The sequence below is a fragment of the Enoplosus armatus genome, chromosome 3, assembly GCF_043641665.1.
Source record: "Enoplosus armatus isolate fEnoArm2 chromosome 3, fEnoArm2.hap1, whole genome shotgun sequence".
In the NCBI taxonomy this organism is placed as follows: Eukaryota; Metazoa; Chordata; class Actinopteri; order Centrarchiformes; family Enoplosidae; genus Enoplosus; species Enoplosus armatus.
This window is the reverse complement of record NC_092182.1, coordinates 20,757,568-20,828,284: the sequence shown is the minus strand read 5'-3', so window position 1 is coordinate 20,828,284 and position 70,717 is coordinate 20,757,568. Positions and strand designations below refer to the sequence as shown.

Sequence of the window (70,717 nt, the reverse complement as noted above, 5' to 3'; positions counted from 1 at the left end):
GAAGTGAAAGTGACACTGGCCTCTCTCTGGCTGCTGTACAGTTGAAAATATCTTGCTCAGTCCTACAGTGGTTCACAAAGACCCTGTAGGGGTCCCTGTCGGGGCTCTGGGTGTCCTCAGTACACTGAACAGTTTAAATTCATTATATTTATTCAAAAGTAGCTCAAAAAATAAGGACTGCAAACAGATGGCAGCAGTTTCACATCTCCCACCCACACAGATTGTTATATAATTTGGTCATTTCCATATCTACAGATACATTCCCTTCACAAATGAGGTTTGTTGGATGAAATGTGATTAAACGGAGCTCCTGTTTGGGCGATTTAATGTTTGACATATGACATTTGCCAAACATTTGCCCTCATTATCACCGTGCGAACCCCCCAAGCAGTGACATCACGTACCGAGATTAACCTATTCCTTACATTGTTGGGGCACCTCCTGCAGTCTCCCTCCCAGGGGTCCCAGATCGTCCCTGGAGCCCACCTCGGGTACCTCAGCACACACACACACACACACACACACACACACACACACACTGTATACTCGCGGATGGGCGGCGCGAGGCGGCGTGCACCGGCCAGCCTGCATCTTGTGCGCATGTTTGGATGTAGCTGTGTGCAGGTCATCATCATCTTCATCATCATCAGTGCATGGTTGATGTCCAACTGCAAGAAGCGACGATTTGCGAAATAATAGCGGTTCAGAGGACCTCGCGCTTCAGATCGCAGAGTCGGACAGATCCGGTGACATCATGAGCAAAGTGCAGGGCGGGATGAAATGTGTGAAATACCTGCTGTTCTTTTTCAACTTCATCTTTTGGGTAAGTCCGCTCCCACTGACGGTGTGCACGGAAACAGCGTGGTCATCTTTATTTGCTGTTAAAGATGGAGCCGATACATGTTGGAGCTGTTTATTTTGAATGGTCGTCCAGCTTTGTTTGCATGTGGAAAAGTGTTTGTCTGTCGAGACTGTTAGATGTGCTTTTTAATGAACCTGGTTTCGTTCTGCACCGGAGGACTGAGGAGCTCAGCGTGCAGATTGTCCACCTGCTCGGTGCAAACTACTCGGACTCTCTTCTGTTGAACCAGTCCCGCACTATGTTACCAGTCCTCCCACATTCATCTAAATCCACGATGAAGCACTAATGCCTCATTACAGCTCTCAAAGTATCCTCTCTCTATGAAACGTGTTTAATAATGAATGAGTAAATCAAATGAGAGCCTGTAAGCCACTAACAATGTCCACACTCGTGTGATTTATGTAGTGTGTAATGTCCTGCGGTCGGCCTGCAGCTCAGTGTGTTGCTACTGTTCCAACACACCCTGCTCTCATGATGTGACATCGTGCTGTGGCTTTCCTGCTGCAGGTCTGAGAGTGTTTCTACAGACAGGGTTCATCTGTTTTGGGCTGTGATGCTACATTAGATCAGCTCAGACAGCCTTACCTGTGGACTCACTTTCGATTTTCTGTGCAGTGATTTATCATCCCTGAGGTCTTCCTGTTGTCTGTATAGATGATGGGGATACATGGCTTAGTGGTTCCCTAAACTTCTGGCTTGTAGCCCCCTGAAACAAAGCTACTTTGTGTCTACTTGTGATCCCTCATGGATATTTGCAGCCCAAAGAAGTTCAATAATCCAAGAAAATAGTCTGAAAAAGTGTGTTTGTGTTGCAGAAATATATGTATTTCTTTCAGTTAATCATCTCACGACCCAGCAGACTTGTTCTTCCTGAGGTTGCAAACCACTAAAGAACAACATCTTTTTATGCTCTGCATACATATATTTTGTTTATTTACTCCCTCGTGTGAATTATATATGACAAGTAAAAGAAAGGGCTGCAACTAACAATTGATTAATGTGCCAGTTATTTTCTTGATAAACGTTTGATCAATAAAATGTCAAACGTGACGTCTTCAAATCGTTAATTCTGTCTGAAAAAAGAGTCCAAAACCCAAAGACGACCAAAACGACAAGCTGGAACCAGGTCCTGTTTGAAAAATGACTTAAACAATTCAGATTACCACGGTGGCAGATTCACTTTATCGATTAATCGACGAACCGTTTCAGATCTAGATGTTATTACAGACTCTTGCAGTTGTCGTCGTTGAGTGCTCATGTTTTAGTGCTAAATGATTCAGTATATATGGATTTAAACGGCTGCATTGGCTGACTGATCTGAGCTCTGTAAGACGATCACTTGTGTCGCCCGAACAGACAGCGGCCTCTTTGTTTAAGTTTGGGGACTGAAAGCAGAGCTGTTGTGGTCGGAGCCAAAAGAGGCGTACAGTACGCTGTCATTTTGGGGTGCGGAGCCAAACAAGCAGCCGATGCCAGTTTGAGTTACATCACCAAGGCACTGTGAGGCTGGCACAGCCTGTGGCTGAAATGCACCATGGGAGACGGACCATTGATGCAGCGATGCTGCCTTTTAGATATGATATTTTTAATGGTCCATATGGCAACATGAGCTGTCGTTACAAAGTGTTCGGCACTTCCTTTTCCAACCATTTTTACTCTTGTATTAGTTCCCTGGCAGCAGCAGATCCTCTGAGCTCATTGCTGATTTGTCCATTATCAGATATAAAGATTAACAGAAATATGGGCCGTAATTTAGTTTTCAGCCTGTTCACATTTGAATTTGTTGTGTAAAATGACTGTTTTGTTATAAATAACAATAACAAGACTAATTATCTTTGAGCAATATACACTAATGTGAGTGTATTGAGTATTAAAACCTTTCATCTGTCTTTTAATTAAATATAACATTAGCAGTTTAAACCGAATAATGCCAGTTAGGTGCATGTAGAAGGTCAGAAGGATTAACTTTCTCAGAGTGACACCTGGTTTCAATCGATTGGTTTATTTCCGGTCAAGCTCGCTCAGAGAACAATGATGTCCTCTTAATGTTGTGACGAACCCATCAGGCACATCACACCTGATATTCTGTTTTTCAGCGTTAGCTTTACTTCAACATATGACCACTAAAAACAAGATTATTGCGTGAAATCTTGACTTAAACAGAGAACAAAGTTCTTTTGTCTGAGACTGTTGGATTTCTTTTTTAAAAACCTGGCGATGCGTTAACTTCTCTGGCAGCAGTTTGTTTTGAATAAACAGAAGAAAGAAAACGGGCTGTGAGCATCAAGAGCCACTTTGCTGACGAGACAAAGACAAGAGCGCCACCTGCAGAATCTTAATCAAGAGAAGACCCACAGAAAAAACACACACGATGGGCCTCAGTGTTTAACTGTGAAGTGATTTCTGGACAAACAACACTGAGAGTTTATCACTTCAATCCTAAAAAACAGGACAGTTCAGACAGTGTGCATATTATTATTATTATTATTATTATTATGAAAAAAAAGGTGTGCAATCATGACATGAATATTGATTATATAAGTTATCATTCCTCAGCTGTCAGGCCTGTTGGTGCTGGCTGTGGGACTTTGGCTCAGGTTTGACCCAGAAACAGTGGAGCTGCTGACAGGTGACGGCGCCCCTGACACCTTCTTCATAGGTACGTGCAGCCTCCAATCACACCTCACCTCACATCTACAGATCATAAAATATGCAGCAAGATACCAAAATGTGTTTATTTTATTGTGATGAACTGTTGGATTGTCTTGGTTCAGTGAAGCTGTTTTAATAACTCAGTCATGCAGCAATGCAAATGCAGACTGAGCTATTTTGAAGCAATGACATGAGGAAGGAATCGTCACATGTGGACTTTATAACTCACAGAGCATCTGAAATGTATTCTCTATTTAAGAACCAGAAAGTAGAGAACAAGTTTGACCGCTTGATGTGAGACTGTGAAAGATGCTCAAAGACTCCATTTTTCTGGAGATTAGCACACGTTTTTTGGCTATAAAATAAATCTAATTTAGGTTTACAAAAAGCCTGATGACATCAGGTTTTATGGTGCATTGCGAAGATAATTTAACAAACCTCGTTAACTTCCCGGGGGATTCCCCTCTCGGGGGCCGCAGGTGTTACTGAGCAGTAATGAACGCTTAATGGGGCACATTTTACCCTCAATGCATTGTGATGTTTCATCACTTCCTCCGCACAACGCCCGGTAGAAACTCACTTTCTTTTCCTCGTGGTTTCAATCATCACTTACTGAATCCTCGGATGTGCCACCCCGACACTCATGTGACAGATGGCGCTGTGAGCTGCGAGGGGAAGTGACAGAGGACACGTCAAATGATCGGTGCACCATGAGTGGCAGTGCTCTGGTTTATGGGTTTATGGAGGGAATTGTTTACAGACATTAACGATTTTCCTTTAACTGGAATAAAACAAATGGATCAATCAAGGGAGCTGAAACAGTGACAGATGGAGCAGAGCCTCCAACTGATTAACGAACAGCTCAGCCTCTTTGCTGAAACATCTTATAAGTTCGTAGCACTTTGACCTCAGGTGGCTTTTGATTGATATTGCTATTGAATAAAACACACAGTAGGTGATTAAAACGTACAGTAGACGAGACAAACACCCTTCAGTGTGTAGTAGCGTTGCAGTCCTCCTACAATAGGCCCTCTCTCCCTCTCTCTCGCCCTCTCTCTCGCTCTGCGTAGGAGCAGATGATTAGAATGAAGCCTATTCTTGTTACTCCCGTTCAGACCATGACCTAAAATGGTGACTTCACTTCATCAGCTCTCCGCTGTGCTTTCATGGAACTGGCTGCCTCCCTCAGGACACGAGGAGCGGGCTGGGTGGGGCAGGCGACAGGAGTCTATCCTGAAGACTCGCAGTCATGATACTGTAAGAGAAACAGGGTTTCATACAGCAGCTCGCGCAAATGTGAGGGGAAAAGGCACGGAGGGATCATTTCTACTTTTATTTAATATGATAAAAACCTAATAGAGACACTTTGCCAAGAATACAGCCTAAAAATCATTACAGGAAACACAAAACACACAATATAAACTGGAGATTAATGCTGTCATACACAGTGTACAAGATATTATTCAGGATGTTATCGAGCTGAAACGTGTTCTCACAGTTGTCTGTTTATGCAAACTACTGCAGTTGAGATAAATTTAGTTCAGTTTGGTTTCATTTGACAGGCAAATATCACAGAGCTTGTCCATCTTGTCGCACACATTTTTTAAAGTGCACATTTATTAAAGTACTTTACTGTACTTTAGTGTACTTCACTACACATTTCAGCAGCAGATATTGTACTTTTCACTCCACTACGTTTGCAGATTAAGATTTTACATACAAAAGATATGATAGTAAGGAAGTAAGTAAAGTTTAATTATAGAGCACATATAAATACAGCTTAAACTGACCAAAGTGCTGTACAAAAGACATTAAATACACACAAAGAGAAACGGCAACAATAAACAACAATGGGCACATACAGAACTGTAGACAAGATTATATATATTTATATGCAGTCTATGATCTTGACCAGCTACAACATTAAAAAGCATCAGTTATAATATTACAATAATGTACAATAAAACACTGAAAGAGGACAATCTGCGATGGGTACTTACATTTTAGTGCATTTTGCTCATAATACTTATGTACTTTAAGTAAAAGTTTGAATGCAGAACTTTTACTTGTAATGGAGTATTTAGGAATACTGCCTGCACACTTGTTGATCTGCCCTGGAGCAGCCCTTGTTGCTATTGGCAACAACAGTCAAAAAGATGAAGTTATCAATTTATCTAAATATCTGCGAGAGCCTGCAGAGGATCGATCGTCCTACAGAGAAACAAAGTACACATCACTCTGAGCCCCCCGAAGCAGAAGGGAGGAGCGCGGCTGCCGACATTCACCTCCAGCAAAGAGACTCAACAGAGTGACACCATAACAAGGCAAAGTGGCAGCATTCCCTGCGGGTGAATCACTTTCCATCTTGTCACCTCTGTTGCTCTGTGCGCCCGCCTGTAAACAGCCATTATGTGCGTATAAAAGATGCACATGAGAAAGAGAGAGAGAAACTTAAGAGACGGCGAGATGTTTACACTAATATGTGTTGCTACAAGCTACCAGCATTAACAAGGAGGACGTGTAGCTGCCAGTTGTCTGCAAGATATCTCCAGTTTCACTAAGAGGAAGTGCTTCAGTAAAACGGTGCATATTAAAGTCGTTAAGTGATGGATAATATATATACAGTAGAGGCTGTCTCGGCCCATTGCATTTTCCATTGCTAACCCAGACGCTCTGCTTTGAAGCAGTGTGTTCCTCCCCTCCAGCCCCCGTCAGCGCAGCAGTCTATTCACCTCGTCTTTACCTCCCATTTTTGTTCAACAGCAGGAAAACAACAGCTTGCGATCCCCCCATGTGGATTAATTAAATTGCTGCTGTGGCTGCTGTCTGTGTCACTGATTAGGCCCTTAGCATGGACCTCGGGGACCGGTCCGGTGTATATGGTTACAGTGTGACGGGCTCAGTAGTGAGGGCTGGGAGCAAGGGAGCAGACCGGGGAGGTGACGACATCCAGGAGCTGGCGATGGCGGGGGATGTAGTCTTAATTCTGCAGCAAGCAAACCCTGAAAATTACATTTGCCTTCCTACCAGACAGATGGCGTCTTTTTTTTTTTTCTACTGCTTTACCCTGCAGGACCATGAATGCACCAAGTCGGAGTAATGAGAAATAACACTAATGCATCAAAAGAGTAACGTGGACGCCTTGAACTCTTAACACTCCATCATCTTGAATTCAGATGTGATCGTGAGTCTGACTGTACCTCTGAGGCACGTGTAGGTGGGGAACATCTCCAGCTTTTTGCAGCAGCGTCTCTTCTTTTGTCCAATACGCTGACAGGGACAGACAGATGGCCACTGCAGGTGTTTATTTTTGGCGTGTCTCAACAAGCACTGATGCACCTGAAAACCAGTTTTTATTCTGGAGATTTATAACTTCTTGTACGTAATTTGGACATGACGACAGCTAGAGCAGAAGACTAATCTGACAGATTAAACATACTGATGTATCACTCCGGATAAACCAAGTGGAGGCAAAGTGACAAAGCAGCACTATTTTAAGCAGTGAGCCAAACAAAAAAAGGCGCTGATAGTTGGAGTCAGAGATTCTCTTTGTGTCTCAGGCTTCTTTCATCTCGACTCAAAGCTTTTCAAATTCACAGGCGGCCGGACTGAAGGAGGAGGCTGATAATCAGACTGAATTGTGGGAGGCGATTCAGAGGTTTTAGGCCACTCAAGGAGTTTCCACCTACACTTTTCACAACAACAGTCCTTTTTATAAATTCTGCTTCAGCAAAGACGTGAAAGCAGTTGGATCATGCTGCCATCCTCAGATGAAGCAGTGAACTGCAGTCATGTGACAGAGCACCAACACACAGCCATTAGATTCTTCTGGTCTGTTCAGGTTATAAATTCCTACATCATGAACGTTACACGATGGGTGGGTCGTTCATTTCCTGATTTGCCTCTACAGAGTAACACGATGTAAAGTCCTAATCTGTCCGCCTTCTCTCTCCGCAGCTGTGTACATCCTTCTCGGTGCAGGAGGGTTGATGATGATCGTTGGGTTCTTTGGTTGTTTCGGGGCCGTACGTGAGTCTCAGTGTCTCCTCGCATCGGTGGGTTGAAGTGCTGCCCCACGCTGCATTATTGCTCATGCGCTGCAGTGTTGTATTTTGATGTTTGAAGTTACTGCATGTGACACAATCCCTCTGAATCTTTGATGGTACGCTTTATTTTTACAGATCTGTAATTTCTAAATAATTTACTTTGCAATTTGGTACCAATTATAGGGGCAATAGAGTTTGATTGGTATACTTCCAATGAACTCGTTCCACTTAATTGCTGGTGTAAGAGAGTCTTTTAGTCAGCACACAGCAGGTGAAAGCAATGTGAAGGCGAGCATACAATTGATCGAATATGGAGAGTAAAGTTTCTAAAAATAATGGACAAACATTTACTTTGTTTTAAAAGTTTTTTTCTGTCTGTGATGTTCATATTTTCCCCTTTAAATAAAGTAGCACTGACTTCTTCCCAGGAAACCTCCTAAGAAATTATTAGGAGACTGCTGTTCCCAAGGTCAAGAATCAGCTTTCAGTCTCAGCATTAGGACGTTATTAGGAAATGACTGACCTATAAAAATGAAGTGCTACCTTCGTGGTCAAATTCCTGAAGCCACCTCTTTTTGTATGGAAGTTAGCCCTTGCTGTAGAAGGCATTAACAAGCCTCTTTTGTTCTGCAGTTCTTTGCTTGCCTTCTGATAATCTTTGGAGCAGAGATTGCTGCTGGTGTGTTTGGATTCATAAACAAGGAACAGGTACAACACTGTTTTGTTTTTAAAAAAAAAAAATCAGAATGTAATATGTCTTCTATATTTACAAATAAAAATGTTTATTATCTTTTATCAATAATAGATTGTTGAGGAAGTCCAAAAGTTTTACAGTAGCTCCATCGCTGATGTCTCCAATTCAAATGGCACCGCGATCGCATTGATTTACCACAAAACTGTGAGTACAACTGTTCAGTTGCCTCCTTCACATGTTGTCACGATTAACAGCAGCAGCGTCTCAATATTATTCTCTTTGCATTCACAGCTGAACTGTTGTGGAGGCTCCACATCCGACACGTCTAACACACTTTGTGCAGAGGCTGCGGAGGACACCCAGGTGAAACCCCTCATGCCTGCTGTAACACTTTTCACCCACATGGCGGCAGTATAGCTCTGTTTTAAGATTACAATATTTACTGCGGTTTGCTGTGTTGAATAATTCACAGCAGTATCGTGTTCAGTACCTGAAATTAACAATATGAATGCTTCGTGGCTGTTTTTAGGATTGTCTCACTGCAATAACAGACTTCTTCAATGAAAAGCTGCATATTATTGGATACATTGGGATTGGTGTCGCAGGAGTAATGGTGAGAATGCACAAAACCTTGAATTTAAACTTCACAAACCCCAATCACTGGCAATTTGCTGTGTTTTTAACGCGTCCCAAAATGTGTCTGATTTCAGATCATAGGAATGATCTTCAGTATGGTTCTGTGTTGTGCCATCAGGAACAGCAGGGAGGTTATATAGATGGTGAGTTGACCCCCTCACCCCCACCTGCCAGCCCAACACACTGATCCCTTCATGATCAACACATCTGCGTACACCAAAGTTACAACTTCACTGTCATTTCTCACAGTCCAGAGAGAGAGTACAGCACATCCCAGTCGTCCACGGGCCAAATTCAACACGATACGCTGGATCGTTATCTTCACACCTTCTCCTCGACTCCACCAGCACTGATATTTCATTTCTCTGTTGCTTTTCCGTAACACCTGCTCGGCTTTTGGCACAACCCTGTGACATTCCTCTGTTTTAACATATTTTTGTTTCATCGCTGGTGCTCCACAGAGGCGACACAGACGGCGCTGCTCTGTGGCTACAACACAGCACATGAAGCCTTCTTTGACGCAGGAATGTTGTGTATTGCTGTAAATATGGACACCTATTTTATGCACCTGCTGTTAACATTATTTACCGCGCCCTTTCTAGCTCTCTATGTAATTTATAGGCCTTATGCCAATCATACTTTGTGTGCTTACATGTTTTGAGGACTAGTCTACCCTTTGCAGAGTAAATATCCATGATGTGCCTATGAAGTCACACAGACAAGCCTCCAGCTCAACTATTTACCTATCCCTCGTGATTTGAATATGTGCCGCCTCTCTCAAGTATTTCTACTTTTAAAGCACAATAGAGGAAGTGTAGACATGATATCAACCCAAAGGGTTAGGAAAGGTCTGATGATAAACTGCCACTCTGTGAATCTCCAAATTCATCTAAAAGGTCATGAGTAATTCTACGTCTCGAGCTCTTCTGGAGCATGTGTGAACTGTAACAGTGAGCTAGTTTTGCATTTTGTGTGAATTATTTTGGATGTAAATTTTGTTGGTGTGCCAATAAGATGTGAATTATAGAATAATATAGTTTATGACATACTGTTAACCATAACAATAAAAACATACTGGGTGCTTTTATTGATATGTTTGGCTGGTTTCTGTTTCCCACCTGTGAAGTGTCTGAATCACACGTTTGCTTCATGTAAGATGTCAGTATGTGTGTCTGAAACATGCAAATTTTGTGGTCAGTGAGGTTCCTGAACACGTCAGAGCTCCGTGCAGACTCGTAGACAAGAAATGGCAGCCATTCAGAATAGCAGCACAGTGCTAAACCAGGGTTAATTACAGATAGCGACAGGACGAGACTCTGGGTTCTTGGAACAGTATTACACTGACTCGACAAAGTCGTCTCTGCAGGAGGCCCACTGACCCGATTACTTATTGCTCAGACACGCTGAGAAACTGCATCGGCAGAGGAAAGTCACAAACATCAAGTGACCATCAAGCTTAAACATTACATTCATTTCATCAATATGCATTTGTTAAACCGTAATTTCTTTAAACTTTTTGCCGAATGTTTAAAGCATAATGTTGATGTCAAAGAACTTTGAATATTGAAGTTCTGTGCCATTTCCTTTCACTACACATGAAGACTTCTTACCAGTGGTGGAAAGTTACTAAGTACATTTACCCAAGTACTGTACTTAGGTACAATGTGCTTGTACTTTCATTTTCTGCTCTTTAATACTTCTACTCCACAACATGCAAGTTTGCAGCTCTGGTAGAACATTAATGTAATAAAGCTCATAATGTAATGGTGTTATTATGACTGCCCTCTGTGGCTATTTAAAAAAATACCATGCATTAATCATTTTGCCTATTTCATGTAAACTGGTTATAATGGCTTCCCTACATTTGCACAGCCCTTGTTGAGCCATTCAGTCAATCAAGCCACGAACAAGGAGTGAGTGTGTTGCAAATTTTAATGCATATATATATATATATGTATATATATATGTATATGTGAACAGTATGTACAAAAAAACATCACAAACATAAAGTATGGTAACAGTAATCTTTCACATGCTCAGTCACAGTAATAATGCTTTTTTTTTGGATAAGAGCCTTGTTTGTTAAGGCCTAAACCAAAAATATTCTTTTTAGATAAGTTGTAGGTATGCATATTGAAATATCTAAACTGAGGTCATGTGGACAAACACATATATATTGTGCATGAATGCATATCAAGTTTTTGCAGATATTAAGATACAACTGTAGTTCACAGACTACCAAACAACTGTATGGTTTATATCAAGTATGCAACAGGACACTGTTTATGGTTTGGCAAACAAATATATGGTCCCATGTCCGTAAGAAGGTTCATGATCAGTCAGATTAAACATGTACACAGAGTTACTGATGAAAATGTATGTTTAAAAAAAAATCCCTTTGCAATCGTTTGTGTAAATTGGGCCCCATGTATCCCCGAATTGAAATCTTTGATCCAACTTGAAGGCATTGTAACACGAGAGACAGCAATGGAAGAAGAAGAAACACATAAACAAAGTACTGCAAGCTGCTGCATTTCAAATATCCAAAATAAAACCAGCATACACAAACAAAATAATATGAAAAGTGAGAAAACACAAACATATGTCTGTCTCTTTGATGGTGTGGCCCCCCTCCCTCACAGAGGGAAACACAGGACTGTCTTGGGGACAAAGAATAAATAACACTGCAACTCTGAGTCCCGCAGCCCACTAAGGCTAACAGCTTCAAGTGCAAACATCGGCCACAGCCTTCTGAATAAGTCACAAAAGTGTTTAAGTGCAACACAGCCGTCAGACCACACAGAGGGTGAAATCTCAGGTCTGTACACCCTGAAGCCTTATTGACACGGTCAGACAAGACTTGTGATTTTGTTTTGTTTTTTGCTGTAAACTGATGGTTCGTAGCTGCCAGTTGTTCCACCATCTACGCTCGGAAGGTCCTGTGCATAACCAGTCAGCCTGTTGATCTGCTCTCATGGCGACAGGAGGCTCAGAGGCGAGTTGTCCAGGATGTATTCGCCAATGCCAACAAAGTACATAACCTGTGCAATGCCGAACAGAGGAGCGATGACCAGAGCTCGACAGCCAGCACCCTTCAGGAAGGCCGAGGGTCCCTCCTTCCTCATGATTTTACTGTGGAGAACCAGAGGGATGGGTTCATTTATACAGACACACACAAAAAGGTAGTTATGTAACAATGAATGACTCAACTGTCTTACCTCACACAGTCCACAACTCCATTGTAAGTCTCCTCACTGGACCCTTTGTTCATTGACTGCAGTCTAGTCTTCACCACTGGAAAAATAAAAAATAAAAATTAGATAACAGGCCAGGAACATTACAGAGCAGCTACTAATAAACAAGACACATAATGGCTGACATAGCTCTTAAAACTCACCATCACAGGGGTTAACAGCCACAGCTGCAGAGGATCCAGCCACACAGCCTGAGAGGAAAGCCCAGTAGAAAGGTGAGGACTCCTCTGGGCTGGGTTTGCCCAGGCGGTTCAGGTTGGCAAACAATGGGAAGTAGACAATAGAAAAGGGGACGTCCCTGAAAGAAATTAAAAAATGTTGATTCAGACTGAAAAACCAGAAAAACAAAAGTAACTGGTCTAACAAGTTCACATGGTTCCTCTTTAGGAGGAAATAAGACTCTTACCTCATCAGCGTTGCCCCCAGCCCTTTGTAGAGCCCCTGGATTCCCTGCGTATGGAGGAGTTCCTTCGCGATCTGTGTGGCAGATACAGCTCGTGGTGCTGAGACCACCGTGCCAGAGTTGTAGGAGCGGCTGAGCATGGTGTTGGTGGCCACGAGCTTAGTGGGAGACATCATGACTGGTTTTTGCTGCTGTGCCGCTTTGGACAACAGAAAACAAAAAGTTAATACACACAAGATGGCACTGGGGCTAAGAAGCAGTGATTTGAGTTCAATGTCCCTACATAATAATCAATAGGAACTCTGTATTCTTCTCACCGAGTCTGCCTGCATCCTGTAGCTGTATCTTCAGCATTTCCATGGGGGTGGTGACAATGACCTGGCTCATGCCTGCACCACAACCTGCCAGCATCTCTTTGAACACCGTCATCCCCTTTCTGTTAACAGAGAGGAGAAACATTAAGTAACACAATTGACGGGACACTTTATTAGCCTAAAATGAGGATGTCATGAGATGATTTTGCTTACCCATCCTTGGAGAGGTGATGCCTGAAGAAGTCATTAGCAGCCAGCTTGATTGCCTTCTCGGGGGTGACCAGGGTCAAATTTACAGCAGCACCTGAGGAAAAACAAGACATAGTTAACACTGAAGTCACAATCCCGTTTTCATTTAGCACTTTCACAAAAACATTCCCAGCCACTATCATTACAACAGTCCATTGTATAGATTATCTACACACAGACAAGACAGACGCTCAATTTAAAAGTAGCTTCAGTCATGATGATGGAGAGGGATTAAGTAAAGAGAAATTACATTAAAAACACGAGTTTCAGAAGGAAAATGAGAAACAAGCCAAACACAAGACAAAATAAATGAGGAGAGTAATGAATATCCAGAGGAAGATGCAAACAAAAAGTACAGTGAGTTGGTCTATGATAACAGGGCCCACTTTGAGTGGAGAAAACTTTAAGACAGGAAATCTGTGTGTGTATTGAAAGGCTACAAGTCAGTAAGGTTAAAGACAACAACAACAACAGACAAGAAGAAATGAAGAGATGTTAGTGAAAGGATGGACCGAATCCTTGACTATGTACTGTGTGCGCAGACTTTGGGAAAACTTAAAAACTGATCTGTTAGACTGTTGTGCAGCTAATATAAACGTTAGTTCACCAAGGATTCATTTTCAAGATCGACCAAAGTCTGCAAGGACACAAGTCATAGTCTAGAAAATGAGGACCTACGACAAGTTGACAGGACAGTGAAGAGACAGCCAGGTAATTATTAACAAAGAGTCAAATTACAGAACAAATAGATGGCAAAACAAAAAAACTTGTGCCTAGAGTTTCAAATAGAGCAATATTGTAAGAACCATGTAATGATTTGCCTCCAGCGTGGCTGCGCCTTATCGGCTAGCCTTCAATATGCCAGGGGGACCCACGTCTGTAATATGAAAAACACAGATGCAAACAAACAGCATTCCTCACACAAGCAGAGACCCAGACTAAAAGGTCTCAATTTCCTCATATTTAAACTATGTCCACAAGATTTTCTACAAGAAATCAATGAACTGATAATTAAACAGGACATGCATTTTCCAACTTAGAGCATGGATGTTATTAAAAAACACCAGAGCTTAAAGCTGCAAAACCACTTTGCATGAGAACAGCTTTGGCTACTTCTTTTATACAACTTGTTCAAACTCGTATTTTTTTCCTAAGTAAATCAACCTATGCACTCAAAACACTGTATCTGAACCCTCAGCAGTATGCACCCAGTTGTAATCATGTAATCAATGTTCAGCCTCACCATAGAAACATCTTTCCCTCCCTACATGTTCTAGTCTACTAGTTCTTAATATTCAGACGTGTATAAATCTTACCTCTGTACATTCCAAAGTATCCCTCTGACCGAACTGTCTTGACAAGGCAGTCCATCCTACAGAGCAAGAATGCAAGGAAAACATTAAAAAAATAAACATTTAAATGTTTTACATAAGCTTGGTTATTGAAATTCAAAATCAAGGCCAGTTATTTATCACTGTCAGTGAAATAAAGGGTCAGGGAATAGATGCTGAGAAGGTATATGGAGCAGTAAATTTCCACCCTTCAAAAAAAGGCCTTTGGACCACCTCACACGAGAAGAATGAGAAAGATGAATAGTCATCATGGTCCATCAAGTCAGGAATGTCCCTAACGCTACACATTCATCCTGAAGCCCTGCATGTGTCAATGTGGGATTAGCAGGAATAGTACTGGATTATACGTAGGCGTAGTAGGTTTTCATGCCAAGAGATTCGGCAAACAGAGTTTTGTACGTCGTGTAAGACAACAGGAACTAAAAATACTTACATGCTCTTGTAGACCTGCTGGCCCTGCCTCTGATTCTGCAACCTGGTCTTTGCCAAATCAATGGGGAAGACACAAGTAACCCCAACAATGCCGGCGATACCTCCATTAATAAGTTTGGCTGGGAAGCTGAAAGGAGATGACAAAAAAAAGAAAGCAAACATTTAAATGTGGAAATTCAACTGTAAACTGTGTCCAACTGTAAAATAGAGAATTGACGTTGTGGACTGTTGGTTGGACACATTGGACTATGGGAAACAGTCGTGGACATTTTTCATTATTATTACATATTATAGATAAAATTATTCTTTGATTAGCTGAAAATAAATAAATCAGTATTTAAGATTATTACTGAAAATAATGGTTAGTTGCAGGCAGCCCAACTGTATATTGTTTAAAAAGGTGCCAATGAGGGCTGTAAATAACAAATTTTAAATCGATTAAGATGCCAGTTATTCTTTCATTGATTAATTAATTTGGTCTAGAAAATGTAGGACCAGTGAACAGTGATGTCCCCTAATATTTCCTAAAGCCCAAGGTTATGTCTTTAGAAGTCTTGTTGAGTCCAACCCACAGACAAAACTCCAAGGACTACCAGTTTACTATGTCAATGGACTACAGTGAAAACAGATAATGTATGAGACTTACTTGATCTGCTGCTGAGACATGATGACTTTGAAATAAGTGAAGATAGAAGTGTAAAATGTAGTGATGTAGATCCAAGTGTTCTTCAGTCAAATCAATGAATAGGTTCCTAAACAGAGAAAGCGGAAGGACTTAACACAAGTACTCAGAGTACGTACACGCAGCTTATCCCATCCACGGCAGAGGCGTAGGCTTATATAGGTATCTCAGGATCACGGGACCGTGATGCAGCAGCAGTTCCGCTACTTGCAACATGAGTAGTAACAACCCGTGGGCGTGTTCTTGGTCACATACCGGAACACCATACATGGCTGCTACCGCCTTTTCATACATTTCTGATACTGATCGAGAGTTAGAGCTGAATTTCCAAGTAAACTGCAGCGGCGTGGTCTTAGATTAACTTCGTTATAAAGTGAGTTTTATACGATAATGCAACTCAATGAGAAGGAGCTTCCGTTCCTTATTTAAGTGCAAATGTGTCCCTTTATCGCATTTCAAACAAAAGGTTCAGCATTGATATATCAAGTCAATCTTCCATTGCAGAAAATTAAGAGTTGAATAGCTAGAAATAAAGCGCAAAAACAACAATCTACACAGCTTTGTCTCATGGCAGTTAAGAGCCGTTACTCTCAGTTTCATACATAACTTAACGGTTGGTTAATTTAACATTAGGTTAGCCAGGCGTCGTTAGCTAAAAAAACCCATTCAGAACAATGCCCTGCCTAAATGCGAACAAGTTAGCTATCTCGAACAGCTTAATGACTTTAAAAAAGCATACTAAATTATCTAAACATAGATTAAAACCGTTTACCTACCAAAAGATTGTCTTGTAGTTACTCTTTAAGGTTGTTTAGAGCCGTTAATGTCTGCTTCCGTTTGCTTCGCCCGGTCTCTTCTGCTAATATAGCTATGAGTAAACGGACTGGAAATTTCCATTGATATTTAAGCGGGGGGCGGATGCACCTAGAGCCAGACGATCGTTGAATTGCAACCAATCACCGTTTAGCTAGCTTGCATGCTCAGAGTTGATTGGCTAAATCTGTCCTTCCCCTTGCTTTATTGGACGATACGCCGATCAATCAAACTGTCCAACCAATTACAATTAAGATGGTTAAGGGGTGTACGGTGAAAGAAACCATTGTGAAACCACGCTTTCACTTGTTAAGGTTGAAAGTTAAAGAATATGGATATAAATACTTATGGTTAGACTTTTTTTCAGAGATCAGCCTAAGGTCGGCGAAAGGGTCGGGGTGTTGTATCCGAAAGGGGTGTTAAGGTGAAGATGATCTTGGTCCCATTAAGTCTGTGGGCTAAGATCATAATGGCATTACGATCACTCTAATAAACTGGTTGGCTACACCGGGGGATGACATCATTCTATTCTGTTGTATTCTAGTATATTCTATTCATCTGGGTTTTTTTTTACATTTACATTACTAAATACACTACTGTACTGTAGTGTGCTAAAGTTCAGTTTTGAAGTACTTGCATTATGCTACTTTGTACTTCTGCTCAATTACATTTCAGAGTGAAATATTGTAATTTTTACTCCACTATATTTATCTGACTGCCATAGATAATGTATGTTTGTACAACAAGCAGGTTTTGCTGGAAAAGAGACATCATACCCAGTGAATTCACCTTAGATAAATACATGTAAGAAAAAAAAAGTATTGATGTGGTAAGAAAAACATGGCCTATCTCTTAAATCAGGAACAATAGGTAGCCTATTGAATTACTCAAAGGGATTTTACTGGGTTTAGACGGACCATCTGGTAAATTCTACTGAGTAGGTTTCCATTGCAAGAGCTCACAATACCGTGTATGACCTGCATAATATGAGGCCTGTTGTCTTTGGCTTTGAAACTTGAAACTTTGAAAGGTTTATCCGAGAGGTTGGTTTTAAAGGAATAGACACATTCCAAGGCATTAGGAACCTGTCTTTTACTGCTGATGCATGACTGATGCTGAAAAGTTGAGTAACAGTGGCTGGTATGTATGAGCTGCAAGTATGCAGCTTTAGTATAGGCAGTATCTCATACTTACATAACTATTCTGTTCTATTCCATTCTGTTCTAATTCATTTTGATTCAATTGTATTATTCAGTTACAGTTAGGATCAATCGACTATTAAGCAATGCTAGCAGCTCTATTAGGTATCATTTGCTAATGAGCAGTGAACATGAACTACAGCTGTGGATGATGGGAATGTCATTAGTTTTGCAGGTGTTTGGTCATGAACCAAAGTAATGGTACAGCTAGAGGAAAGGTTAAGGCATCACCAAAGTTATTACAATTCATCCTGAGAGGACCATGAATGTATGAACCACAATTCATGGCAATCCATCCAATAGTTGGGGAGACATTTCACTTTAAACCACAAATGTTAACCTCATGGTGGCGCTAGAAGAAAGGTCAGGAGATCACAAAGTCATTAGAATTCATCCTTAGGGGACAATGTACAAATCCATCAGGGAGATATTTCAGAGGAGAGGTGGAAACTTTGACCAGCTGGGGGCGCTACATGAAAAGTCAGAGGATCACCAAAGTCAGTAGGACACATCATCTGGGAACTGTGAATATCTGTCCCAAATTTCATGACAATCCATTCAATAGTTGTCGAGACACTAAATACCAAAAATGGCACTAAAGGAAACGTTGGAAGATCACCAAAGTCTGGATTCTGTACTAAATTTAATCTCAATCTGTCCAATAGTTGGTGAGATATTTCAGCCGCTTTCAACCAACCGACAGATCGACATTGCCATCCCTGGAGCCGCCAACATGGCTGAAACATTTCTCACATTTTTTCTAGCTGAATAAACACAACACAAACAAAACTGTATGGTTTGTCTGAATGAAAGAGTGGTTGGTATGTGCGCCACATAGCTGGGTCTCTTGGAGCGCTGATGGAGGCAAATTCCATTTCATCCACTGCTTTATCCATAAGGGTTTTCAAAACACCGCTACACAGGGAATTTCAGCAGAGCAATCGAACCATTGTGCCATATCAGTCTGATGCTTTTAAAGTAATTTCAGGTCAACTGTTAGTATATAGTATACAGTATAATTTACCCTCCAGTTTTGTGGATTTATGAGTAAAGCCATGCTTCACCATATGGATCATTTGGGTCAAAGGAAAAGAAGCAGTAGAGAATTTGATATACATGAATAAACAAAGACATAAACAACAGACCACCATTTTGTCAGCCGACTGTTTGCAAGGTTAAACAGAGTGTCGGGTTGTCAGAAGTTGTACAAGCTTTCTCGAGGTTATAGTGGCTCAGCATTTTACAAACTGGTTTTCCATCTGTACTTTCCCCCCATACAGTCAACAGGACCTCATCTAGTTCATTCCACTTCTTTCCCCCAAAACACACCTCAAGGTTGCTTCAAGGTTTTTAATTTTATGAATCGTGTCAGGCATCAGTGGCACAAAGGCTACCTTGATATGGGGAGTAATGCAGATGGTGATCACACCTGCTGACCGTTTCTCTCTGTAAGAGGACAATTCTCCTTCACACTGTGTGAACCCTTTAAATCCGATGTTTTGCTGGCCTTTATTTCACCAGCTTTCTATTCTATTTTATATTTTACTCTATTCTGATCAAAATGCTTTAAAATGCAAGGAGAGAGAGGCAGAACCAACAAATAACTCAGACATTAACTGTAACTGTCTGAGTCTAGCAAAACATTTTTTTTTTATCAACATAGAGATACTTTAATATAGAAACTGTCACTGACAGAAGACTGCTGTGATATATCGAAATGATAGAATGTAAAATAAGATGATGACAGAGCGATGTCACACAGATCCACATGATGGACTTATCCATTCTGAACTGCTGAGCTATTAATAAGCTCCAGCTGTCTTACCAAATTCCCTTTGTGAATGGGAAACTACAGACACAAACTCTACTTGGGCTGAGACAAAATGAACAGTTAACAAACTCACACTGTGAATCTGGTGTTTGGTGACTCTTCCGTGCCTGATCTTTGTGGTTTAACATCCTTGTGGATAATCTATTTAATAAGAGGTATGTCAACAATCACGTGTCTTCCAGAATGACTCCTGAGGCAAATATAGTATCCTGAGGTGACATTGTGGACCGTCATGGCCTTGTGTTTGTTATGTAGTAAACACAAAGCTACGGTCCGTCACAGGATGTGATTAAGTCAAGCACAGCTTAGTCTGAGAGCTATTTAGAGACTTCAGCTTTAATTGATTCCATTCAGAGTATCCCTTTTAAGAATAAACAAAATTATGAGTCACACACACGGAGGATATACAGGAGGATAAATAATGAAGCTGACAAAAATACGCACCAGGATTGATCCCCCCCATTGTAAACTGAGAAGCAGAGCTGCAGCACAAACAGGTTGGGCAACAAAGGGACAGTAACAACAAGCTGGTACAATAGGTAACAGTACAGACAGAGCAGATATCACTGTATCCATCACAAGCTAAAGGATGACGTTTGTCTCTTCTCAAAACACTCATGCAATTTCAGCTTGGTAATTTTTAATTTTAGTGCTGAGAATGATAACAACAAAAGAATCAGAACGGGATCATGTAGTTGCTCTGACCAGCGTATGGGTAGAGACGTCTGATTGGTTTGGTACACCTAGCTCCGTCCACGCTGGCCCTGTGTGCGCACTCGTCACTGTCGGTCCTGCAGGCACCACAGTGGCAGCTGAGAGCCACAGGGTAGGTGAAGACAGGGTTGGCGTCGATGGGACAGCCGGGCAGTACGGCTGTGCGGTACTCCACCTTGTCATAGTTACAGCCTCTCTGGATAAGGAAGCGAGGGCCGAGTATATCCCTCATGTTGCTGTCCTGCTCAACGTACACAAACACATGAATGGCCTTTCAATAAGTTTTAAGTCCTTGAGAACAAAAACCTTATTTAGGGTGTTTGTTTTCAACTTACACTGGGAAACAACTAACATCAAACACTTTGATTATGGTAAAATGGAAATGTTTTGATTATTTGACTAATAGTTGATTCATACCTTCCAGCCAGAATTTTCATTGTCCATGGTATAAACTTTTACATAATTCATTTTTCTGCTTCCATTTTTCTACCTGAAGAAATTAATGACAGTCTATTCTTTCACCACAGAGGACATACGTACCCTTGAGTAGCAAAATCCCATGCAGATGGTGGTGTTGATCGCCACACAGTAGTCACACTCAGGTCTCTCCACATACAGGGTGAAGTCAGTGGGTAAACACATGGGAACAGCTGGGCTAAACAGCAGAAACAGGAGCCAGCAGGTGAACAGTGCAGTCTCCATGTTAAGCTATGTTATTTATTCCTAATCAATTTGGGACCTGCATGGGAAGGAAAGATAGAGAGACAAATTGACAAATAGATAACACAGAGGATCAAAAGTTTGGTTTCTTAAATATTATTTGATCCCCTCTGCGTGCGAGTGAGTTACCTGCTTAAGAGATGTGGGCCCCTGCAGGCCTGATGATGCTGTGGCTCTGAACATCCCTGCTGAACAGTATTTATGCGAACATTATATAATCCACGTTTATCCAAGCTAGACGTTATCTTCTATCTGTGACGAAAAGGAAGAACTTTCAGTCCATTATGTGGATGACATGAATTAATAATTTCCTTCATGAACAAAATCATGCAGTAACCAAGGAAACAGACGCAATGGATTCTGCACTAGCTGAAAAACTGTCTACTAGATGTCCCAAAGCTTTGTCTCTGTTTTGTTATGTAAAGAGCCACTTAAATTTTAACCCGCGTTTTACTTCATTTTCCAAAACAAACCTAATCTGCCTCTCATTTGAAGAAAAATTAACTGAAGAAAAAGCACCTCTTGTACTACAAAATATTTCAGAGCACTTTCTGAATGTCCGAATGTTGCTTTGTGCATTTTGGGTTTCAAAAATCTACACCAGTCAGCAATGTGCACAAGTCAATTCACAAGCTGTCACAGTCCAGTCCACCTGTGCTGAACACGGGTAGAAAACATTCAGAGCAGGTTTATCTAATCAAATGCTCTCATAGTAAGTCAAATAAAAACTGCTGCAGTAGACATCAGCATTCATATCTAAACAAATTCTGCAGACTTCCTTATCTATATGTTTGTTCAATGATTGTCAAGGATAGTCAAAGTCTCTCTGACACATTAAGTCATAAGTGTGAGGCATGTGATTAATGAAATTGCTGTTTGTTTTGATCTCCTCTTCATTTATACTTCAATAGGATTCCTACAGACAAACACATGTTTTTCTTGGCATTGCTGTACTGTGTCATTAATCAGACTATCTCAAAATTGTCTTCTTTTTAATTTTTTCCATCTAATAACAGTTATCTTTTACAATGCACATGGCTGACGTGATGTCATTCTCCAGTAGTGAGTTCATCTAACGGTGAATAGGAATAATGCCCACAAAGAACATTACAATACAATGAAAACATAAACAGTATAGTGTAAGTTCAATGTCCATTTTAGCAGTTCATTCATTCTCTCCAGCTCTTACTCACCTTTACAAACATTAACAGTACGTGTCATTTTACATTAACTTTCCAACAGTCTAGAACTGATTCTCTCATTAAGAATGACTTGAATGAAATCAACCAAAAATCTCCATTCATTAGATCACTAATATGGGCAGCATGGTGGCGCAGTGGTTAGCACTGTCGCACAGGAGGTAAATCTGGTTAGAACGGGTTGGGGGTTCAATCCCCAAGTGTCCTTGAGCAAGACACTGAACCCTAAGTTGCTCCTGATGGAGCACCTTGCATGGGTGTGAATGTGTGAGTGAATGGGTGAATGAGACTGAGATCCATTTACCATTTAATATCACAAGTAATCACACTTAATATCCGTTGTACTGACATAAAGGTCCCTGCCAACAGCTTACACCTACTGTTTTTGAGTTTGAAATGGCACACTTCTCTATGCATCACTGGACTGATAATCAAAGATATAGATAAAGTAAAGCAATGGTAGACACATGTGACAAAAGGGATGTTCCAGCAGGAGTGGTGACCCAACCTTAAAGATTTGACCTGCCCCTTTTCACGTAACCAACTACTGAGTAACCTGGACTCGTATAAAGATCCCTCCTGGATGTGTCACTATGTCATTTAATTTCATAAGAAAAAGAGACATCTTGACAGCAGAGAGTCTCTTGTTTGGCATCAGAACAACAAAACCTCAGGCACACCACGAGGTCACCACCTTTTACAATCACTGAAATTATGGCTGACCTCAGTACGGAGTGTCCTTGATGGATTATTAACTAAAGTGAACTAATCTTTATAGACTGCTGAAAGCATCAGAGTGGACCAAACTCCTGCCACTTGCAGGAGATGTAGCTGAAGTATCTCATTGTTCTTCTGTCACTCGGAGCGACACTTATAGTGGATAGTTGGATCGGCAAAACCGAAAACAACAGAGGACTAAAACCCTGAACTCTGTGGATTTATCTGTTCTTTGCTGAAGGTTTGAAGGGAAACTTTTGATGTGAGTGCAGCTGCTCTAAATGCGTGACAGTTGACAGATTCTGAAATGCACTGAAAAGAGCTTTTCTTGCTGTCTTTAGTGTGTATTTTGTTCTTGGTATTGGTATATGGGACAATTTCAGGATCAACAGAACAGGGAGGAACATTGGCAAGATTGCATAATACAGAAATCCTTCAGAATCTAAGCATTCTTAACAACAGTTCAGAGAGAAGTGTTCTGCTGAAGCTCCTTCTGCTGAACTAACCATGGTTGGTACAGGTGGTCCAGTGGCCACTTTCTCTGTGTGGGATTATGTGGTGTTTGCTGGAACAATTTTGGGGGCAGCTGGCATTGGCCTTTTCCAGGCCATTCGCGGCCGTAAGGAGACCAGCAGTGCTGAGTTCTTGCTGGGTGGACGGCAAATGACAGCTGTGCCGGTTGCCATGTCGCTCACTGCCAGCTTCATGTCTGGCATCACAGTCATTGGCACACCTACTGAGGCCTACCGGTTTGGAGCTGCATTCTGGCTCTTCGGCTTCTCCTATGCCATCATGTCTGTCATCACCGCTGAGATCTTTGTCCCGCTTTTCTACACACTGGGGATCACCAGCGCCTATGAGGTAAGGAAATATAACAGACTGTAAATGATTATAATAGTGCAAAGGCTGGCTGACAGGTGCAGCAGGAAATAACTTATAATAGAGGGTCAACAAAGCAAACATGCTTTATTGGTAGGCTACAGAAATACAAGACTTTTAAAAAGTTAAAGTGGCTAATGATTCATCCATTATAGTTGGCAATACGTCTGGTTTAAAACGATCAGAATCCAACTGCTATAAAAGTGTTTCCTCCAAAAAGTGGGCGGACATTGAAGTTACAAACAAGAGAAAAAAAAAAGAAGAAACAAACACCTTTAACATTTTGTAAGTGTGGATGTATAAACTTAACCACTGTGTGTGAACCAAATCATCAGTTTAATGATATCTGACTGTCCTTTCAATTCTAGTACCTGGAGATGCGCTTCAGCCGGCCCATTCGGATAATTGGGACCTCAATGTACATCACACAGACGGTAACTAAAACATGCTTTAAAAAATAAAGATAAATACGAATATTCAATTACTTTTTGTAATTAGATAATTAAAAACAAAGTCATGAAGAATGGAACAAACATTCATAATTAATATGGAAAATGTAACATGGTAACAAGCACCTGTCTTTTTTCTTTTTGACGTTATGTAAAATTGATTCTTGATACCAACTCCAAGATTAATATGAATCACATGCTTGTTGTGTTTCCACCTAATCAACTAATAGTGGAATCTCTTCTCAGGTCCTGTACACCGGATTGGTCATCTATGCTCCAGCTCTTGCACTAAATCAAAGTAAGTCTATACATGGGCTGCTCTTGCAACGATTATGGATAAAAAGTACTTTGTATGATGCTGTCGTCCTCCAGAGGTACCTGCGTTATTGTTGATTAGCTGCAAACTCTCCCGTCTCCCTCTTCTGGAAAATAAACTTCTGGACAAACAAGGGTAGACAAGAGTTTTTTTAGATTGTAGCCTTATTAACTGTAACATAAGTAAACTGCAACTGCACCCTATGGATACTGTGTTCAGTCTAATCTTCTTACAATTACCTATTTTGTCCTGATAACAGAGTTCATATACTACTGATAGAGTTGTTAAAGGATACAGCTGAGCTTCATTCTCTCTTGTTTATCTTAAACTCAAGTCCGACCTAAAAACAAAAAGGTGACCATGTGTGTTTTTGTTTGAAATAAAGGAAAAATTAATCACTTGGGCCAAATTACAAAAGAATACACCATTTCAGAGACGTGATGGAGACTTTGACTTGAAGTTACTAAAACTGTCACATGTCGTTGTCTCTCAATGGACTTATTTTGATATTTGAATCATGATGGAGCTTTTTTGTCATTATTCAGTCACAGGACTTGATCTATGGGGAGTGCTGGTGGCTACAGGAGTGGTGTGCATCATCTACTGCACTTTGGTTGGTATTGTGCATTTCAAAAAGTATCTATGGTATTGAATTAATGATCTGCGTACCAAACAGTATTCAAGTGTTTCATGTAGCCTGGAAAGGCTTCACAAAATTACTTGGAAATTATAAGTTTGCTCTAACATGGATTTTGTTTCAGGGAGGTCTGAAAGCAGTGATCTGGACGGACGTGCTGCAGATGGTGATCATGCTAGCAGGTTTTGTAGCTGTTATAGCTAGAGGAGCTGTACTGCAGGGAGGCCTGACGAAGATTTGGGAAGACGCCGAGCAAGGAGGCCGACTAGAGGCGTTTGAGTAAGTACACAAGCAGACTTGTGTCAAATAGTATTCGTTGTTAGTTTGTTTTAAACAGATTATGATACCAGATGGATGGGGCTTCATGAATCAGAGCAATTAGTTTGCAGCCACAGGAAAACAAATTACATCGGCTTTCCTATAATTGTTTCCTGTGACTCATTATTGCTCTAGTATCCAAGGAAGGAAACTTTACTGGAAACTGTTCTGCACACAAAAATAAAGGAAAAGAAAAGTGTCATCCCACATTATCAGAAGTGTGTTCTGTTGTTGACATCCCCAAACATTACCTTCGGTATTCTTTCTCATGTTGTTGACTTTTACCACAGTTTTGACCCCGATCCTCTGAAGCGACACACTTTCTGGACTATTGTAGTCGGTGGCAGCATTATGTGGGTGTCAATCTACTCTATCAACCAGTCCCAGGTGCAGCGCTACATCTCCTGCAAAACCTTGGGACATGCCAAGATGTAAGCACTCCTGCAATGCAATGCAAACAGTATATTATTGGCTTTGAGCGAAGGTTCATGCACTGACACGTCTTCTTTCATCTCTCAGGTCTTTGTATGTGAACATGGTTGGCTTGTGGGTTACTGTTAGTCTGGCCATGTTTTCTGGATTCACCATGTATTCCATTTACAAGAACTGTGACCCACTCACAAACGGTGATATAAGCATGCCTGACCAAGTAAATGCAGCTGCAATTATCTCTTTACTCGACATCACATGAACGTCATGCTGTTTGTTATGTAACAAAGCATTATGATCAACAGTAAAAATGGTTTGTATTTGTAAACCAGCTGCTGCCCTACCTTGTGATGGATATTCTGGAAGTCTACCCTGGAATCCCTGGTTTATTTGTGGCTGCAGCATACAGCGGTACCCTTAGGTGAGACAAACAAGGAAAAAACTTTTTTTTACACAAGAGCTAAAAAAATGCTGTTTTGATAAGGAAATGCTCTAGTAGGTACAATACAATGATGAGGAAAGAATGACCTGACAATAATACCTGGGTTATGTCGCTTCCACGTCATTCCACCACTGACGACTTAAGTTATTGTTACATTTGCATTTCTAGTCATTTTATTTATACATAATGCAAGAAACTACCATCTGCATGCTACCTGAGACTAATTGTATCTATAATGTAACCTGCCATTTAAATGCATCAGCCTTTTTGTTCTGGTCAGTGACTAAAAGCTTAACGTTGTATATTTTTCAGCACGGTGTCCTCCAGCATTAATGCCCTGGTTGCTGTCACTGTGGAAGACTTTATTCTTCCAGTGTGCAAAAACCTCACAGAGAAACAGGTGACTTGGATGAACATGGGCCTGAGTAAGTTGTGTAAAAAATGCTTTCACAGTACACAGTAGCCAAAGAATGAGCAAGTATTAGAAAAGAATAAGGTAAAGAGGGACTAACTACTACTAAGGAACTAGTACTACTACTGCAACTCATTCATTTAAGACGTATTTGGACATTTGAGTTAAAACATAATTTCATGAGTTTATTACATTCTGCTCCTGAATACCACAGTAATCAACCTACATGTATGACTCTTATTACCCCCAGACACAGTGAAGCTCACAAGATACCAGTAAACACTAAGCTAACCATTGACTTATCTTGTTATTCTTAGCAGGAGATTAAATGTGCTTTCAGTTCCTCTGTATAAGTTACGACATGATTGAAATGTAGATATAGATGGCCTGATAGCAAATCTTGTTTATTCAAGGACACAATTAAATCATTATTTGTGAAGAGTTTCTGTGAGCACACTGCACGAACAGTGGTTAATACTTGTAGTCCACAGTGTTTGATCAAGTAGATTCACTGAGAAAAACCTGTGCAGGCAGGAACATGTCGGTCCTGTCAGTTTCTTTTGAGAGGGTAAGTTCCAGGGTGTGGCTCCATTACCTCATTTTCTGTGAATTCTGCAGAAAAGACAACTCTTATAGACACTGGTTAGTAAGCACTGTTTGTGCACAAGGTCACAATGTCCCTGTTCATTATAGTGCAGTCATAGGTGTTAATCAGAGATGGGAGGGAAACGGAAAGAAAACAGGGTTTCTGTAGGGTTCACCAATTAAATATAAGATCTTTTTCTTACCACATAGAATGCAACTGAATACCTGTTTCGGTATGAAAGCATGATGGAAAACCACTTTTTAAGACCTGCGGATACCCTGGAAAAATTTGCCTTTGGATCTGCAAGAAAGTTGTGATTAGATCCTTTCTCTTATTTCAATAATGTTGATTGTAACATCTTCCAGGTGTATTCTTTGGCGCTCTGTGTATTGGGATGGCTGGAGTTGCTTCAGCAATGGGAAGCGTTTTGCAGGTAAACGTCTCTAACATCATGCACTAACACTCCTGCAGCCATGAATTGCTCTACATCGCCACCAAGAGCTGAATCTTAAGAACTACAAGCCCCCTGATGGTTTTCTATTTTCAGGCAGCTCTGTCCATATTTGGCATGATCAGCGGGCCTCTTCTTGGTCTTTATCTATTAGGCATGCTATTCCGCACATCAAATTCAATAGTGAGTATTTCCTTTTACTGGAACGTTCACTGGCACAACTGCACCCTCTCACAATACAATAAAAGTTTGCTAATAAAACAAACGTGAAACATTCAGGAAGTACTTGACTGCAGTCATGTTTACTTTGCAGGGAGGACTTGTGGGAATGATTATTGGTCTAGTGCTAAATCTGTGGGTGGGAATTGGAGGCCAGATTTACCCACCAACAGCTGAAAAGACAATTCCTCTTGAAGTCAGCACTGCAGGCTGCAACATCACAATGGGCCAAAACTACACAACGACAGCTCCGTGGACCAGTCCAGTGACTCTGACCCCGCAGCCCGAGTGAGTCATATTACATAAAAAAAGGTCCACAAAGCACATGATGAGATCACAATAAACAGGAATACTCATTAGCATTTTAATTTAGCAAATGAATACAGCACAGAAGTACAAAAAATGATTTATGGCTTAAAAACTGGCCTAAAAAGACTTAATTTGCTAGTTCATCACAGAAAGTAAGAACTTTTTGTTCTCTTTGCTGTCAAGGTAGGGCAGCTACAATGCTAAGTCTTGGTGTACACACTTGATCAAGCAATCCACTGTTGTATAGGATTTAAATGCATTTCAAAATAAATTCTGAAACTGATGTGCAGTGATCGAGTGAAGAGTGAAGGATCTCCACTGTGACAAGATCCAAAGACAGTCTAGATGTATACCTATAAAAAAAAAATGCACTTCAGCTGCAACAATTAGTTTATTTATCAATTAGTTGATTGACAAAATCAATCAGCATCTATTTTGATAATCGGTGAATTGTTCAGGATTTGCTGCTCTTCTGTTTTATATCATTGTAAACTGAATATCTTTGGGTTTTGGACTGTTAGAATGTATTCTGACCTTTTATAGACCAAACAATTAATTGAGAAAATAATCTGCAGATAAATCAATAATCGGTAGTCGCAGCCCTACTTCAGAAAGAAGTGGCAATCATGTTGGTGTAACGTGTAGAATAACAGGAGGATGATACTAAAACGATTTCCTGTGTGTCAGTGTCAGACCACCTCTGGCAGACTCCTGGTACTCTCTGTCCTACCTCTACTTCTCTCTCTTGGGTGCACTGATCACAATCGTGTCTGGCCTGCTGGTGAGCATGATCACAGGTGAGACATCATTCCCTAACCTCTTCTCCCACTTCAGAGACACACCAATGCGTGTATGGTCTAAATGTTTAATATCATGATCTAAATCTACCATACAACAATTATGGGAATATGTATCTTTTTCTTTTTAGGTGGATGCAAGCAAGAAAAAATGAACCCTAATCTGTTTGTGAAGAAGAGCGACCTGATCTGCTTCAGCTGCTGTAGTAAATCAGAGGTAAGAGACTGGCCCTTTTGTTAGATAATTGATAACAAAGTGAGGATATATTACTCACCAAACTACACAAGATTTTGTCATAAGTTATTAATAGTTTTCTTATTGTTCTGAACCCACTACAGACATCAGACACAACAAAAAAGGCTGCAACAGACTTTCATATGGAAGCTGACAACTCAACATTCACAGACTCTGACGTGATGAGTAAAGATGTTGAAAAAGCCACTAAACTGTAATGCTGCTGTATCAATACATTGTTCCTTCATGGAGACATTTTAAACCAAAACAAGGCACAATTGTTTTGCTGCTACATCCCTGTGGTGGATTTGATTTACAAAAACAAATACTTGTAACTCTATTACTGGTATGTGCCTATTTATGTTGATATGAATTGTAATGTGCTAAAATTGAAATACAAAATAATTTAGGTTTTACATTAAGAAAGAGTGAAAAAGCTTGGCAAAACTAAAACTGTAAAAGGATTCAAATTCAGGAAACAATTCAAATTCCAAAGCGTGCTTATTTATACTGTATGTTGCAACAGAAAAAACAAGGAATATTCAGTAGGAAAATGTTCTGCAGCATTTGGTGGTATAACATGATAAGGTCACCACATCTTTTGCCCCACACTGATTGAGCTGTTCCCATTTCCTGTTTAGCAGAGATGTGGCAACACTGTTTTACTTGTATTGCCCTTTGTTCAATTGTTCTCCCTGATAGCAGCTGCTAGCTCGATATTCTCTACCTGAACATTGTCCTGCTTCATTTCATGCTGAAACAGACAGGCACACTGGCAATTTTGTTTATTTCACAATATGCATAATGACATTACGGTTTTGAAGGAACAATGGCCATCTGTTTTTGAGTATGTGTTTATTACCTGTTTATTTTTATATGGAAATTGTGCACTCTTTATGAAGTACCTGTACAAATTACTCACAAATTCTACTGGTTAATAAATATTTTGTACAAAATTCAACTGTGTTGACTGAAAACACGTACACAGGGGTACAAACTCAGCACAAAGAACTTCAGAGTGTATGACCTTCAAATGTATGTGAGAGAGAATACAGGACTGTGAAGCCAAGAAAAATACATTTACTGTGTAGTTATTGCTTTGGCAACGTCGTTTCTCTTCTACTCAGAGCTGTAAAATGTATTTGAACTGAGCCAGGGAGAGACAGACAGACAGAGATTGAGCTTTGGTCTAGGTAATAACCGTGTCCTTTGTCTCCCTGGCAACATACAATAGAGGAAGTTTACAAAGCACTGGCCTGCCCACTTTTACCTGCCACTATGCCAACAAATCAACCCTTTAGCCGTTCCAGGTTTGCAGGAAGTGGAGAGTCAGTCGTGACATGGAGGCAGACTCGCTGCCAGGGAAGTGAACTAAGTTGCTGTTTTCTCTGATACTAACAAAATAAGGTGAGCCTATTTTTTTTAAATCAGTCTATAGCAATATATGCAAGAGTAATTTACTTCTCAATCATGTTTGGACTTAGTCAAGCTTTCACATGAGAGGGAGATTAAATAGTTTCCATCGACGTAAGAACAAAAGGTCAGAGTTGGTAGGCTATTATGTATTTTCTAGGGCGTACACAGTCATATTTAGTGTGTATGAAGTCATTTCCTGCAGCAGATCTGTGATACTTGAAAATGCATTGCAAACGACCTACTTACAAAAGGTCATACACCATGCTTAAGATATTGTTTTCACTGTGTAACATAGTGGGGGCTCAGACTTCAGGTTTAAACTAAATATTAATAAGATAAGGGAAACAGATTTTACGGTGTTTATATTTATGCAAGTGTTTTTCAGCCCATGTTTTAATCCCAGTACAGGACTTAATGGTGATGGATACAATCTTTGCTACCCTGGCTTTTTACCTTCTGGCCCCTTCTTTTGCTGAGGCACAAACAGAAAATGGGAATTTGACTACCACACCTACAATAACAAGCCCTGGCTTAAACCTGACACGCACAACCACAATGGTAACCCCATCTAACTCTACTGCACATGTAACTATTATCTCAAACTTGACTGAGAGCACGACTCCATTTACCAGCACGACCTGGTACAATGAAACATTCACCAAAACTACAGTAGCTACAACTGAGAGCACAAGCCATCTCCAGACGTCTCAGTCAACAACCATCATGAGTCCTCTCACAAATAGTACATCACTGACAACGACGGCAACACCTGGCACTCACACTCAAACAGCAATGCAGACCACAGCAGGTTACATTAGTCCATCTGATACTACAGTGATTACAACCGCAAATTCATCTCACACCGTCAACACAACCTCAATATCCAGAACCACACAAGGTAAGCAGGCTTATTGCTCTTACTTGTAGTTTTATCAATGATTTAATTGCTCATTTTATGTTGATATTTAACTCACATGAATGAATTTCATTTCTTCCCTGTGTTACTAGGTTTGGGACTAAACAGTTCAGAAAAGAATATGACTATTCTCCTCAGTGTTGTACTTGGAGTGTTTGCTATGGCATTGGTTGTGTTCATGTTTCACAGATGCAAACATAAAATCCAATACTTGCATCAACCTCTTGACAACACTGATGACATGGGTAATGAGTTCCCCTTCATCATGCAATCAATACTGACTATTTGTTGTTATTAGCAGTTAAAAATACCTATTCAATTTTCAACAGATGCATTTGTGGCAGACGATGACACACTCGTAATTTCTGGAGGACTTTATGATGGCCATCCAATATACGACAATGTACCAACAGCCCCAGCAGATCAATCTCAATTCCGTCTTGAGTTCCTTAATTAAGGAGAGAGAGAGAGTTCCTACAATGAGACGTCACCCATGGACTAAACCAATTTTCTTCATCTGCCAGTCAGTACAATTTCAAGACTGAAATTTCACCCCTGAGAAATTCAAATTCTTCATGAGTGGCTAACGGCAGAGAGGAGAGAAAATAATAACGGACAAAACATTCAAACAAGGACAATGCTGATCGATTTGAACATCACTTTTACTTAACTGTCAATACTAGGATACATAAATATATTAAGAGTAAAACATAACAACTACACCTTTTCCCACACCAACAATATAAACCTATGCTGAATGAATGAGATTTCATGTGAACACCAGTAAAGATAAATCATTCCATACAACAGCACTACAACAAGTACTTAAAATCATAGAGTGACTCTACAGTCACTTAAAGTCTACCTCCAAACCCCAAACAAACTTGCTAAAATATGAACACCTAAATCTTTCAGTTGTTAATGATCCATAACAATACTTTCTATGCATGTTAAGGAATACATTTGCTTGTTGTTATTAATAACAGTGTCTACTTGAATGGTCCTAAATATGCATGCTAAGAAAGAAAAAAAACATGAACACCTAAACCTGTCTATTGTTATCATCACTGTGTATCTGACCTGTCACAGCAATTTTTATCCAAAGACCTTCTCATTGGTTTTCTTCATTTTTTTGTCACAGCCAGTAACTGCAGTCCAACCAGCATCTCTCATCCTTTTCATTGCAGCTAGCTTCAAGGAGCTACCTGGTGATTTATGAGTGACAGGGCTCTGGATCTGAAAAAATGTTGATCCATTTTTTTAATGAAAATTACCAGGCATTATTTCTTCTTTGTTCATACATAAAATGCATACATATAATCTCTAAATGGTATTACAACACAATGGCCATGTTACCTTTTTGAAGACGTTGAGTTTGCAGCGTGGAGAAGAAATATTGGCTGTGGGTGCACTTGCAAAGTTCTGTCAAGATGAGAAACAGAAGGCCCAATCAGCTCTTCTGGCAATCTTGCACAAATTATCAAATGAACCAAACATATACTTTTGACAAATAAACCAACCACCACCAAACTCACCAAGAGATCATTTTGATCAGAGCTGTCAGACTTGGGGTCAAGCTCTAGGGTGCTCTTCCCCCAGCGTCCTGCCTTTTCAACAGAAGGGGGTGTCCTTATTCTGTAGGCCTGTAAGGGTATTCAAAGAGTGAATGTCAGCAAAGGTCATTAATATTGTTATTCATTTTGGAAAATGTCAGAATGATACTGTATATTACTTTGATCTTTGACGTTCCACCAACCCTGTTGGTAATACTTCTCAGGGTTTTCAGGTCTTCATTGTGACTTTCCTATGATGAAAAGTCAGTCAGAGTTGAATGAACGTCAGAATTATTATGAATGCTATAATAGTAGACAGAAACACATAGACAACACTCTGATGTTATACTGCCTCTATCACAGCCAGTCAACATTTACTTTATGAACAAATTAAATTGTCTACCTTGGTCTTTGGTGTCAGACACCTTAACCACAGAAGATATACAATGTTATTGTAGTTAAATTTGTCTCCTGGCAACAGAAAATCATCCAAGTGCATTCACATACAAGTACACAGCCTTTGCACGTACATGCACGCAACCCAAAACACCTACCATTTTCTTTCCCCAACAAACAATTTAGGTGAATAATGGACAGTATGTCTGTATGAAGAAGGCAAATACTGTTGAAAGGTTATAAGTCGGCATCCCTGATGAGATGATGGTCTGAATGGGACTAACAGGTGAGTTAATACACAATGTCCACAGTACTTTTACTTAACCTTTCTTGAACATGAAAATGCCAGTTGAAAGTCCAATAATAAAGTAAGAATGCAAAATACGTTTTTGACAACTTGATGATCTGGTTTCCATCTCACAACAATTAAGAATGTGCCTGAAATGAGACAATATGCTCAATCAATCTAAAAACTTTGGTATATTAAACTCACAGTTTTCTTCATAACTGCGGTACTTCCATCATCTTTGCTGTAGGAGGAAGTTTTCCTGGTCTTGGTGAAGTCAAACACGTGTCTCTTTGAAGAGATCTGTTTTGGAGTCTCTGAACATCGCAGTTGTTTATAGTTTGAGGCAGGTGACTAGAATTTTAAAGATGAGTTCTTGGTTAAGTACATGTGATGACAAAGCACGCCATCAGTGGTAGACTATGTGCTGATGTACAGATTTTGTACCTGCTTGTTTGTTGCTTCTGACAGCTGAGTGGTTTTCATTGATGACATTTCTTTCTTCAAATTAGTTAGCTCCTTCTGCAGGGTTTTCTAATAGCAATGAAAAGTGTTTCTCAAAGAATGAAGTGTCTCTCAAAAGGTCAAGTACGTTTCATTAAAAAGCCAAAAATAAACTGATTCAAACTAGGGCATACCTTCTCTGTCACTTCTGTCTCCAGCTGTTGTTTCAGTTGATCATTATCTGTCTTATGCTTTGAGAAATCCAACTCCTGATTTTAAGAAATTAGTTTTGGCAATGTTAGGATATAATTAAAAAAAAAAAAAATCTAATTGTTTCATATGTTAAACAATGTTAATTGATGATTTTTCAGCATCATACCAGTGATTTCCTGTGGGAAACAGCCTCCATCTCTTTCTTCTTGTTCTCATCAAGCTCTGCATCCTTTTCTTCCACCATCCGGTCATACTGGCTCTGGTAATAACAAGTCAAGTTTCTTCCAAATTAACATGAGTTTGGATTGACAGTCGTTAAAGTCCAGTTTCAGACAGCAAAGCATATACTTACCTTATGTTTTTCCATCAGTGCGACCATATCCGCTATCTTGTGTTGACACTTGACTTCTGTGTCTTCCTTTTTTTTTATGGCCTCCACTGCTGTTAATTTTAACGTTTGTACCTGTAAGACAAGGTGTTCATATTCTTAATGTTTTATTCTGCAGAGTTAAAAAAAAATGGTAAACAACATAACGTAACATATATATGTAACCTCATTCTCGAGCTCTGCTGCAAAGGTTGATTTGGACTCAAGACTCTTAAGCAATTTCTGATGGTCTTCCTCATTCAGTCGTTTAAGGCTCTGGGACTCCTCGTGAAGACTGTTGATCTTAAGACAAAAACAACCACATTAAACAGGGTTATACTTATTGTTTTATATCGACATTAAGATCTGTAAGATAAAAAAAAAACATCACCATACCACAGTTTCAAGTTGACTGGATTTCACAATCTCCTTTGCTATTTGTTTCTTAAGCATTTTATTCTGAAAATATACAAGTGAAAGGTTAGCTGAATAAATAACAAAACCATTGCAAGTGTTGTATATCTACAGTTTCATAGTCATCACAAACCTCTTTCTGGTATTCCTCCTGGGCTTTAAGTTTAATTTCAAACTTTTTCCTGAGATTGCACAGCTAAAACCCAAACAATTTCTTGTTAGTTCCAGAAAATGATCAACAATAATAAAAGCATTTTCATTTTTTTCAAAGGTTTTTCAATCACCTTTGCTTCCACGGCTTTAATCCGTTTTAATTTTTCTGTATTTTCCTCCAGCAGATGTTCACACTATACACATATAAATCATCATTTAACACAGTTAGAACTACAGGCATCTTGTTTTTGTTATTGGTTGTTATAATTGGCTATTAGCTAATAGCTGGCATACTTACATTTTTTTCAGTTTTCTTCTGCAGAGTCTCAGTTTCCTGATATTCCACTTGGATTTTGGTTTTAATGGAGTTCACTTCCTCTCTATTTAATGAAAATAAATCCGAATCTAAATCTCGAAAACTACACAATGTCAAACTACTACTACACAATGTCAAACCTCTAAAGTGCAAACTCACCGTAAACATTGGTTTTCCTCTTCCAGTATTTGAATTTCTCTTGTGAGCTTCACAGCCCTCTCTTCACTCACCTGAACAGTCAAATGTGTCATTCATATGATACAGTAAGAAATACAAAACAAACACGTCATTATCATAATTATAATAATTGTAGAATTACAATTAAATTATCACATTTGATTGGATAATTCAGACCTTCATGTTTGCCTCAAAAGCTTTCACATTAGAAGATCCACTCTCAAACTGCTGTTGAATGGCTGCCTTCTCAGACTGCAGCTCATTAAAGTTGGATAATAGCTCTTTGTACTTTACTCTTGACATAATGACATAAATCAAACATTAGACATTAAGATTACAACAGTTTAATATAATATTCTACTGTAAATGCAAATATTATGGAATGGCTGGCTATTGAGAACTCACTCATGCTGCGTGATGTCTTTCCTCAGTTGCTCTGTCTGAAAGGTATGTTCTTTATTTTTCTGTATTTCATAAAACAGTTGTCCCTCCAGCTCCTGCACTTTGGTCTGAGGGTAAACATAATGTGTTGAAGCACTGAATGTTTTTTCGTTATAAAAACAATTTCCCAAAAAGACGGGTAAGAGATGTTGAGTAAGTAAATGAAAGTATGTAAAAACCTCCGTCACTGTGGACTTCTCCTTTAAATCTTCTTGTGCCTTTTCAGCAGCTTCAAAAGACTTCTTCAGTAGATCATTTTCGGCAAAGGCGGTCTCTGCTTCATTCTATATTGATAAAAATCTTATCTAGGGCATGCATTTTTAGGTAACTGTATTAGACCATGGAATAAACATCAAGTATCTATCTGTATCACCTTAAATAGCTGGGCTTCTTCGGTTTTCCTTGAAAGCTCAGCTGTGAGTTCCTCCACTCTGACTTCAGTGACATCAATCTTAACTTTCATGGACTCAATGGATTTTGATTTTTTGTCCTAAGAACAACAATAGCATACTGTGAATGTCTTGAAGTCATATTCTGGAATGTTTAGACTACAATGCACAGTTGAGAAACAAAGAATACACTCTTTTAGAAAATCTAAATACACATTACCAGTTCATCTTCAAGGATTTTGATCTGCCCATCTTTCTTTGCACTCTGCTCCACAGTCTCTCCTGTTTAGTAAAACATTTTCTTTCAGCTTCAAAGACCATTAAATAAAAATATCTACATATTTCACTTAGTGAGGCTTACCTAAAAGTGTGTTTCTCCTTTCAAGTTCCTTGTTGTTTGCCATGAGTTTATCCTCAAGCTCCTTGGCCCTTGAAAATGAGTAGTAACAGGAATATAATGGCATGAGGAAGAATTGCATTGGGTGAGGATGAATTTTCAAAAGCTAATTATACCTCTGCATCTCCAAGGCTAGAGAATTTTGCAGCTTTTCAATGGTTGTCTGAATCTGCTCCAGCTTCTCTACTTGTTGATTTTTAATTCTGCTGAGCTCCTGCAAGTTTAAGTCTTTGCTTTGAATCATCTCTGTATATTCTTCCTTACTTTGTTCCAGCATTGCAGCGATGGCTTTACGATTTTTCTGAAGGAAAGAAAACATTTTAAGGAGACAGAACTCAACAGAGCCCAGCTTCATTGAAAATGAATCTCATCCTCACCTCAGTTTCTTCACAGCGCTGCTCTGCAGTGTGCAGTTTTTGAAGAAGGGATTCCTGTTCAGTTTTTGAGCTTTTGAGAAGTTCATATTGTTCATCTGTAAAGTGGTAAATATTGAATGATATCATCTGTGGTATCCTTCTCTAGTTTTCCTTCAAATAAGTGTACTAATACTGCTCACTGATCTTACATCAAAAAAAAAAACTATTTTATATTTTATAGTTTTAAAGTAAAGCAAAACAGTTAATAAAACCTAGAGAACCGAGTCATGAGCTCACACTGTTAACTTCATTAAATCATATTGCTTACCAATGAGAATTCTAATTGGTCATTGAACATGAATTGAATGTTGAACGCTGCTTGACAAAAAAATGACAATCGACAAAACACTGTTTTGGTATACGAAACAAAGTTTATCAGAACTTCTTTAACAAAAGTTTGAATCTAGAAATGTACAGCTATGAGCACCTTATCTTGAAATCTAATCATGATCTTACTTGTTGCTTCTTGAAGATCTTTGAAGTGCTTCTGGGTTTCATCGAAGTCAAGCAGGATTTTTTGTAGTTCATTTTCCTTATCCTTGAGTTTTGTTTGAAGAACTGCAGCCTGTAAATGCAGATGCAATCCTTGAGTGGTTACATTAAGATCCCAAATAAAGTGATCAGAAGAGAGTTTTATTTTGCTAACCTCTTTCTCTTTAATGTTATATTCTTGCTGATAGTTCTCTTTTAGATTTTCAAACTGCAGCAAGCCCTCTCTGACTGGAAAAAGACTGAATGGTTAATTCTCTTGCTTGTTAATCTATCCATCATGTTATTTCTGACTGATTAAAATGTAGGAAGATTTGGAGTTACACTAGTGAAAAGCCTGATAGTCATAAACTAAAAAACAAACAACCTTTCTGCATCTCCTCTTGATCAGCTTCTGCTCGAACACGAAGGCTTTCAAATGCTGCAATCAGTTTCTACAGAAAAAAAAGTCACTTGTAAACAAGATCAAACCTCATGTCCATGTGTTGTTTTACAAACTCCTGCCCAACAAAGTATTACTAATAAATAAAACTTTGTGGTTTACCTGAATACTCTCACTATTTTCCATAAAGAGGTGATGTGTTTCTTCTCTTTCGGATTCAACTAAAAAATGTAAAGACTAGTGTCATTATTTTCTACACCTGATATTAAGACACGTATTTGGGCAGAAATATTTAAAGCACTTTTTACTTACATAAATGCATTTTCTCAGCTGACCGCTGAAAAGTATCTTTGAGTATATTACATAAGTTCCTTGTTCCATTGTTTCTGCATTTAAAATTTGGAATTTGATATAAACATTATACATAGATAAAACATTTATATTTATCTGATTGGCATGTTTAGTGTGTCTTCAAATTATTTTTCAAACAAAACCCATACTTGTTCCTCAAATCCTCGTTTTCACTGATCTGTTCCTCCAGCTTTATGCTGAGACTTTCATTTCCAAACTGTAAAGACACACACACACAATAGATACCATTATATATATCAAAGGATCGTAGACTATGCTGTTCCTCTAATATCAAAACACTGTATACATATAGTTAGAGAGAAAAAAAGAGATAAATAAACCTTGTCACTGAGGTACACACCTGCAGTTCTTGAAGGGCTTTGCGCTGAGTTTCAATAGTTCTTTTGTTTTCTTGAAGTCTCCTTTCCTTTTGTACAGTGTCAGAGTCAACTTTGACCTTCCAACACTTAATTTTCTCAACTTCATCAAACAGCTTGGAATAAAGCTGTCCAGGATTGCAATTCTGGGGGATATTCACAATGATGGGAAGTAAACTGGCATGCTTTAGAACAAACACGTTTCTAAGGCCAAGTCTATCCTATTCATGCTTCACGTTTTTATACACTGAAAATATTACCTCGTCTTTTTCCATTGGTGGCACAACTTTCATCTTGGGAAAGTCTTTAGAGGAGACACAATTAATTTATTATGAAGTTTATGATACTTGACAACTTTTTGTGCTGAAATAATGTAGCCAGTGTTGTTTAATACAAAATACCTGGTTTGGTTGGTATAGTTGGCGCAACCACTCTTGCATTGGAGAAAGGCATGCTCTGCTCTTTGTCAAAACATTTACTGTAACCCTAGGGGAAAACAGCAATTATACTTAGTCATCATTTGTATTAATGATAACTGCCTCTGAGACTACAGCTGCCTCCATTCATTAATGCTTTTAGCTTACAACAAGGAAAACAATGCCCACAAGTGTGCATACTGTATGTTTAAGACTTTCATTGCTGGTAAAAACTTGGCTAATTATGCTGCAGGGTGGTGTCAGTGCTGAGCTAGCATCAAAGTGTTTTGCCTTTTCTTTATTTATTAATATTTAATGTTGGTTAAATATTGGCTAATTTAACTTACCTGCTGCAGTGTATTCATGATATCACCACAGTTCTCAACTATTTCCTGAGGTCGAACAGCAGACACCTGTCCGGTATTCACCCTGGGAGGTACCAACAGTTTGAAGTTAAAACCCCGGTCTCTCTCCATCCTGAAATGAATGCATAGATGCAGCTCCTGTTATTTAACGTAAAAGCATTAACAGTTAATGGCACAGACTTTATCACGAGGGAGACACAGAAATAATATCCGACAACTTTTGCATTAATTCATTTCACCCAAATGACCTGACGTTACTTCAGCCGTTGGCTAGGTTAGTTAACTTAACTAATTAGCTTGCTAATAACAACTCAGTTTAGCTATCACGCTATCACGTAGCCGACCCACCTTCAGTAATTCCGACGAAACAATAACAAAATATGTGCCAGGCAGAAACATGTAACGTTGTCACGACGTTATTTTGGCAAACAACAGCCACGTAGTTACTTACCTATCAATGGTAATGTTAAATATGAAGTCTTAACTACGACGACCGTATACCGGCGTGTCCAAGAGTTATCCTGTTCCATGTAACGTGAAGTTAACGGTTAGTTTCAAACTTTGTGTAACGTTAACGGCCACCAGGAACAGTACATCCATTATCGGACAGTCTATGTTGTCTATGTATTCTGACACACTCACTGGGGATGCTCATGCTTTTTCCTCCTCTGTGTGTATATGTCATATGTGCATATGTCATCCAAATTATATATCCGCTTTTTTAAAATTGATATGCAACATATACATTTGTTCAAATTAGCTCCACCTTTACAAGCTGCAATATTAAAGTGATGCTTACATATAAATGAATCAATAATTTAAATCCAATGATATACTATATATATTCTTCTGAAATGGGTCTTTCTGCATCATGAGTACTTTTACTTGTGGTACTTTAAGTATATTTTGATGATAATAGTTTTGTACTTTTACTTAAGTAAAATCTGAATGCATGACTTACTTGTAAAATAGTTTTTCTACACTGTATTGAGTATCTCTTCCTCCACAGGCCTTAAGTAAATTAAGTAGAAAAGAAGAAGAGCTTCCTGACTCATTAAATGGTCTCATTGAACACATTGGGCTTCTGTTGTGTCTACCTTCGTTTGGTAAGGGCATACAATACATGCATTATTCAAGACAAAATGAACAATCCTCTCTGTGTCCCAGAAATTCAGTTTCATTTCTCAGATGGAAAAAGCATGACTGAACATGTTTTGTACAGAACATTGCTTCAGATTTCATTTTGAAGGCTTAGTTTGCAGGTGTAATATTTTCTCTGCTGGTTTCAATGTCGTTCTTTTTAATGAGAAGTGCAGTATGGAACTGATTTGTAACGCTGAAAGGACCAACAATACATAATCAATTTTGTACGATGAGATTACAATGTTCAACCAGTGAAAAATAATGTCAGAGGTTATTATTGTCTCGTCAATATTCTATTAAGCCTAATTTGTATTTTGAGGAGGCTTATTATTTTTGACTGTGGCTGTTATAAAATGACGAGAGCATAATTTGATAAAGTGAGTTAATGCTGTGGAGGCATTTATCTTATAATACGATGCGAATAAGTGTCCTAAATGACTATACAGTAAATCTAATAATGCACTTCCTCCATCCAGTCTGCTTAATAAAGGATAAAGTACATGATACCAGTGTAGTTTCTGAGAAAAATAGTTAATGCATCTCTAAAGAACTAACATTCTTCTGATCTCAGATTTATAAGAAACACAGAACACAGCGGACATCTTGTCAAATGACAGTTTATTTGACTTTCTGACATGATAAAGTATAAAGTAATGTGCAGTCAGTGGCAAATTTTCCTATCGTGAATACACAAAGCTATGCAACAAGGTTTAATGCACTCAGAATTATTGATATTTTCCATAATCAACAATGGACCAGGAAAACAGGTTTACAAGAGAAATTGAGAATTAGTACGAATATATTTGTGGATTATACAAAGAAAAAGGCACCAAGGATGTTTTCAAACCTTCCAGAACTGCTCAGTCCTTGTAAACAGGAAAACGTCTTATAAATGTTTCTGAGAGACGGTGTGGCAAGCAATGTGAGGTGAATAATATAATTGCACACTTTCATAGAGAATTTTTGCAGTCACTTGAAAAATAGAGCGCTGCACTTCGCATGTTCCCTGTTGAAAAATAATCTCAATTGTCTGATGGTACATTTTAGAAGGTTACAACACTATAAATGGTGTGCTGCAGAAAGAGTTATAGAAAGGTTATAGTGACACCATCTGAGATTTAAAAATGACCATTACCATAATCTCCTAACAATATAAGTGACTAAGGCTACGCAAACTTGAATAGTCTGCCAAACACATAAAACAGTCCCTATAAGAATATTAGAGGCATTTTATGTGGTTTGTTCATTAGAATTTAAAGGGCTTTAATTGGTGTGTAAATATTATATACATTGAATTGCAAGTGGGGCTATGATTTTCTGTGGTAGTCTTCAAAAACAATTCATTATGAAACAGACATGTCTCGCTGCCTCGCAGACAAGATTCAATTGTGAATTGTGAAAAATGTAACTTAACACGGTACAGAACATTAGACAGTGTCTTCTGTGTTCCTTGCCTCTGCCACCTCCTTGGCAGCATTGCCCCTGTTGAACTTTTGTTCTCTACCTCCCACCTTAGCCTTCCTCTCCTCCTCTTTTTTCTCTTTGGCCAGCAGTCGATAGTTGAGTCCCATCCCTGCAAACAGGAAGACACTGGAGACGATGAGGAGGATCCCACAGCCCTGGTAGGTGTACTTGTAATCATGATAGATGTCTTTGAACTTCCCTGTAAGGACAAACAGTCACATTGCAACATTTTTAGTCACTGTCAACATTAAGCTGAGGTAAACTGCGCAGAAATGAATTACAATTGTTGACAGTGAACTTGAAAGTTCATATAACAGGTGATGTACTCACCAAGCAAAGGGGGGCCTAACAATACAGGACCACACTCCACAATAGTGACCAGCCCAACAGCACTGGAGAAGCGCTGAGCTCCCACCAGGTCCATCAGAGTCTCAAACAGCACTGAGCTCAGCCAGCCGAAAGCGAACCCGAAGAAGATGGCATAAATCACAAAGCCTTTGTAGTCTACTGATAGTGGTGCGAGAACGTGGCAAACACCGTTGTACAGCACAGAGGCAGCAAAGAAGTACTGTATTCTGGGACGGACCCACTTTGTGTTAGCCACAATGCCCATTGAGGGCCGGGCAACCATGTCAACAAAAGCCAGCACAGACAGTAAGAAAGCTGCCTTCTCTTTAGGGATGTCTTTACTCTTTGCAAAATTACTGAGGAACACCAGTGGTGCAAACAGACCGAAAAACATGACAATATTGCCCATAATATAGAGCAAAAAGCCACGGTGCTTGAACAAAGACAGGTCGATGAAGCTGTTAATGATCTGCACTACAGTCCTCCTCTCTGTGACCTTCTCTGCGGGTTTGGGTTTTGGTCCTATAGGCCGCATGAGGGAACCAGCGACACAGCAATTGAAGAGCAGGCCACCCAGGATCAGGAAGCTTCCTCTCCAGCCAAAGCGGTCAAAGAGCCAGGTGTTTATAGGGGCCATGGTGGAGAGAAAGACAGGGCTGCCAGCCATGGCAATCCCATTAGCAATGGGCCGCTTATTGTAGAAGTACTTTCCAATCATAGTGAGGGCAGGGTTGAGGTTGAAGGCTAATCCCAAACCTAAAAGAGTCAATTAGAAAAAATGTGTCAGTGTATTTGACCTATAAATATCTCAGTTGAAATTTGAGCATTAAACAGCGTTTGGCAATCCAAAATATTTCTTGGTATTTTTTTTTTCAACACTAGATGGCAACAGTGTGCAGTAAAAAAATAGATGACTCATGACCGAACTTAAAAATATAGAAAGTTAAAATAAGGTACCTCCCACCACACCAATACAGAAGTACAGTGCTTGAACAGAATTGCAGAAAGAGGCAGCAATAAGGCCCAATCCAGACAGGCATCCTCCCGCTATCATAACAGGACGACTCCCATATTTATTAACCAGGATGCTGCTGATAGGACCTGAGGATAAAAGAAAAACATAATGCACAAACACACATGTTAGAAGCTGAAAGATGGGGATTTCTATCCAATCATCAGTGCACAGTTCTATATATAACCACCAGAGAGCTCCAGTGTCACAGCTGTGGCTCAGCAAATTCAAACAACTTCTGCAATCATTTTTGTCAGTGCTGCACTGCAGTAGATGTGTTCTCATGCCATTAATAATGCGATCTGTCAGAAAAACCATGAAAGCCGTAATGAAATAAGCATTAATTTGGTTCAGGGATTCATAAAAATTGACAGAGGAATAATTTGTTTGTAGATTCTTCTTAAATGGACTCTAAACGCATTTGAAATCATTATTGGAGGAACCTCAGTTCAGACAAGTGGGTGGGTGTGTAAGTGTGTGTGTGCGTGTGTGTGTTTTGGGGGTGGGGGGGTGGGGGGGGGGGGGTGAAGGGACTGGTGTGTGTATGGGGTTAAAATAACAACTGGTATCTTCTTAAGTACATTTTTTGTTTTGCAATTTTGGCACCTGGTACACTGGTTCCAAAGAAAGAGTGACAGAATGAGGCAACAGTAAATCAACTTGTTAATATGCACGCACCTCGGATTCAACATCAACTCAAGAAAAATCACCATGACTTGTAAACAAATGACTAAAATGCACAAAGAGTTCGGGTCACAAAACACCATCTCCATCTACGGCTTATAACAACTGGCCCAAATGAGTATGAGGACCCACATGGAAGACACTTCTGCCTTCCTGCCAAATTCCTGCACCACCCAATGAACCTAAATAGAAACTGACAGTTTTTGTTTAGAGGTTGTCCACACTCATTTGCCAGCACTGTGCAAGACAAAGGGTTTTTAAATTGTAATGCAGGCAGTCTCCACACTAGCAATGAGTTCTTTCCTTCCGCCTTGCAGGGAGAGTTGCTTAGGATAAAAAGGTTGGAGACAAACCAATGTAGAATATTATGAATGTAATGAATCAAAAATTGAAGGAGTACAGAGGTACGCAACAGTAGGCCGTTAATGAACTTCTCCTGCTGATGTGCTCAGAATGTTTAACACATACGGTGACAGACTCAGATGTCATCTACTCACAGCAAACAAACATTTCCTCACTTACTTTCAATTACCATGCATAGCTTGCTTTCATCTGTGTATATTTGCATCTAAACATTTGCATTAATTAACAATGTTACAGCTGATCACGAATACTGAATCCACTGTGGCTCATGACGGGTGCATATCTCACTTTTATAGCCATGAAAAAGGTGGCAACCCCTTACAAGCTTTATGTGCTGCTGCTGATAACAAATATTAAGTAACACACTGTAAGACAAACTAAGAACAGTGAGATGCTTTAATCACTGCAGACAATGTGTTGCTGGACCACAAGCAGCCTTGATTCCTTTATGGGGAACGTGTAATACTGCTGACATATGGCTACTTGTTTTTACAGAGGTTATGTAGTAAAAAATATGATATACAGTAAATGAAAGTTTAGATGTAATTTGTTCAACACAATGCATGGAATGCAATGAATGCAATGCTAGCCTAGCAAAACAAATACTATCTTCACTATTTTATTGCTTGCAGATCTTACAAATACATTTTACACTCAGGCCAGAATAGAAAATTTGATACAAAGTAGTTTTACATGGTGTAATAGTTTCCACTTCACATCAGTTTGGCACCGTAAAGCAACTTTCCTGAAACTTCCCTGAGATTGAAAAAAGATGCCTAAATCATCAGTTTCCCAGTTTATCACACGACAGAGTAAAGAGAAGTGCAGTGTTTTGATTTCAGAGCAGACGGTCTTGAGGGACGTGGAGAGCTCCTTTGAACTCGGCTCTCTCCATGTTGAATATCACGCACTCGAATAGAGCCTTATCATCACCTGACCGGCCAGACCTGTGTGACATCACCCAGCGTCTCATTCATCTCATCAGTGCAGGAACACAACCAAACCCCCGGTGGTCTTCCACTCTCAAAGCACACGGGGAAACAATAAGCGGGTATGCAAGGCTAAACCCCATTCATGTGCTCCAGAGACAGATAATGTTGCACTTTCATAAACAACACTTCAATAGAGGAGTTACAGTATTGTTTTATCTCAGTATGAAATGTTTCTGTGGCCTCTTTGTGGACGAACTGAGGTTGAAAGGCTACAATGCAACTCTGTATTTGATCAACAAGCAATGGATTGGCTTTTAACTGAACACTCCAGGAATAAATCTTTTACAGTTGTGCTAAGAGCCAGAAATTGATTCAATCTATAAATCTTCACGACGTGCTAAATGTCAAGTGTTAACAAACCCATGTTTGGCAGGTTGTATTTTAGTTCGTAGCTCACCTCCACCGTACATGACGGCTAACATGATGGAAGAGATCCAGGACACCTGGCTGCTGGTCACATCGAAGATCGCCTCGATCTCTTTAAAGAAGACAGTGATGGACTTGGGGAACGCATAGGAGAAGCCAATAGAGATGAAGGCCCCGGCTACCACCATCCATCCCCAGCCACCCTCAGGTGGTGTGTAGCCTTGAGGACCACCGACGGCGGGCGCCATTTTCCTTCACAAAACTCCTCGTCAATTTCAACACGTCAGATATGAGGACCTGAGAGAACAAAGAAAATGACCTGATTAGTTGTTGGTGAATGTGCATCGATCCATCAATAAATATATGAAATTGTAAAACTATTTTGTCCTCAGCTTTGAAACATTTGACAGCTCTGAACATTTTTGTATCTCCTTGAATGGAAAATGTCCCCTTTCGCTTGTAAGGAGCCTTGCAAATGGTTATGATAAAGCCTTTCATCAACTGATTGGACAATAAAAAGAGGCATTAGAGAGACTAAATACGTAACAAATGTAAATCAAGTTTCAAAAAAGAAAAGAACCCTTTTTAACCGGCTGGTTTCCCATTTACTTCTCCATTTGCTTACTCTGTATCACTAACAGTGTTTTCTGTAGCAAAAGCTTGTTAATATTGATTTTATCGGTATTTTACACTGACCATGAATGTGGGAAGGTGATTCATAGCAGTTTAACTGTTAATGAAGGTTTTCATTTGCAAACTGTTCAGAGCTGCTAATGTCAAATGTTTCAAAGCTCAGACAATAAAAGAGAAAGAGTAAAACAACAAAATAGCTACTGCAGAAGTGTAACCATTCTCATCCTTTCATTTTACAATTATAGACAATTTTATCTAAGTGCTTGTCTCATTATTTTAACTTTTTAAAAAGTATTTTACCTCCCATGTAGAAGATATCTGTGTTGATTGGCGTCTGACAGTATTGATCTTTTTCCATCAGTCTCATGCCCTCTGACCTCTGTTTTCTCTCGTGTCTCATCTTCAGCACTGACCAAACTAGCCGTCTTACTCTCTGGGCCCTTTTACTTGTTTCACAGAATAAATTCACAGTCAATATGAGCAACATCCACTACATGCTCTGTATACTGACCTTTAAGTACCTCTGAGTACCTCTGCTTTGCTGATACCTCATGTGTATTTGGAACGAGATCAGATTTGTCAGAAAGTATTTCCTTTACGCTATAAAATAGATTAAGATTAAGGATGCAATTTTTTGCTTTGCTTTGCTTTGAATTGCTCTCTGCATGTATTCACTGAGCTCCCACCTGCTGATCTCCCACAGTCTCACTTTGGAGGTGATGAATAAGAGTCCATCTGCAGAGTCAAGCAACTTACTGTACTGTTTACACAGGGGAAACTATCCAGAGAAAACATTGATCAGACCATGAACACAGGTTGAATTCACACTGCTCAATAGCTCAAGGCTATGCTCAGGAGAGGGTGATGATGTAGTGTTTTTCAGCCAACGAGGACTTGATGTGGTTGATGAATTGGTTTAGTGCTCTGAAAACCTATTGGTAAGCCAGTTGTGTGCAGCGAGTAGTGAATATTTAATGTGTTAAAGAACTTTTGTTATTGAGCAGGGATTTTAGCTGCTGCTATGCAGCTGTAAATGTGCCTCCTGCATTATTCTACAGATGCAATATGGACGAGAGATAAGAACGTATGTCTCTTATTTATTCAAACAGACATTATGGGACACTAGAATAATTAGATAATAGCCACTTGGGTTAACACATAAAAATAACATATTTGTGCATAAATTGCTGAGCGATGCTAAGATTACAGTAACTCAATAACAGAGGCAGGTTTGCTGTCACAAGCGCTTACTTTTAATTTAACACCATCATGAAGAGGAGGTGGAATTGTGTGGAACAGCCAACACATACCATGTGTGTCTGCTCATTGTTTATTAACGTAATAGTATCACATGCCTACACATTGGCCCTTTGTCAGATAAACAAACACCTATCACCAATTAACAACTGTAGTATGTTGGAAGCATTTAGACCACTGTTCTGGAAAGGTTGTACCTACTAATGACAAAGACTACTTAAAAGAAGAAGCTGAACATTTTGGGAACTGTGCTTATTTGCTTTTTTGTGAGAAGAGAAGCTTGACATCAATCTGTGTTTTGAGTACGGAGCTAGTGTAGTGAGCCTAGTTTAACATAAAGAGTGGAGGTAGGGGAAAACAACTAGCCTGTCTCTGTCCCGATCAAGTTAAAAACTATGAGGTACAACAATACTGATTAACATGTATTTTATTTGTTGAATCTGTACATACACAGGAATGTAAAAAGTACAAATTCTGCTTTTAGGGGAGTTAGATGCTGAAACTATTTCTTGGACTGTTTGCCTCTGTGTCCAGTCTTTATGGTACCAAACTAAATACGTCCTGACTGCAGCTCTGTGTTTTACAAAGAGACATGAGACTGACATGAATCTACTCAAAGTCTGGTAAAGTCTACATTAAAGTTTGAATAGGATTTTGTTATGAGACGGTTTAGTGTAAGTTATTAAATTGTTGTCACCTTTGATCAATAGAAGAGGTGGATGTACTGGATTTCCCTTCACACCTCCTTCACACGTTCCTCTCTCTGAAAACAGAGGATCTGCACAATTACAAGAAAGGTCGGTTGAAAGATTTTCACTCTCTGAAAATAGTCACCACACATCCACCAGGCGGCCTCTCAAATAGGACAATATGCTGGGGAAATGTTCTTTATTGGCAGCAGAGGCAGCGTTGTATTTTTAAAGAATAAAAAATTCAGTGGTTGACATTAGATGATGAATGGAGGAGCGACAGGACTACAGATAAAGTGACAAAACTGCTGAAAAAATGAATAAAATGGATAATTTCACGCTGAAGATTGATCACTTGGCTCTAAAATAGAGAGAAAAATATCAAACAATTCATTGAAAACTGCGGAGGCGATTCGTTTAAGCCGGGTAAGAGAATGAAATAAGTAGACCAATGGGCAGAAGCATCAATGCTAACCCCCGTCACACTGTGAAGGTCTAAATAAAGCAGTCAAAGTATGCGGCCTGAAAGTGCCACTTGACAGCACACATGCCTGCACAAAGCAGGGTGGGCTCAGCAGAGGACATTATAGTAAAGACACAACAGGATTTTGTGTCATTGATTAAAGGATGCAAGATTGAATTTTCCTTGGAATTAATTTGACTAACATGGGTCACATCAGCAGAGGGGCAACTGAGGCAAAGCATCCCTCCTTATAGAAATATCATCCATGTGCTGCATTCAGGGAACCCACTTCTACACATTCTCTCTAAGAGTGTTTCAGGGAAATATTCTCCTTCTCTTTAGTGTGTTGAATTCTGATTTTGTGTTGCTTTTTTGTGAGCCACATTGAAATAAATAGCTCAAAAACTGTTGCTATGGTTGGTTGGTCTACAACAAAAGTAGATGGAATAATGTTGAATGAACATGAGATTTTACATCTTGGGCTACATTTTGTGCTTCTAGCTAAATATTTTTCATTCACTCTCCCTGCAGCCATGCTTTGGGCCTCTTATGACCACTTATTAGATCTAGTGAATTTGTCTGATTAATTATAGATGAGAATAACGTGTTAAATATTTGCTCAGTGAAATTGCACACTCGCATAATAAGTTTTGTTATAACACTGACAAAGCAATACATCTTTCATGAATAACAAGCTGAATATAGATTACTTATGCAAGTAATTATTTTTAATGTGATGTCTGGCAAATGGGAAATGTGCATAGTGTGTGTGTGTGTCAAGCATCTTACCTTGGCAGGAGCTCTTGAAGGGGGCCAGATGAGCTCTGCAGATAAACAGCAGTCTCGGAGGCACGTTAACACACTGTAGACATCATTGAATGGGACTGAGCTTCTCTGAATATGTATGAAATAAAAAAAAAAGAAAAATCACTGCATATGTTTCACAGATACTCCAGAAGTGATCTGTGGGTCTATATCCAGTGTGACAGTCCAAAAGTTGCCAGTGGCACCGCTGCCTCAGACTTCATCTGTTTCCAGTGACTAAAGTGAAGCTGAAAAGTTGAGTTAGTTGAGTGCCCAGATCAAACAGCTGGACAATCTGGACACTATGGGGCTAAATGTTGAGGTCAGTCAAGTTCTTATTGGCTGTGCGAGTCATAGTGCCATGCCCCTACAATGCTTTCTCCACCCCTCTGTCATGTGCTGAGCTCTCACACAGAGTTATAATACAAGGAGGAATTCACTGCACGGCCCGATAGTACGTGTGACCTAAGAGGATATCTCTGCACTCTAAGAGATAAGATGCTTTATGAGACGCTGATTTCCTGCATTAGCTGATTTGTCAGAGCTATTCAATTGAATATTGGACGTTGCAACTATAAGAAATCCGGTTTACTTAAACAACAGACATTGTTTACCTCATCCACCTGAAAGAAAGATTTCTGAACACTTCAGGGGTCAGATCTGGTTGAGCCTTTCTCCCAAACTCCCAGAGGAGCTATCAATAAGTCTATATGAGGGCTTGGGAAAGGAAAGGCCTGGAGGTTATTCAAACAGCGTGTACTTGCAAAGTGACTTCAAATTTTTGACACCTTTGACACATTATTTCTCTTTGTTACGTTATTTTATGTTGTTCCCCTCATTTTTTACCTCCACTCAAATAAAGATTTTTATTACTTTTCAAACAGAGGATGCAGTTGAGAACCGCCTACAATTCAGTGTTTTCTCCTGGGCTGGCATTTATTCACAGGAGCAGAGTGCAAAGAATGGAAATGGATGTGGGACAAAAAACATTCGCGCACGCACACGCACGCGCACACACACACACACACACACACGTGTGTTCATGCAATCTGCAATCGGTTCATGGCCCCCTGAGGATGAATTGGAATAATCTAGCACCATCATCAGGTCAAAATTTCAGTTTGTCCAATACTTTGGTTGATGACCAAATACCTGCAAAGCTTCCCTTCAGCCTCAGCTGTACTTTGTGTTTAGTGCTAATTAGCAAATATTAGCTAAACTAAGATGCTGCTTCACATCACCACGTAGCATTGCCATTGTGAACATATTATTTCAAAAAACCACTGTTCCTAAGTGCAACCCCACAGAGCTGCTAGCATGGATGTGGACTCTTAGTCTTGTTTACTCATGTTAGTTACCTGGTTGCAAGAATAAGGAACACAGCACACGCAGATCGAGTTTGTAAGTGGTTGATGACAGACTGATGACCTCATGTACTGATGACGTACTTTAGGTCAAAATCAGTATCTTGTTGTTGTGTGTGTGACAGGGAGATGATGAGTAAAGATGGAAGCCCAAAAGATATATATTTCTCATTCAGATTTTTTCGTGAATCATAATATTTCCTCTCTTACTGGTAGCAAATGTTCTGCAGCTCCGTAGTGAGAAACCACTGCTGTAAATGACCTTATAGCATTGTCAGAGGGATTAAAATTGATTAGCTCAGCTATGTGAAACACAGCTCCTATAGAGTATAATAAGCTGCGGTAAAACTGCTATACATACTCAATCAAACTAGGACATTCTCAGTCAACACACACCACCAGTGTTCTTTGTTCATTACTGTGACTGATTTTCCAAGGAGCTGCCTTGTTCTCAAACGCAATGCTTTGTTCTACTGTATACCCCACCTCATCAAGTGTATAGCATACACCTCCTCTATTACTCAGATATTACAAAATAAATCTCAGCAGCCATATAAGAGCATGAGGTGTCTCATAAAGTTGCTTTTACAAAAACAACACCAGCAGTGTAACCAGGAACCAAATAAAAATGTGACACCTCCAGCTTCAGCTGGACTGAATGTTATTGCACCGTGGCCCACAGAATTGACACTCACAGGTCAAAAGTCAGTGGCAATTACCTTTTGCCCAGGCATGGTGGTACGGATGAAAGTGGAATAAATCCTGGCTTCCTGAACCGAGAGAAAGCGGGGTCTTCATAAGGGTCAGGGTGAGGGCACAATGTTGCAAAAGCCAATTAGCTCACACATACAAGAAGGAAAATATCTATTCCAAATTGGTGGCTGCAGTGACAAGACAGCTTCCACCTGCGATAATGTATAAAAAGGCCTTCATGCACTTCCAGGTCTAACACACATTCACATAAACTCTGTGCATATTTCTCTCTGTTCCTTTCAGAAAAGACGCTTTTGGCAGACAGGTTCTACTGTGGAACGAGGCCAGGCAACAGAGTCGCTGAGACACAGAGTCTGAAAGTGACTGAAGGTCTGTCCGGCTCTGGCTTCAACAGCAATGCATCGTTTGCTCAGTTCGGGGGACATTAGTCTCTTGAATGGCTTACTAAAGGATATAATGCACCTATTAGATCCTTAAGATTTGAGGCAATGCACTCACACTGGGAGACAATGCATTTTTTGGACCCTAAAGATGAAATGCATTTTATCTCTGAGGACCGGAATTACAGTCATATACAGAAATATGGCTGGGTATTGGATTAACCCCACTTTTTAAGCACCAATTGACTGAAAACTGCCAGGTACCAAAAGTTAGCAATGACCTGCTTTCTCAGGTCTTATTTGCATATTTCCTGATTTAAGGACATATCTGAATATGCTGGCTGGTGACCCCATAAGTAGATCCCAATGCAGTAAGCAAAAGCTAATCCAGGGGGCTAGTTTCTGTGTTTACTTTGGGTCAGACTCAAGCATCTCAGACTCAGACTCAGCATATGTGAAATGTAAACCTGGATTAATCAATTATGACCACTTCGGTACAGTGAACACAAGCTGTAAACACAACATTGACATATCATAACCTTTTAAATTGATATGGTTAACATAACATAACATAACATAACTTGTTAGCGAGCAGTTTCCTATTTACACATCCCGCAGTTACGGCGCAACATTAGAATTCATTTGGAGATGTGTTTCTGACCACCCGATGAATGCAAGTCCAATATCTACTCTCCTTCTAGCTCTGTTTTTGGTCTGCAATAGCTCTTGAGGGAAATAACAGCTAAATGCTCCAATGTGTTCATTAGCTACAGTCGCCAACTTTGTCTGTCTGTCTGCTGGTGCTGAGCAGGTTGCGCACAGTCGGTTTATCTGAGCTTTTTGGTGAAAACAGTTGCCTGCTGCTGACGCTGATGAGAGCGGTGACAGAGAACCAAACCAGTAAAGTTGTGTGCTGTAAAGCCAAAAGCTCTGTAGAGTTGAGGGGAAACTGCAATTATTTAGTTTATTATCTTATCATTTTTAAGTTTATTTGGAAAGCTTCATGCTGCTTGCCCCAATATATAGTGCAGTGTTAGCATGAACCAGAACAGCTACAACTATGAGAAGAAGAACAGGTTTAAATTTCCTTTATTGATATTGGTACTGAGGATACAGAACCTGATTCTTAATTATATATTCTCATCTTCAAATTTAAAGCTAAGATTTAAAATTAACCTAATCATGTATAATAACAGCCAGACTGTGTCAACATTTAGTTGGGGAGCATTCTGGATAATGATTGCACAAGCTACAACACTCAGTTATTTTCTAGATACACCTCAGTGCATTAATGCCATTACTCAATTTAATCTTTCTAATTTGTAACGTGTTGTGTAGATAAACACAAAGGTGACTGTGCATCCTAATGTGACCAGTATACAGGTCTGCACCAGGGCCTCTGCATCATGCACGATATATTTGATCAAATTACAATGCATTTTTGGGGAGCATTTGAATGCTTTGTTACATGTCAGAGCACTTTTCAATATTATCACACACATGGTACGCAGTGATACACACTAATGGACGCCACAATAGGTGGCCGGTGAAAGGGTCGGAAACTACAACTCTAGAGGGGTTTCTGATAAATACCTCAGTCACATGAGCTTTGTTTTGATCTTTTGTTTGTCTCCTCCCCTTCCATCAAACACACACACACAGTTTATACTCTCTTATGGAGCACTTCAAGCACTCCTTTGTGCTGACAGATATCTGGCTACACAATACTTCCTTCCATAAAGGCTTCACCTTTGACCCACTAAAAGTTGCACTGGACTGAGGGCGCGTGCATTCATGTATAGTCCTCGACTGATTTTATCCTCCTTCATTCTTTTGTTCTGGACTTGTCTGTACATCTGCCATTTTCGCACAATTTTCCAATGCATGTTTTTGCTTAGGGAGTACGTTTTTTATTAGGATATATATATATATATATATATATATATAGAGAGAGAGAGAGAGATAGATATTAGGATACTTTCAGATTAAAACGCAATCTGATGACGCACGTTATAGACACAGAATTGCAGTCTTCTTCATCACCCCCTTTAGAAGAATAGTTGCTGCGCTTCTTTGCATGTTACTGGCGCCACCTGTAGCGAAAGTAGGCTACATGTTCTTGTATTGTTTCCATAATTATCAATCTCTTGGGCTCATAAAAAGCACATTAGATAAGATTAAACAAACAGTTTTCAAGCTAAAAACAAGCCTGTTTTTGGCACCATAAAGTCCATGTAGTGGCTGCCCTGGAGCTTCTGATCATATCAGACTATCGAAGTCCTTAAAGTGTTCAGAAAAATTAACATCTGAACAATTCCATTTGCTGAGGAAGATCATGTCATAAAATTGAAAGCTCCAGAATGGCTACTACATTGTCATTGTTTGATTGGAGGTTATGGTTTACAAAGGTCAAGAAAAAACTTTGAATCTCAAGACTGTTTTTTGTTTTATTTTATTTCCTGAAACATTTTACAGAAAAAATGTCACTTGCGTACGTTAAAATGATGATCTCTTGTGATTAAGAACTGTAACAGTGTGTAGGCTGTGAAAATGTGAAACACGTACATGTCAAAGAAGAAATATAAATGTTTCTACGACACAGATGTGCCAGGTATGGATGACTGCATTGTTGACTGATAAGAGTGCACAGATAAAGATAATTACATTAATTAGAATATATCAAAAGCAATTTTTTACATAAATTACATAAATTCCCTTTTTCCTACTTAAATCTGCAACAAATACCATGTATCTTTGTTTAGTTGCTAGCCGTTTTATCTCCAGCATGTTCTTTTGTTGTGGTTATCGTCGTATTATCTTCAATATTCTCTGTTCCCGCTCCAGTCTTATCTATAACTGATTTCCTGCAGCTCCAACGACCCTATTTTCCTTTGGGGATCATTACAGATTCATCTAATCTAAAAAAAACAAACAAAAAAGAAAACAACGAATCTAATCAAACACACACCCCGCACAAAGCACACAGATTTGTCTGGAGAAAAAAAAAGTTAAGATGAGTGAGAATAAGTTTATCGAACATATCTTTCTTCTTCTGTGGGGAATGTACAGCCTGGCGGAGATTTGTCGCACATCAAACACTCAGCAGAGTAGGTTCCTGTGTAAACAGATAAAGTACCTATGGCGGGGCATGTTCCGTCATCACAGGGGTCCTATTGTTTGATGAAGAAGCATTTTAGGAAATGATGTGAGGAGCCCTGCAATAGATGGCCTATGGTGGAGACTGAACAAGAGGGAGAGGGCAACAAAGTCCCTTTTGAGTTTTGTTTCCTGCTCCCTTTTTACACTGCAGTGAAATGATCGTCTTTTGTCTATGAACAATAACAACAACACATTCTAGCTTTATAATAAATCCTTTCCAATAAAGGCTATGTAACTTTTGAAATAAGTAATAACACATTCTTCCTCTTACAAACAAACAAGTTGAACTCATAAGCAATAAAACACTCCCTTGTTTAATTCAATATGTTACCTGGTCTGGTATGACCACTAGTTTATGGCAGCTAATGTTGGCAAACTTTAGACAGATATCGCTGTGTAACTGACTTTAGGGCTCTCCTCTAGTTGTGCTGCTGTTACACTACATTTTACTATTTACTTTTACTATTGTCACTTGTGACCATAGTGGCCATTGTAGATCGTCTTATACGAACAAATTCTACATTACAGACTGCAAAACAGCAGCACTTTTGCCCTTTTGGTCAAACACTTAAAATGACCAAAATACAGGTAAAGGAATAGTCCGACATTTTGGGAAACACGCTTATTTGCTTTCTCGCAGAACAGAAAATGCACATGCACATTTTTGTAATGGTCATATGAATATTGACAAAAATGTCGTCTTGAAGGTCACATGGGTAAATTTGGAAGACAATGACAAACTTTGTCATTGAAGTCGCAGGATTTTCATTTCACATTTTTTTTTTTTATCAATTAATCAATCAGTCAACAGACAGAAAATGAATTGGCAACAATTCTGATAATTGATAAATTCATTAATCAAGCAAAAATATCAAACATTTACTGATTCCAGCGTTTCATATGTAACAGTTTGCTGCTTTCTTCCATTTTACATTTCTGTAAAATGAATATATTTGTGTGTTGGACGGTTGGTTGGACAAAACAAGACAATTTGTAGCCTAAATGATCTAAACAAATAACTGATAGATTACTTGATTATGAAAATAATGACTAGCTGCAGCCCTCTAGACATCACTGACATATGAAATTATAAAATTTATGTAATTCTTTTGTAACTTTTTTTCTCTGAGGCATCAAAAGCATTCTAGAGATAGTTGAATGCCTTTAGGCTTTAATAGTGTTTCTAAATCCTGTGTCTCCTTGATTCGAAGCCATTTTGTGTTGTAAACATGTTCTTTCCCCTCTAACCCCCGTGGTGCAGCAGGAAGGTGGTTGTAATCATCAACGTATCTGAAACGTGATTGGAGCACATGGGCAGAGGGGTGGATGTGAGGTAGGTAGGCATTAACAGGAGAGCTGTTCTGCTACTTTGTCCAACAGCACGGAGAGCTGACCTTGAGGGGAATGGGGAAAATTGACAGGGGGTAGAGCGGTAACAAGGGCCAGCTATATATCAGGGAGGCAATTTGGAGTGGTTTATCCGATGAGGGTCAATTCCTGCTGCAGTACCATAGATCAGAGTTTTCGAGCCTGAGCGTGCCTTCATGGGGAGAGGTTAGGATAGATCCATTTTTGAATGACTGAGCTGCTGATCAAGCCCCAGCAAATCATGCACACGAAACATAGAGGAGCGAGGTAATCATGAGGATTTGTGACGCAGGAAAACGTGCATCAGCAGATTTATCTCCTGCTATTTGTGGCCTTGCCGCTCTGGCTCTGGCCCAAATCAAATCTTTTTTAAGAGGCAATTTCACAATGTTCCTTTCAATTATTTTACATATCAAGGACGTGGAACAGGTTATTATCTATAGGATACAGGCATTAATGTTATTATTATCACCAGCGATAAATGACTACCCTCATTTGTGACCAAAGCATATTACTCAGTATAGAAAAGACATCAAAGATCTGTACTAAATCTGTCAGTGTGTTACGCTGCGATGCCAGGAGAGAGTAATTTCACAGATGCCTTTACTTTGTGTCTGACCTTTTTCTATAGCTGCTTCTATTTGGGATCACTGTCTCTCTGCACCTCTGAGACTGGCCAGATGGCAGGTCTATTGAGTGATAAAATTTGAGAGACAAGAGCACTGTTACACCACGAGACCCTTTGGCTCAGGCCCCAGCTTCAGTGGAGGCTGGAATGAGCACATAACTCCAGCACAACATTTGAATTCCCCTTCATTATCTTCTTCTCCCGTGTGGCCAACAGACGGAGTCCAGTTCATATGCTCTGCACTTTTTAAAGAGTGGCAAGTCAACATAATAAAGATGGTGAGTTATATATGGCACCCACATGCAAATTGTTCCAAACTGAATGGACTATTGTGTGGGATCTGAGATGTTTCTTAAATAAAATTCAAAGGCCAATAAAGCCAAATTATGAGACCCTTAAACTTAATAATATATTTATAAGTGGGGACATCTTGTGGACAAAGTTTATTTTGCACCATGTTGTTGTTCCAAACATGAAACTGGAAACATCAAAAGGCTATAAAATAAGGAGACAATTCTACATTCAATGTAATTTTAACCTTCCTAATTCTTCCCTCCTCTAATTTACAATAATGCTCTGCACCACATGCATATAAATGGGTAGGAGGGTGTAGCTTGGCCCTTCATTACCTTACTAAAATCACACTCAATCAACTGCTAAAGTCTTTACAAATGTATGTTAGAACATGACCAATGAGACCTTCCTTCAAATAGGTTATGGCTGTGAGACTTATCACCCTTTAAAATAGATACTGACTTGCAGTTAGCATGGTCAAATAGCGTTCTTTCATTTAGGAATCCAGATAATCAAATTATAAATTCATTCATAGATTTTAATTTCCCCTGAGACAATTATGTCAAATGAATGATACTTCAGCCCTCTAATTGCTCATTTTGTTCTAATGGCGAGCCAGGAATTAACAGTATATATGTACGGTATGGGAATGTCCAAAGGTGGCAGACTTCTGGAAAATCAGTTGTGACTCTTTCTACCATTGTTGGTAAATTCATTCGCTGGCTGCAACAAGTGTTGTTACTTAATGATAGTCACAAAAGCAACTGTGGCTAGGCGGTCCCAAGGCAGCTAAAAAAACACTGAACACATTATCCAAGCAGAAATGGCTGCTTTCATTTACTAAATATAGTATCTCTTAAAGGCTCTGCAGCAAACAGGGGACAGGGTTAGCTAGAAGTATCTAGTTTTTTTTTGCTTTCTTGCACATTTAAAGGAATTTGCTTTGTATTATTATGTTTTGTATTCATTAAGATTTTATTTCACTTGCAATTGAAATGTACTGTATGTATACCATGTGTCTACATGCGTTCTTGCTATATCTGTGCTAGATTTTATGGCAATCCCTCGACCGACACCATTGTCAAAGTTTTGTCCTGAGAACAGTTGATTTTTTAAAAACATACGATCATGTTTTACATTTTGCAGCACCTATTTTAGTGGTGAAGTGCCTATCCAAGCGCCGTGCCGTTTTAAGCTCCTTTCTATGCTATTATAATTTAAATCTCATCATTGTGTGACTGCTTGGGTCAATGAGTCATTCATTTTAGTTAGGTGATGGCTTTAACTGCATCCATTAGTGTCTTTGCAATGCCATGACTGCATCACAAGCATTTATCCCGAGTTTAGTAAATCCATTTATCCATGAATTCATAACTATATAGCTTTGTCAGCTTAAAAACTGCTGTATATATACTGGCTAATACCTAACGAAAGCACAACAAAACAGAATTAGAGCCAGAAATGGTCGGATGAGCCGGGTACATTACCATGGAGATCATGGGAGAATATTTATGCAATGTGATTCGAGTTATAGTCGGTTCCCTGCTTACAATCTACAGGATTTTCACTGTATGCCATCATAAAGCAGATATACTACACAGTCGACAATGCACTTTTGCATCTTATCTGTGCTCTGCTCATTTTATGCTTGAGGAAGTTGGGAAAATTGAGTTAGAATTGCTCCATGCAAAGTAGCTGCACTTTCCACTCACATGGTTAGACACAGGGCATCAGAGTGTGGCGCAGGTATGCATAGTTTTCAACAACGAAAGAGACCCAGATCGTCCGTGCTGCAAATAAAAACCATCAGCACTCAGGCGCTCATTAATGTACTGAGGTGTGCAGAGGAATTTAGGATGCAGCTTCTTTACCGTGGAGATGCATAAAAATGCTGTGTATGCTTGAGTGAAATAATGGATTACGCAGCCAAAGTGCTACCTTGGTCTCCTTCTGAAACACAATTTGTTGACTATTTAGAAAGGATGACACAGGCTGCCCTTTTCTTGTATATGCAGATGTACTTCTTTTGATATAAAACACAATCTATATATAAGCAGCAAATTCCCATGTTGCATTTTATTTGAACAGCCCACTCTTTACACCCTACACTGCAGCAGTCAGCAAAGTAATTTGATTTTAACCCAGAATACATCCACACACTATTGTATCAAGATGTACCAGTTCCTTGTGCAATGTGAGTTGTTGTCCTCTTTAGCTAAAGAGTGTTAGCGTGCAACACAGCCACATCCATCATAATAATTTTCCATTTTTCAGAGAATAAAAATGGTAATTTGGAGACAAACACAGAGTGAACACAGTTCTCAGGAAGTGGAGAAGCCTGTAATACAATACCATTTGCATTTCATACATCTGTTTCTATGACAGGTACATACAATCCTTTATTTCTGCCTTACAGAACTTTCTCTTAATGCTAATTCTGCCTCGCCATCAGAAACTTTGTCAGAAAAGGTATGGAGGCCTCGACTGTCTGAAAAGCTCCTAATGAATAATTAATTGGTGCCACTGCAGTTAGGGCATAATTTACCTCACCATTTCACAGTGATTTTATTAAAGACTGGGACTGGCTGGCCAGTCAAGTTGGAATCCATGCAATATTCATCAGAGAAAAGATGCATGGGACCACAGCTCATAGCCTGACGATTTATTTTGAAAAAACAACGACATCAACAGATCCCACCCTCTTGTAAAAGCCCGGCATGCTTCACGGCTCTTCCAGCATTATGTGTGGCGGATTTGTGGGAACGTTTCTGCAGGAGGCCAAATGCTTGAGGCTTGAGAGGAGCTGTTCTCCAACCTCATAATGCTACGGTGGCCTCCAGGGAATAAGGCAGCAGAATGGTGGTGAATGGCAGGGGAGCAGTGAACGCACCACCATGCTGTCCTGTATGTGCTGTACATACTGTATGAGCCAAAAAGTTACCAGCTACCCTAGACATTTTTACACATTCAGGACCAGAATGCTGCTGAGTGGTGGAAAAGTACTCAAATCATATACTCAAGTAAAACTAGCAAGAAGTATTAGCAACAAAATGAAGTACTATAAGTAAAAGTACTTATTATGTAGAATGGTCTCTGTCAGTGTTATATTATTATGTTAATGCAGCACTTTTTTAAATCATTGGTTGGTGTGAAGCTCGTTGGGTAGTTCAATCTATAACAATGCATCATATTTTATAAACAAATGAAGTTGCAGAAAGTGGAAATACTTCAGTAAAGTACAAGTACCCCAAAAATCTTAAGTACAGTACTTGAGTACATGTACTTTGTTAGTTTCACCACCGCTGCTGCTGCTACTGCTACTACTGCTGCTAATAATAATAATAATCATAATACGTCATAAAATAACTAACATTTGATAAAACATAATTTTTCTGTATCAGGTTTGCATGAGGAAACTCCCTTTAAGATATGAACCATTTGGTTTTGGTAAATAAAGCAACATAAAAGGAAAAGTAACTGGGTTTAAAGGGTTATTCTGACATACTGGGGATTAATGAAAGGAATAAATAAATGTCATCTTTACCCCTTTGGTGCCTAATTTAGGCTTTGTACAGATTTATTCTCTCAGGCCTCAACTCACCATTTTACATATTTTCCTTTACATATGCTAAAATCTTAACTCTATATATTCTTTAGAGTACCAGACTATTTTAAAGGCAATTGGCAAGCGGTTTTATGTATATAATGAATAATGTTTGGCTTCTAGGATTTTTGGATGATGTTATTTCCAATTTGTAGGAGAAGTTGTCATTTTAAACAGTTTCTCTTTCACATGGATGCTTGTCTGACAAACATCTCGTTGGTCGACACTTTGCCTAATTAAATACTTGGGAACTTGCAATATGTATTGTGCAGACTATCACTGTTTTTACATTTTATGACTGTACTTTTCTCCTGCAATGGTACTGCATCTGGGGTTGTAAATGTTATCCAGCTTCTCTGGTTTGCACGATAATTTAGCCCACACAATTGTTCCAAACAATACGTTTAAATATCTAGCTCCCCTTTAATAACAACTACACTAAGATTGATAATATTTATATAATACAGCATCAATAACTCTAGCTTTTATGTTGTTTACCCTACTAGAATTTTATTTTGTTAGACAATCAAAGGATCAAATTCAGCTTTATGACTGATTTGTAGTGGTGAACTTTCCAAACCCTCACTACTGGGAACACCACAGGACAGAACAGTGTTTTAATGCAGTGAACATCTGTATGCAGGCAGGAGAGGTTCGGTAGGCAGGAGGGATGAAATATTCATCAGTTGCTGTCTTTTGACAATGAAGGTACATGACAATGGTCTCACTTTCAAATGTCTGAGGTGCACAAATCCAAAAGGGATCTTACCTTACATCATTTCTGCTTGTTTCATTCAGCGCTCAAGTGCCAAAGCAAAGCAGACACTCAAAATTCAACAGCACAATTAAATAAGAGGTTAGTGAATTGGTGTGATAAAAACACTGCCCTTGAAAAAGGCTCACCTACAGAGAAAAAAAACACATTGTATGTAAATATGGGGAAAGCAGGCCATGAATATTTAATTTTCTGGCAATGTAGCACGGAAGATAAAAATAATGCTCCCTTCAAGTGAGGACCTCTTTATGAAATCGGGGTAAAAGCTATTCTGTGTTATCAGATTTTCTGTAAAGCCCGGCATTTCTTTTGAATTGCATCATCCCTTATTTAAATGTCAGGTTCTGGCTTTCTGCTGCTGGTGTTAGATGATGACTCCTGCTTTTCACAGCTTGCTGAGATCAGGTGGATGAGGTAGACCTGCGAATCGGATTTGATTGAACTTGGAACACAAAAGGTCATTGTAAAAAATGCAGATTTTACACATTTGTTATATGAAGGATCTTCTCTCTCCCAGATATACCATGTAGGGGATTGTGTCCTTCCAACAATAAACATGATATTCAGTACTTAAATCCAAATAACAATATATGCTACTGACCTTAAATCCATTCAATATCTGATGTCAACAAACAAAAGGATGGATTTAAATCTAGATCTATGGTAATCTCTACTCGTTTCTAAAAACCGAGAGTCCTGATAGACTGTCTGATACTGTAGGTACTATATGATGCCTTAATGTCTGGTGTCTTGCATATGAACTTTAAAAGGTCAGATTAATATAAAAGGCTCACAGAAACTAATCTAGAAGAACGTGACAATATCCTTGATATCTGTCTCTGGCGACTTCAAAAACAACAAATGAAAAAAGAAAAATCATTCTTGACCTTGGAAATAGTTTTTTGGGGGAAAACAATCCCAACTCAAGGTAAACGTATCACATGGCTGTCATCAGCAGATTGAGTTTGCTCAGTTTTCATAAAGATGGGTAGGTTCACACACAAGCTCAGTGGCTGTTATGAGTTCATCCAGAGCACTTTTAGGACTCCATGACTTTAATGACGACCGATGAAGGCAGTGTGATATGGTAATTAGGACAGAAAAGAGACATAAATTATAAAGTTTTCAAACCAGGAAAAGATTTAAGACGATCTGATGGTGGCCGGTGCTCTTAAAATGTCAAAATGAGTCAATAACTCACTAGTTTATCTGAAAAGAGAAAGAAAAAAGGTATTATTATTATAATAAAGTATTTCTGCCTCGACTGCATTACCTTGCCACATATGGGATGCTGTTATTAAAAATGCCTTGTCTGACACCTACTATTGCTTTTAAATTGTGTTTTGAAAGTTTTGAGGAGAAACTGAAGATGACTCCATTCTTTATACTTTTTCTAAAATGTAAAAACTATGAAACTGTTGCTATCTTGGCAAAGAAATGGAGCATTGCTGTGGAAAACCAGCAATGCATGATGACTCGTAATAAATCTGACATCATCTATAGGACATTTTCTATTCTTGGCTTTTGTTTTAGGAGCAAAGACGCTTAATTAAAAAGGTCATGTGCTGCTGGCCAGAGATGTCAGTGCTGATGCAAAACTTGCATATTGTCATGCAATTGCAGTTCCCATGAGTCCAGTTCAAACAGTACAAGTGGTTCATGCTTCCTCGGTTCTACAAGAAAGTTCTTTCTCTACAAATCACAAATGTTGACAAGTGTACAACAATTACGCCTTTGTTTAATAAGGATGACTATCAGGGTGCATATTTTAAGTACTTTATGGAATGCAAAAATAAATGGGTCCACTATGCAGAATACTGAAAGGTAATGTGTTGTGGGCCAGTAGATGTGCTCTGGTATAAACACATGCATGTGGGATTTTAATGCAGAGAAACTAACAACTCAGCAAAGTCAATATTTCATTTAAAGCTGCACCAGGCAAGATTTTTATGTAAACAAGCACCAACATCACATAGATGGGCTTCGACAAATCCCTTCAAACTGTGACAACGTGCGTTTATTTTAATTTGTCCAAGTTGAAGTCTAGTGTTAAATCAGAATAAGAAATATTTTATGCATTCATGATGTTCATGTTTAACACTGCCCCCCTCTTGTGGCACAGAGCTTTCAGGTCAAGCCATTGTTTTCTTGACCTCTGCCACAGTTCTTATAACAGGTGACACCAGTATTTGTCACTTGTCCCCATACTGTGTCTTTGTTGTTATCGGACAATCCACCTCCAATCCACCAAATTAAATGTTTTTGTTTAGCTGAACGTAATTTAGCACCTCATTGTTTGTGTTCCTTTTCTTTCTCATTTGCCCCATTTTTCAAAACGAGAAGTCAATTTAGGACTAACCTTTACAAACGGATGTTGTTTACCATCTATGGTGACTTCTATGCAATCGTTGGAGATAGCAGCAAGTTTTTACTGGTAGAAATTGTGAAGCTGTTTAAACAATACTGGGCAATACATTCAATGATAGTGATTGCAAATAAAACAATGAGATTCCAAGAGTTAGACCAAATGTATTGATAAAAATGGTGCAGTCAGAAGGATTCACAAAAGAATAGATTTGCTGTCAAACCAATCCCATTGTCCTTCATGCCAGGAAGAATCAAAGTATCACCAGTGAAGGATCAAGATTAAGTCCCCCTAGGAAGTACAGCACAGTAAGTAGTGTAGTAAACATACACATAACCAGAGGAAGTAAGTAAAATACACAACAGTAATTTCAACAGTTATTTAGAATGTTGCATTAGCAACACATTAGCTTCAGACAGCTAAGCTAGTACAGTGGTTAGCTTGGTTAGCAGCAAGATGATCACAGAAAAACTAAATTCTACAACAATCACAAAGAATCTGTAATAAAAACAGTAGCAGATGAAAGATGCTTGTCAATAACTGCTCGGTCACAGATCGGAACAAAATGGTGGATGTAACAATGTCAGTTAAACTGCTATGGAACTGTGCCAGTAGTGGTTGCTACTAGCAACGGAATGTGTAATAAAGTATTTCTGATTCTGATTCAACTGAAACCAACTGCTGATAATTGTTTTTTTTCCAGTATGGCAGAAGTTGTATTACTGTTGCATGTAGACACGGCCTCAACAATTTATTACGTAAAACAAAGCAAAGACAGGTTACAGAACACTGAACTACATTATTATTTTTCATCATACTACAGTGTTAATGGCACATGTGATTACTGAGTAAATCACTGAGACTATAAACAAAGTTATACTTCATTATGAATAACAAGCATCACAATTGCAGCATAATACACATTTATGACTCTGCATGTTCAGAAACAAGAATACTAGTTTTCATGTAAGAGAAGCTGGCCTGGACTCATCACTCTATGACTAAACTCAGCACAAGAGGTTCAGAGGAGCCGATATGACTGGCCATGATGGGTACCAGCCCTTACCCAGAACATATCAGCTGGGTTTCTTTTTGTGTGAAGTCCTTCCTCCCTCCGAATCAAAGGTCTAAGAATAGAGGGTGTCATATGTTGTACAGATTAAAAAGCAGAGACAATTTTGCGATTTTGGGATACATAAATAAAGTTAATTGAAAATTGACTATCACTGATAATGTCAGACAATGTATTTTATTTAATCACTGGAACCAGAAAATATTTGGCATTTTGGCTTGAAAAATGATAAAATAAATAATCAAAATAGCCTATTATTTTGTCTCCAATGTATTTTGTTGAAAGCAGTAAAGGGCCTAGAATTGAACCCTGATGAACACCTGGCTCACCACGTGTAATTGTATGAACACTGGGCCTCTGGTGTCAACTCATTTTTTGTCAAGTAAAATGGAGCAACCATCTGTATCAAAGGCACTGATAAGATGAAGAGTGATTAAAATAGAGCAATCCTGAACACTAATAGCCAGTAGTAGATCATTACTGTTTATGGGTAGCTGTTTTGGTGCTGTGAGGGGCTTCAAAGTCAGATTGATTATTTTTTTTATTGTTCTTCAAAGCAGTTACTTAAGGGGGAGCTACTTTTTCTAAAACCTTAGATAAAAGAACTAGGCCTAAAGTTGTTGAGTAGTTTAAGTATAAGTGGACACAAAGTAGACTTAAATGATGCACAGGAGATCTAGAAGCTTTGCACAGTTAGGTATTTCCATCAGATACAGAAATGTATAAAAAATAAAGAAGAAAACCTACAATTGTAGTAGCAAAGGGAGAAGAGAGAATAGAAACTCATCTACCCCTCGATATAATACATGTTGTGTTTTACACAAGGTCTGTCACGGCCTGTCACACAGGACTTTCTGAAGAGAGCTGTGTGACTGAGATACAGCACAATCCAGCCGGCTACAGCTCCTCGGCTCTGGTAAGTTTATAAGACATGTTGCCAGCAGATAGAGATTGATGATAGCATCTGATGCAATTTTCTCCATGTCCAGGGTTGCTGGTTCACATTCTGTGGTTAATGGCGAAAGTACAGGTTGCAAAGAAAATCTCCTCTGAATCTGTCAGCTGGAATTGAACTCCGGGCTTAAACAGCAAAGCCTGTGGATTGGATTTCTTGTTTATCTGCAAATGCAGATGTGAAAATTCATAGGATTTGTGCGGTGTGCGTAAATGACAACTGTACAGGGTTCAGGGTACTTCAAATGATTATGCTCACTGGTTAAAAAATACTTTGAACAGACACACACAGTATTTGCATGTAACAAAATGCACAAATCATATAATGACTGTGTATAGACAACGGAGTTACACTTTAGAATTTGTATTAATGAGCTGTTTTTCCAGATACAACGCACTCACCACTTAGAAGAAGGTGTGTCCACAGACAGGACTTTGTTGAGGAAATTAATCGTTAAAATCTGAAAAATCACCATGTTAACTAGATTAGGCAGGGCAACTTATCAAGTAATCTCTTGATAGGGCATCTGAACACTGTGATGGATTGTGTGCTGTCTTTCTTTCTCTAAAATGTATTCTCAATTGCTCGTTGCAATTAAGAATGGCCACAGAAAAGACTATTAGTAGGTGTTCTATTTCCCTACAGATATTTCTATTTGAATTTGTTTTAAGGGTTCCCAGCTGTGTGCCACTCTTTATGCATACAAGATAAGGTACATACTGTAGATTTATCTTTACATCTAAACCCCCCACCACCCCCCACCCCACAAAGACCCTGAACGTGTGTTTTCCTTTCAAATGCTTAATATTAAATGGGTCTTTATATTGTAAATAACACCCCTGCCAAATTTGCATTGTGTTTGCATATTTGCAGACTGATGAATTGGTCGGGACAACATGTTGGTACAGAAACAGTGTTAGCACATAGTTTGTCCACCAGAGAGAATGGATAAGTTTATAAAATGTAAAATGTCCCATTAGGATCTTGGACCTGATTTACACTTCATGCATCTCGGGCGGATTGGATAGCTATCGTGTATATATACATATATAAAAAAAAGCCAAATAACCTCACGTTCTTGCCAGATGTCTGTGGAAGTCTGTCCCCTGGGATAACAGTAACACTGAAATTACACTGTAATTAGTCTCTGGCTCATTAAAGCAACAGGAAAAAGCGTCTCCACCAATTTCAACACATGAGATCAAACAGACGATGAGCTGCGTTTATCTGATCCCTGACCAATTTGACCATGAATGATTTGTGTGGGTGAGGGAGTGCTGTAAATGAAAGCAATAATACCTTTGTCTCACTTGTAGTTCATAAATATGATTCATCCATGTATTTGATGTTGTTAGCTAGCAAAGGTGTTATTGTTGTAACTAAATTGAATTGAATTGAATTAAACTGCTAAGGTGGATAAGTTATTCCTCTTCTGTGATTTTTGGCCTTTCAGCTTCAGATGCGTTACCACACACTCTGAAGTGGAGTAGGACTGACCCTGATTTGCATGCAGCCTGGGAAAACTACGACGGATGGCAATCAGATTTGTGATCAGCCAACAGAGACACATATACAGTATGTAGCTGCATGTGTTAATAAAAGTGTATTGGATTTGAGCCGGATGCGAGACACTTGAAATGACAAGTTTAAATGTCGCCTCGGTTAAAATTTGTGTTTATGTCAAATCGTTATCAGACTTTAACTCTCATCATCGATATCTGGATTGTAAATATCCAGTATCGGTCGAGCTACAGTTTGCATGATGTTGTCTGACTTTTTCATGTAACTCATAATATTGAATCTGTCCTTTGCTGGAGACTGCATTTGATGTAAATGCCAAAGGTTGTAACTGTGCAGCCGGGAGATGTCGTTAGAGAAGGAACAAGTGGAAAATCAAGTACGCTCTCCCACAAGGCACTGTCCATGTGTTGACATGTGTGTTAGACAGAGATTGGATCTTTGTTCTGAAGAGAAATTAGATTCCAATGACAAGAGAACCTGAGAGAGTTTAAGAATCAAACAGAAAGTGTGTGTGTGTAAGAGAGTGTGTGTGTGGAAACTAAAATGGTACAGAGATAACTGTGTGAGCCTGTGGCTGCCCCTGTGAGTGGAAGTCTCTGCCTTTTAAATGCCACTTATTTTAGGTGCATTAATTTAATGTCGGTCCTAGTTTCTGAAAATGAGAATGAATTACACTGACCTCCTCCTAAGTGAATTAACATGGATGATTGTAGATGTAATTTCTAATTAGCATGACTCACTGATTCCACAGTCTCACAGGTGGACCACTGTCACTCTCAGAGGAAACCTCATGAACAAGGCCATTAGAGTAATTCCAATTTCTTGAATATGCGAGCCACCGTTCCTCTTTTTGGAGATGACTCCCTTTCAATGAAATGAAAAATTACTCATGATGTAACGCCGTGCGCAGAAGTACAGTAAGTCTGCACCAGACATAGCAAAAGATTCAATTCCCATCACAAAAGGTTAAGGGAATCATTTTTCTCTTGCCGGTGAGGCCTGCAACCCTATTTTTCTCAATATTTGGCAGCACACACCATCTCCCTGGCCATCAAATACTTCAGAGACAATATCATAATGGGAGACACAAACAATCCTCTTGCCCCTTGACCTCATGATCTCATAAAAAAGCCAAAAGCCAAAGGCTCCAATGCTCTTACCGTCACTCGCTCCGGGGGTTGAAGTAGGTGAGCACCTTTGTTTACTTAAATCAAAATCCAATACACTGCCCTGGCAGTTTCTCTCCCATTTTTTTTGCTTCCCCAGCACTCAGCTGTGGCACGGCTCAAACAGATGCCCTTGACTTTTCATTACGTTATTAACCTTTCGGGAGGTGAGCTAGGATTCAGAGGTGGGCATGGCTGCGCTGCAACACTACCAGATGACTCAGGCAAAGAGAACAGAGAGAGACAGAGAGAGAGAAGGGTGGATGAGAGGAGAGCAGGTAGGGCAGGTGTTTCTGACAAATGGAAAACAACAGATGTTTAAAAAGTCATGATGTGTTGAGTCCCAGTATCACTGCCTGAATGCATAAAGCCAACAACTATTGCTCACAGAGGAATGAAAAACAACAAATGTGCTATTTTGTCTGGATAGATATTAGTATCGTATATCACTGGTTGGATATCAGTCTTGTACTGGAGCTGCAGCCTGGCTTCTAATTCAGCAAGGAGCTTGTACACTTTACCAGGAGTTTTAGCTGTGCTTTGTCAAGTCTCTACATCCCAGGTTATATCTCTGTGATAGACAAGAACTCTCATGAGGGCCAAATGGCAGTGCAACAGGTTGTTCTCAGAAGAAGATTTCTATTACAAAGCTACAGTGCACGGTTAAAGGACGCCTAGAGGCATCTAGACATGTAGTTAAAGAATAAGGCTGGGGTTGTTTTATAAAATGCATTAGTCCATCTCTACTTTCCAACAACCTACCCTGTCCAAAACCCAAAGCCCATTCATTCATACTGAAGGCATAAATCTCTAAAAAAAAAAAACATATAAAATGCAAAAATATAAGTAAATAAATCAGTTTGGTTTTTTTTAATTTGCAAAAATAAAGCTGGGAACTGTAGTTTTTAGCAAACGTTACTCAAACAGGAGTAAAGAGATCACTTGTTAGGGACTACTTTCAGCTGCAGACTGATTCACATTTGATTATTGACTATTTATGGCCACAAGACGCATGTATGTGTATGTGGGATTGACTCAAAACAAACCTGCCCATCTTCATAGTTATGAAGAAACATGTCACCCTCACTGATGTGTTTAAAGTTTTTGGACAACACTATATGTATATCTATAGCAAAGAGGAATAAGCCATACAAGGCTTTGGCTACACATACAATAGGATAGGTTCATGGTTGGTTTTGGTCTTTTCATGGG

At 39.3% G+C, this 70,717-nt stretch overlaps 6 protein-coding genes and 1 long non-coding RNA gene across 8 annotated transcripts; 3 read left to right on the top strand and 4 right to left on the bottom strand.

Annotated features, from left to right (window-relative positions):
* The first annotated feature begins 663 nt into the window (after nt 1-663).
* On the top strand, nt 664-9,977 carry tspan2a (tetraspanin 2a). Its single transcript, XM_070902619.1, has 9 exons — nt 664-823; nt 3,419-3,521; nt 7,472-7,569; nt 8,194-8,268; nt 8,366-8,458; nt 8,546-8,617; nt 8,784-8,867; nt 8,965-9,033; nt 9,140-9,977. Exons 1-8 carry the CDS (start codon nt 755-757, stop codon nt 9,028-9,030), a joined length of 660 nt encoding a protein of 219 aa, XP_070758720.1. The 5' UTR covers nt 664-754; the 3' UTR covers nt 9,031-9,033; nt 9,140-9,977.
* A 1,140-nt stretch (nt 9,978-11,117) lies between these two features.
* Nucleotides 11,118-16,445, bottom strand: slc25a55a (solute carrier family 25 member 55a). 2 transcript variants are annotated; one of them, XM_070902499.1, is made up of 10 exons: nt 16,353-16,445; nt 15,541-15,646; nt 14,896-15,021; nt 14,427-14,482; nt 13,075-13,165; nt 12,865-12,983; nt 12,551-12,746; nt 12,288-12,442; nt 12,109-12,184; nt 11,118-12,022 (listed from the first exon to the last, which is right to left on the bottom strand). In XM_070902499.1, the coding sequence occupies exons 2-10, from the start codon at nt 15,558-15,560 to the stop codon at nt 11,863-11,865; spliced, it is 999 nt and encodes a 332-aa protein (XP_070758600.1). In that variant the 5' UTR covers nt 15,561-15,646; nt 16,353-16,445; the 3' UTR covers nt 11,118-11,862. The 2 variants fall into 2 exon arrangements, with proteins under 2 accessions (XP_070758600.1, XP_070758601.1); XM_070902500.1 differs by lacking the exons at nt 15,541-15,646; nt 16,353-16,445 and adding an exon at nt 13,917-13,987 and having other exon boundaries at nt 14,896-14,960.
* A 3,633-nt stretch (nt 16,446-20,078) lies between these two features.
* tshba (thyroid stimulating hormone subunit beta a) lies at nt 20,079-20,844 on the bottom strand. Its single transcript, XM_070902685.1, has 2 exons — nt 20,674-20,844; nt 20,079-20,374 (listed from the first exon to the last, which is right to left on the bottom strand). The coding sequence occupies exons 1-2, from the start codon at nt 20,833-20,835 to the stop codon at nt 20,096-20,098; spliced, it is 441 nt and encodes a 146-aa protein (XP_070758786.1). The 5' UTR covers nt 20,836-20,844; the 3' UTR covers nt 20,079-20,095.
* A 2,432-nt stretch (nt 20,845-23,276) lies between these two features.
* slc5a8l (solute carrier family 5 member 8, like) lies at nt 23,277-29,466 on the top strand. Its single transcript, XM_070902350.1, has 15 exons — nt 23,277-23,630; nt 24,017-24,082; nt 24,344-24,395; nt 24,959-25,026; nt 25,175-25,329; nt 25,659-25,799; nt 25,888-26,017; nt 26,130-26,218; nt 26,552-26,664; nt 27,603-27,670; nt 27,785-27,871; nt 28,002-28,195; nt 28,904-29,013; nt 29,145-29,230; nt 29,353-29,466. The coding sequence occupies exons 1-15, from the start codon at nt 23,277-23,279 to the stop codon at nt 29,464-29,466; spliced, it is 1,827 nt and encodes a 608-aa protein (XP_070758451.1).
* Nucleotides 29,467-30,591: 1,125 nt separating this feature from the next.
* Nucleotides 30,592-32,617, top strand: LOC139283382 (uncharacterized). Its single transcript, XR_011597314.1, has 4 exons — nt 30,592-30,655; nt 31,073-31,562; nt 31,673-31,825; nt 31,910-32,617. It is a non-coding gene; the product is annotated as an uncharacterized lncRNA (long non-coding RNA).
* Nucleotides 32,618-32,675: 58 nt separating this feature from the next.
* sycp1 (synaptonemal complex protein 1) lies at nt 32,676-40,033 on the bottom strand. Its single transcript, XM_070902316.1, has 33 exons — nt 39,905-40,033; nt 39,543-39,627; nt 39,378-39,445; nt 39,126-39,287; nt 38,914-38,981; nt 38,726-38,799; nt 38,576-38,634; nt 38,399-38,465; nt 38,189-38,262; nt 37,999-38,107; nt 37,504-37,598; nt 37,243-37,427; nt 37,091-37,158; nt 36,950-37,011; nt 36,714-36,830; nt 36,520-36,624; nt 36,305-36,408; nt 36,077-36,194; nt 35,882-35,952; nt 35,705-35,786; nt 35,538-35,600; nt 35,387-35,449; nt 35,236-35,298; nt 35,026-35,142; nt 34,825-34,935; nt 34,639-34,731; nt 34,454-34,528; nt 34,263-34,349; nt 34,023-34,169; nt 33,313-33,384; nt 33,116-33,223; nt 32,937-33,002; nt 32,676-32,816 (listed from the first exon to the last, which is right to left on the bottom strand). Exons 1-33 carry the CDS (start codon nt 40,031-40,033, stop codon nt 32,676-32,678), a joined length of 3,108 nt encoding a protein of 1,035 aa, XP_070758417.1.
* A 2,459-nt stretch (nt 40,034-42,492) lies between these two features.
* Nucleotides 42,493-46,542, bottom strand: slc16a1a (solute carrier family 16 member 1a). Its single transcript, XM_070902317.1, has 4 exons — nt 46,326-46,542; nt 43,835-43,978; nt 42,860-43,633; nt 42,493-42,728 (listed from the first exon to the last, which is right to left on the bottom strand). Exons 1-4 carry the CDS (start codon nt 46,540-46,542, stop codon nt 42,493-42,495), a joined length of 1,371 nt encoding a protein of 456 aa, XP_070758418.1.
* Nucleotides 46,543-70,717: the final 24,175 nt, after the last annotated feature.

Coding starts and splice junctions, on each gene's coding strand:
- tshba (XM_070902685.1), bottom strand. CDS start 20,835: ATGGAGACTGCACTGTTCACCTGCTGGCTCCTGTTTCTGCTGTTTAGC. Junction 20,375..20,673: donor TGGGATTTTGCTACTCAAGG/GTACGTATGTCC, acceptor TACGTTGAGCAG/GACAGCAACATGAGGGATAT.
- slc5a8l (XM_070902350.1), top strand. CDS start 23,277: ATGGTTGGTACAGGTGGTCCAGTGGCCACTTTCTCTGTGTGGGATTAT. Junction 23,631..24,016: donor GGATCACCAGCGCCTATGAG/GTAAGGAAATAT, acceptor TTTCAATTCTAG/TACCTGGAGATGCGCTTCAG. Junction 26,665..27,602: donor TTGGATGAACATGGGCCTGA/GTAAGTTGTGTA, acceptor AACATCTTCCAG/GTGTATTCTTTGGCGCTCTG.
- slc16a1a (XM_070902317.1), bottom strand. CDS start 46,542: ATGGCGCCCGCCGTCGGTGGTCCTCAAGGCTACACACCACCTGAGGGT. Junction 43,979..46,325: donor AGCCGTCATGTACGGTGGAG/GTGAGCTACGAA, acceptor TTTTATCCTCAG/GTCCTATCAGCAGCATCCTG. Junction 42,729..42,859: donor GTTAGGCCCCCCTTTGCTTG/GTGAGTACATCA, acceptor TTGTCCTTACAG/GGAAGTTCAAAGACATCTAT.
- slc25a55a (XM_070902499.1), bottom strand. CDS start 15,560: ATGTCTCAGCAGCAGATCAA. Junction 14,483..14,895: donor CAGCAGGTCTACAAGAGCAT/GTAAGTATTTTT, acceptor CTTGCTCTGTAG/GATGGACTGCCTTGTCAAGA. Junction 12,443..12,550: donor CTGGGGGCAACGCTGATGAG/GTAAGAGTCTTA, acceptor AATTTCTTTCAG/GGACGTCCCCTTTTCTATTG.
- tspan2a (XM_070902619.1), top strand. CDS start 755: ATGAGCAAAGTGCAGGGCGGGATGAAATGTGTGAAATACCTGCTGTTC. Junction 824..3,418: donor TTTTCAACTTCATCTTTTGG/GTAAGTCCGCTC, acceptor ATCATTCCTCAG/CTGTCAGGCCTGTTGGTGCT. Junction 8,868..8,964: donor TTGGTGTCGCAGGAGTAATG/GTGAGAATGCAC, acceptor GTCTGATTTCAG/ATCATAGGAATGATCTTCAG.
- sycp1 (XM_070902316.1), bottom strand. CDS start 40,033: ATGGAGAGAGACCGGGGTTTTAACTTCAAACTGTTGGTACCTCCCAGG. Junction 34,350..34,453: donor AGACAGAAGTGACAGAGAAG/GTATGCCCTAGT, acceptor CATTGCTATTAG/AAAACCCTGCAGAAGGAGCT. Junction 34,170..34,262: donor CAGAAGCAACAAACAAGCAG/GTACAAAATCTG, acceptor TTAAAATTCTAG/TCACCTGCCTCAAACTATAA.